A 54,851-nucleotide genomic window follows, 5' to 3' on the forward strand; every position below is an offset into this window, starting at 1 on the left:
GAGACACTTCAGCAGGACTGTACTCTTTTGCATGGATGTGCCTGCTGAGTTCCTCCAGCATTTTGCGTGTGTTTGTTGGATTTCCAGCATCTGCAGATTTTCCTTGTTTGTCAAAGGGGTTGATACTGTTTCTGTTTTCTCTGCTTTACTTAAGCTCAACAACATACAGAATATAGTGTCCCACTTAATAGAAACATCATCCACAACCATTCGATCTCTCAACCTCTGCACAGTAGGAGCAGTTTCAACTGTCTACAGGACACCACTACTACATCAACTCAGGCCCAGGGGGCCAGCATTGGGCATGATGACGGACTCTCCACTCCTCCCTCTCCCTCATCAGTGTGTTCAGTTCATTTACATTAGCCGCACCGCTATCTTCTAGGAGTGTGTTGACCATGGTCTTGGGAGGGCGCCCAGGGTGGCGTAAACAGTGCCCCACTAGTTGCAGTCTTCTCGCCTCGATTTTAGGAGTGAGCATCGTAGGTCGTCATAGAGCTCGGCGTTCGTCATGTGCTGTTGCCAACTCACGTCAAGAGCCATCCGGAGCATTCATGTACAGCAATCATCTAGTGACTTTCACATGGTCTTGGTAAGTGTCCACGTCTCGCATCCGTATGTGAGAATGGACCCTCTGACTGCTATGAAGATCCTCTGTTTGAGCTCTCTGGTCAGGTTCGACCTCCAGATTTCCTTCATGTCGTTCACAGCCCTCCACGCCAGCGGCTTCCGTATCTTTATGTTCTTCTCTGAACTCATCATTCTTGACCCAGGTACTTGAAGTCTAAGACTTTCTTAATGGTTTCTTTCTTTACGGTCTTGAGAGTACCTTTGTCGCAGTTGAACGCCATGTGCTCTGTCTTTTTAGCATTTAGGTGAAGTCCAACTTTAATGTACTCAAATTCCACTTTCGTCAGTAGCTGCTGTGCTTCCTCCATCTGGTCAGAGAGTAGGACTATGTCATCTGCAAAATTGAGATCAGTGAGCATATCTGGTCTGATCCTTTTGGTTCGTCCTGGTTTCATGGTAAAGCCAAGCTTGTCATGATCTTTGGTAGCTTGACGTAGAGCGTAATCAAGGACGATTATAATGATGTAGGGTGCCAGAGTATCTCCTTGCAGCACAACAGCTAGGAGCTCGAACACTGCTGTTACTCCGTCTGGTGATATAGCTTTCGCCATGGTCTCAGTATAGCTGGACTCTATTACTCTCAGTAGATGGTCTGGCACTCCGTAAGCTCTCAAAATCTTCAGCATTTTACCTTGGCAAATGGAGTCAAAAGCTTTGTGAAAATCGATGAAAGTAAGCACGGCTGGTAGGTTGTTCTTCTTGACTTCCTTGATGATTCTATGGAGAGCAAGAATTTGCATTACCGTTGTGCACTTCTGTTGAAAACTATTCTGACTGAATCTTAGCTTAGGGTCAAAGGCAGTGCGAATCCAGTTCAAGATCATCCGATTGTATGGCTTTGCTAAAATGCACGTCAAGCTGATACCGCGGTAGTTATCGTCTTCGTGAGGGATCCAGACTTGGGGACAGGGATAATGTTTGAGAGTGACCACTGTTCTGGTTTGTCACCTTTCATCAGTGCCGTATTACATATGTCCAGCAAGATGTCGACAAGGTCGCAGTTCTTCAATTATGTGCCAGTATTGAAGTGACAGCTTCGTGAAGTTTACCATAGAAGGTCTCCACCTCCTTCACCTCGCTGCAGTGGAGCGGGGAGTAACAGATGATGACCGAGGTCGCCGGGTTTCCGTCGAGTTCCGCAGTAAGTATTCTGTCACTGACTGAGAATATGCCCCTCAGTGCCTTCTTCACCTTGCGATTCAACATCAGCCCTACTCTGCCTTGTGCTGACATTGTCGGTGGCTCTCTCCATGCGGATGAGGTGATGAGGTGCATCCCCTCTACCTCTGTGAATCTTATCTTTTCGTCTGGGTGTACATGACGGTGTTCTTGGATCCCCAGGATGGAGATCTTGTATCTGCTTGCCCGTGATGCCAGCTCTGTGCATCAAAGCAAAAGGTGGATGGTTTTTGCGTTGAAGGTTGAGATGATCATTTTTACCTTTAAGCGGTGCACTTCGCTCAGCCCCCTTGTCGGACTGAACTCTCCCCGTGGGGTTTGAGGTTGCGTCTTCATACTGCCTGTCTAGGCCGGGGTCTGGGCGCTCCGCAGAGTTCCTGAGCACTCCCGGCTCTGGAAGTACAGGGTTTGCTGGGTTGTCTGTCATCATAATGCCTTACAAGGCGCGAAACTAAAGACTGTGAGGCACACCTCTCCTCATACTTGAGTAGGTGGCCGATGACTCACAAGGAGTTCATCTGTCCTTTGACAGGTTTTGTTTTTAGTCCTGCTGGGTGCCTACACACCCTCCTCCCTTGTTAACTGAAGTGCACAGGGGGGTGTGCTGGTTGAGTCGCCGACAACCCGACCTGAGACAGGTAGTGCTGGGCTACGTGGTACTACTAGGAAGGCAAGGCCTTGACCTAACAGTCTCGTAAGAACAAAATGGTGTAATTGTGTGATCAACACAGAAGCCTACAGAACCTTCAACTCGGTCAGTTCTAACCACAGAGTACTGTCAATGCAAGTGAGACTGAGCCTGCAGCAATCTAAAGCCACGGGTCCCAAGGAGAAGATAGACTGGAAGGCATTCTCCTCACAACCTATTTTTCAAGCCCTGTACACTGTGAAAGTGAGAAATCACTTCGGCCCACTGGAGAGGGAGGAGGAAGAGACTGCCACTGACTGCTATCAACGGGTCATAGATGCACACACAGATGCAACAAAGAGTCTGCCTACTGTGAAGCGAATCAAAAAGAGCCGGATCTCGAAACATCCTGATGTCGTTGCAGCAAGAAGTGTAGTCAATGTTTGTCATGCTGAGCTTAGAAGGAGCGAAACAGAAGAGCGAAGAGACAAACAACACACACAAAATGCTGGTGGAACACAGCAGGCCAGGCAGCATCTATAGGGAGAAGCACTGTCGACATTTCAGGCCAAGACCCTTCGTCAGGACTAACTGAAGAGACAGATACTAAGAGATTTGAAAGTAGTGGGGGGAGGGGGAATTGTGAAATGATAGGAGAAGACTGGAAGGGGTGGGATGAAGCTAAGAGCTGGAAAGGTGATTGGCGAAACTGATACAGAGCTCGAGAAGGGAAAGGATCATGGGACGGGAGGCCTCGGGAGAAAGAAAGGGGGAGGGGGGAGCACCAGAGGGAGGTGAAGAACAGGCAGGGTGATGGGCAGAGAGAGAAAAAAAAACAAACAACTAAGTATGTCAGAGATGGGGTAAGAAGGGGAGGAAGGGCATTAACGGAAGTTAGAGAAGTCAATGTTCATGCCATCAGGTTGGAGGCTACCCAGCCGGTATATAAGGTGTTGTTCCTCCAACCTGAGTGTGGATTCATCTTGACAGAAGAGGAGGCCATGGATAGACATATCAGAATGGGAATGGGACGTGGAATTAAAATGTGTGGCCACTGGGAGATCCTGCTTTCTCTGGCGGACCGAGCATAGGTGTTCAGCGAAAGGGTCTCCCAGTCTGCGTCGGGTCTCACCAATATATAAAAGGCCACACCAGGAGCACCGGACGCCGTATACCACACGAGTATATCGCCTCAGCTGGAAGGACTGTCTGGGGCCCTGAATTGTGGTGAGGGAGGAAGTATAAGGGCAGGTGTAGCACCACCTATTTTGCTTTCATTTTGCACTACCTACTTAATAATATATAGTATATTTCTTATTGCAATTTATAGTTTTTTCTGCTATTACATACTGCTGCTGCAAAACAACAAATTTCACAAAATATGCCAGGGATATTGAACCTGATTCTGATTCTGATTCAGAAATCTGTGTGGTGTGAAGTACTTAAATGCACATGGATAGAATATGATGAAATGTCCTTCTTTGCAACCAGAATACAAAATGGCTGCTGCTCAGTGGTTCAGGTGGTAGCTGCTACAAGAAAAGCAGGTTGATACCCGTTTCTTCCACTGTTCTCTCCCAGGAACCACCAAACCTGTTGAGTGAACATAGAAGAGTACAGCACAGGAACAGGCCCTTCGGCCTATGATGTTGTGCCAAACTAATTAAACTGGTAATTAAAAGCTTTTATCAGCTCTGTGAGAAATTTGCAATGGGAAAGTTCAGGTATGAACTGAATCGAGATGGCAGGTCCTAAGCCCAAGGAGTGACTCGAAGTGTCAAGGCCCGGGTCTGAAAGTGAGGACTATACACTGTTTGACTGATTTAAGAGCCAAGCCAGATGGAAAAGGTCCAGGCTGGTGTTTAGTTCACTGCTTGCCAAGGTTTATTCTCTCAGCACTGAACTGAGGCTATGGCCTGCAACTAACAGGCTCCTAGATTGCCTGAGACTTCGTGGCTATAGACTCAGTTTTGTGAACTTCAGTTCTGAAAGTCATTTGCTTATTTCTATTGTTTGCAGGATTTGTTTGTTTTCTGCACATTGGGTGTTTGACGGTCTTTTTTTAATGGGTTCCGTCGGGTTCCTTTGTCTTGTGGCTGCCTGTAAAGAGACGAATCTCAAGGTCGTATGAAGTATACATACTTTGATAATAAGTGTGCTTTGAACTTTATGTTGCTGCTCACTTGAATCAAATTTCCTGCAGGATTAGAGCTAATCTTCACAATGAGCAGAATTCTTCAATTTAGGGTGAATGTACTCTGGAACGCAGAACAGTACATCACATGAACAGACCCCTCAGTCCACAATGCTTTGCCAGAGTAATTAAACAGGCAATTATGGACCATGTGCAGGCAGAGGAATTATGTATCATTAGCTTAATTCATTTGGCACATCGTGGGACAAATTGCCTGTTCTTGTGCTGTTCTATATTCTTATAGTTTTATTATTATTATTAGTTTTTATTATATATTTTTGAGGGGTGTGGACTTCGCAGGGTGAACCAGCATTTAATTGCCATCCACTAATGGCCCTTGAGAAATTGGTAGCAAGCTGCCTTCTTGAATCACTTCAATCCTTGCATGGTGGGTAAACCCACGGTGCTGTTATGAAGGGAATTCCAGGATTTTACTCAATGACGTGTAGGAATGGTGATATGTTTTCAAGTTGGGGTAATGGCGAGTCTTATTTATTTATTGATACAGCACAGTAACGGGCTCTTCTGGCCAAACAAACTCGCACCATCCAATTACACTCATGTGACTGGTTAACCTGTCCATTAACCATAATGAAAGACTGCACCAACTTGGGCATTCTGCCACTGTGCAAAAGACAACAAACTGTGCAAATACAAAAAAATATGTTTTAGAATGTAGGAGGAAACTGGAGCACCTGGGAGGAGATCCACATGGTCAGGGAGAGAACGTACAAACTTCTTACAGACAACAGTGGGAATTGAAACTGGGTGGCTGGCACTGTAATAGCATTACATTAACCACAATGCTACCATGTTGCTGCAGTGCATCCTGTAAATCCCAACCGGTCCAGTGCTCCTGTCCTGTTTGAATGCATATTTGGCCTTCTTCAGTTCCTCAATGGTGAATGGGCCATCATCGATGTCGACTTGTGTTAGTATCATGGGTATGTCCTCTTCTTCCGTGATCGTTGGAGGGCTTCTCAGCAGGTTCTTGAAGTGGGTAAACCATGTCTGGACATGGTCCTCTGCTGTTTTACCACTTATTTGACTTGATGGGGACTTCTTTCATCTGTTGATCTCGTTGACTAGGTGCAATGCATCTCCATGCTGCTTGTCTTCATTAGCAGCCTCTACCCCTCGAATCCTCTCAGCTAGTTCCTCTTTCTTCAGTCGGTCGTAGGTGGTAAAGAGATCCTTCTTTGCTGTCTTGAACTTGTCTCTTCACTCAAACACAAGGAAATCTGCAGATGCTGGAAATTCAAACAACACACACAAAATGCTGGTGGAACGCAGCAGGCCAGGCAGCATCTATAAGGAGAAGCACTGTCGACATTTCAGGCCGAGACCCTTCGTCAGGACTAACTGAAAGGAAAGATAGTAAGAGATTTGAAAGTGGGGGGTAGGGGAAAATACAAAATGATAGGAGAAGACTGGAGGAGGTGGGGTGAAGCTGAGAGCCCGAAAGATAATTGGCAAAAGGGATACTGAGCTGGAGAAGGGAAAGGGTCATGGGACAGGAGGCCTAAAGAGAAAGGAAGGGAGAGGGGAGCACCAGAGGGAGATGGAGAACAGGCAGAGTGATAGGCAGAAAGAGAGAAAAAAAGGAGGGGGGAGAAAACTTAAGTACATCAGGGATGAGGTAAGAAGGGGAGGAGGGGCATTAACGGAAGTTAGAGAAGTCAATGTTCATGCCATCAGGTTGGAGACTACCCAGCCAGTATATAAGGTGTTGTTCCTCCAACCTGAGTGTGGATTCATCTTGACAGTAGAGGAGGCCATGGATAGATATATCAGAATGGGAATGGGACGTGGAATTAAAATGTGTGGCCACTGGAAGATCCTGCTTTCTCTGGCAGACAGAGCATAGGTGTTCAGCGAAAGGGTCTCCCAGTCTGTATTGGGTCTCACCAATATATAAAAGGCCACACCAGGAGCACCGTACGCAGTATACCACATGAGCTGACTCTCAGGTGAAGTGTCGCCTCAGCTGGAAGGACTGTCTGGGGCCCTGAATTGTGGTGAGGGAGGAAGTGTAAGGACAGGTGTAGCACTTGCTCTGCTTACAAGGATAAGTGCCAGGAAGGAGATCGGTGGAAGGGATGGGGGGGACAAATGGACAAGGGAGTTGCATAGGGAGCGATCCCTATGGAAAGCAGAACGGGGGAGGAGGGGAAGATGTGCTTGGTAGAGGGATCCCGTTGGAGGTGGCGGAAGTTACGGAGAATTATACGTTGGACCCAGAGGCTGGTGGGGTGGTAGGTGAGGACAAGGGGTACCCTATCCTGAGTGGGGTGGTGGGCGGATGGGGTGGGGGCAGATGTGCGGGAAATGGGAGAGATGCCTTTGAGAGTAGAGTTGATGGTGGAAGAAGGGAAACCCCTTTGTTTAAAAAAAGAAGACCTCTCCTTTGTCCTGGAATGAAAAGCCTCATCCTGACAGCAGATGTGGTGGAGATGGAGGAATTGCAAGAAGGGGATAGCATTTTTGCAAGAGACAGGGTAGGAAGAGCAAGAGGAATAGTCCAGGTAGCTGTGAGAGTCTGTAGGCTTATAGTAGCTATCAGTAGATAAGCCGTCTCCAGAGATGGAGACAGAAAGATCAAGAAAGGGGAGGGAGGGGTCAGAAATGGACCAGGTAAATCTGAGGGCAGGGTGAAAGTCGGAGGCAAAGTTAATGAAGTCAATGAGCTCAGCATGCGTACGGGAGGCAGCGCCAATTCAGTCATCAATGTAGTGAAGAAAAAGAGGGGGACAGATACCCGTATAGGCTTGGAACATGGACTGTTCCACAAAGCCAACAAAAAGACAGGCATGCGGGTGCCCATTGCTACATCTTTGGTTTGGAGGAAGTGGGAGGAGCCAAAGGAGAAATTATTGAAAGTAAGAATTAATTCCGCTGGATGGAGGAGAGTGGTGGAAGAGGGGAATTGCGTAGATAAATCTCCTGGACCAGTGGAATGCACCCTCATGTTCTGATTGAAGTAGCAGTGAAGATTGCGGAGGCATTAGCAATGATCTTTCAAAAGTCGATAGATTCTAGCATGGTTCTGGAGGACTGGAAGATTGCAAATGTCACTCCACTATTTAAAAAGGGGGCAAGGAAGCAAAAAGGAAATTATAGACCTGTGAGCTTGACATTGGTGGTTGGGAAGTTGTTGAGAGTCAATTGTCAAGGATGAGGTTACGGAGTACCTGGAGGCATATGACAAGATGGGCAGAACTCAGCATGGTTTCCTTAAAGGAAAATCCTGCTTGACAAATCTAGTGCAATTTTTTGAGGAAATTATAAGTAGGCTAGACAAGGGAGATGCAGTGGATGTTGTGTATTTGGATTTTCAGAAGGCCTTTGATAAAGTGCCGCACATGAGGCTGCTAACAAGATAAGAGCCCATGGAATTACGGGGAAGTTACATACATGGATAGAGCATTGGCTGATTGGCAGGAAATAAGAGATTGGGAATAAAGGGATCCCATTTTGGTTGGCTGCCAGTTAGCAGCGGTGTTCCACAGGGGTCTGTGTTAGGGCCGCTTCTGTTTACGTTGTATATCAATGATTTGGATTATGGAATAGATGGCTTTGCGGCTAAGCTTGCTGATGATACAAAGATAGTTGGAGGGGCCGGTAGTGCTGAGGAAAGAGAGTCTGCAGAGAGACTTGGATAGATTGGGGGAATGGGCAAAGAAGTGGCAAATGAATTACAATGTTGGAAAGTGTATGGTCACTTTGGTAGAAGAAATAAATGGGCAGACTTATTTAAATGGAGAGAGAATTCAAAGTTCTAAGATGCAACTAGACTTGGGCATCCCCGTGCAGGATACCCTTAAGGTTAACCTCGAGGTTGAGTTGGTAGTGAAGAAGGCGAATGCATTCATTTCTAGAGGAATAGAGTACAGGAGCAGGGATGTGATGTTGAGGCTCTATAAGGCACTGGTAAGACCTCACTTGGAGTACTGTATTCAGTTTCGGGCTCCTAATTTAAGAAAGGATGTGGCCAGAGAGACAGGAGTAGGCCGTTCGGCCCTTCGAGCTTGCACCACCATACAGTATGATCACAGCTGATCATCCAACTCAGAACCCTGAACCTGCCTTCTCTCCATACCCCCGATCCCTTTAGCCACAAGGGCCATATCTTACTCCCTCTTAAATATAGCCAATGAACTGGCCTCAACTGTTTCCTGTGGCAGAGAATTCCACAGATTCACCACTCTCTGTGTGAAGTTTTTCCTCATCTCAGTCCTAAAAGGCTTCCCCTTTATCCTTAAATTGTGACCCCTCGTTCTGGACTTCCCAATCATCGGGAACAATCTTCCTGCATCTAGCCTGTCCAATCCCTTTAGAACTTTATACGTTTCAATAAGATACCCCCTCAATCTTCTAAATTCTAGCGAGTATAAGCCTAGTCAATCCAGTCTTTCTTCATATGAAAGTCCTGCCATCCCAAGAATCAATCTGGTGAACCTTCTTTGTACTCTCTCTATGGCAAGAATGTCTTTCCTCAGATTAGGAGACCAAAACTGCACACAATACTCCAGGTGTGGTCTCACCAAGGCCTTGTACAACTGCAGTGGAACCTCCCTTCTCCTGTACTGGAATCCTCTTGCTATGAATGCCAACATACCATTCGCCTTTTTCACCACCTGCTGTACCTGCATGCCCACTTTCAATGACTGGTGTACAATGACACGCAGGCCTCATTGCACCTACTTTTTTCCTAAATGGCCACCATTCAGATAATAATCTGTTTTCCTGTTCTTGCCACCAAAATGGATAACCTCACATTTATCCACATTAAATTGCATCGGCCATGAATTTGCCCACTCACCTAACCTATCCAAGTCACCCTGCATCCTCTTCACAGCTAACACTGCCACCCAGCTTCGTGTCATCCACAAACTTGGAGCTGCTGCATTTAATTCCTTCATCTAAATCATTAATAAATATTGTAAACAACTGGGCTCCCAGCACTGAGCCTTGCAGTACCCTACTAGTCACTGCCTGCCATTCTGAAAAGGTCACATTTATTCCCACTCTTTGCTTCCTTTCTGGCAACCAATTCTCTATCCACATCAATACCATACCCCTAATACTGTGTGCTTTAAGTTTGCACACTAATCTCCTGTGTGGGACCTTGTCAAAAGCCTTTTGAAAATCCAAATATACCACATCCACTGGTTCTCCCCTATCCACTCTACTAGTTACATCCTCAAAAATTTCTATAAGATTCGTCAGACATGATTTTCCTTTCACAAATCCATGCTTCGTCTGATGATTTCACCGCTTTCCAAATGTGCTGTTATCACATCTTTGCTAACTGATTCTAGCATTTTCCCCAGGCTAACCAGTCTATAATTCCCCGGTTTCTCTCTCCCTCCTTTTTTTAAAAAGTGAGGTTATATTAGCCACCCTCCAATCCTCAGAAACGAATCCAGAATCTAAGGAGTTTTGAAAAATTATCACTAATGTATCCACTATTTCTTGGGCACTCTGGGATGCAGCACCCCATCTCCAGCACTTTTGTGTGGGTTGCTCTGGATTTCCAGCTTCTGCAGATTTTTAGCTGCAGAATCTCGTGTTTACATAACTATGTGGCATTTCTTCTCCATGTTCATCAACTTTAAACCAGATTGAGAGTCTGCACTGTTTCTGTGACATATTTTGAAATCTGCTTTTTAACAGAGTTTAACAAGATTGAATGACTGATATAGGGAATGGCAGATGCTGGAATCTGGACCAACATACAAATCCTGATGCAGGACTTCGACCCGAAACATTACCAATTTCTTTCTTCCCATATATGCGGCTTGACCCACTGAGTTCTCCCACAAGACTGAATGGCTGAACCTTTGGAAATTTAAGTTACCTTAGCTATTTTTCATTGCAATAAACTAGGAGATGCATCTGTAAAGACAACTAATCCTTCAAGTATGGATTCATGAGGAGATTAAATAAGATGAAAAAGTATCTGTGATGCAGGTCAAATTCAAGAAAAAATACTGATTTAATGTTTCAGATTGTAAACATTGTATCAGAAACAGAATCAGAATTAGGTTTATTATCACTAACATTTGTCATGAAATTTGTTGCTTTGCAGCAACAAGACATGAAAGTTACAATGAGTTACAAAATAAATAGTGCGAAAGACAAAGAGTGAGGTAGTGTTCATGAGTTCATAGATTGTTTAGATATCTGATGGTAGATGAGAAGGAGCTGCCCTTAAATCACCAATTGTGATTTGGGCACCTGCACCTCTTCCCCGATGGTAGTAAAGCAAAGAGGGTATGTCTCAGATGGTAAAGGTCCTTAATGAGGGATGCCACCTTCTTGAGGCACTGCCTGCTGAAGATGTCCTTGATGGTGGGGAGGACTGTGCCTGTGATGAAGGAGGCTAAGTTTATAATCCCCTGCAACCTCTTGCAATCATGTGCATTGTAGCTTCCAGGATGAGATGCTACTACCATATATCCATAGAATGCTCTCCACCCTACATCTGTATAAATTTGCAAGATATTTTTATGACATACCAAACCTCCTCAAATTTATAAGTAGAGCAGTTAGTGTGCCTTCTTTGTGATTGCATCAATGTTTTACGCCCAGGATAGATCCACTGAGATTCTGATGTCCTAGAACCTGAAATTGCTCACCCTCTCCATACCTAACCACTCAATGAGGACTGTGTGTGTGTTCTCTCGACTTCATCTTCCTGAAGTCCTCAATGAAATCCTTGGCTGGTTGTTGTTGTTACACTACTCAACCAGCCAATCTATCTCACTCCTTTGCAATACAACAGGGTTCTGAGCAAGTAGAGGCTTGAAAAATGGGAAAAATAGTATAAATCAAACTGGAAGATGTGTGATCAGACTGCTGGCAAAAGAGATAAATGACTAAAGGAATGATTGTACGAGGCTAAAGTGGTGGTGACAGGGTTCAGAACTGCAGGTAAATCTCAAGTAGATTTGAATGGAAGGTAGATTCATGTAATTGTTACCAGTCACCTGCTAATAAAATGGAACTGGCTGTTACAATCTGAATTTAATGAGCTCCATTTTCAGTCCAGATGATTGTGAAGTGGAGTATCACTGTTTCTCAGTCCTCTTTCATGCTTCATTGGAATGGTGTGGAGTGCCAAGGGAGAGGTCTGGAAAGGGCCTGGGAGGCAGTGGGGCAAAAGATTAAATGTTAAGCTACTGGAAGCCCAGGATCACGCTAATGCAGGGGTTCCCAACCTTTTTAATGCCATGGACAAATACCATTATGTGAAGGATCCATGGATCCCAGGTTGGGAATTCTTGCTCTAATGGATTAAGTGAAAGTGCGCAATGTGTGTTTATTTTTTTTTTCCCAATGTAAGCTTCTGTGAACAGTAAAGAATTTAGTACGAGTTCATATCACCGTGTTTTGAGTGGAGAGGTTAATAACTTTCTTAAGGACTCTTTTTATATTCTAATTGTAATATAGTTATAGGTAAATACAGTGTGGATACAGGTCCTTCAGCCCATTTCAACCATAAAGCATCATCAACATAGACAATCTAAGTAGCTCCAATTGTGTTCTTTCTTGTAAAATTGTCTATAATTTATATCTGTTTTTCTTGTGAATACTGCATTTATAATGCCACATACCTATAATGCTGCTGCAGATAGATTTTTCATTGCACCTGTATACACATGTGCTTGTGCATAAGATGATAAAGTGGACTCTGACAATGAGAAGAGTGCTTATGAATATGAAAGATCTTGGTAGTGTGATTTGACTGGAGAGGTGGTAACCTTAGGATGTGTTGGAGTTAATTGGCAAAATCTGGAGGGGGTAACTTTTTGTAAGCAGCGATGTTTTTGATCTGACGTGCACAGCCGGAAAGGACAGCAGAGGCAGATTGAAAGTGCCTTTCAAATGGATGATAATAAAGAAATGAAATTCTACAGGACTGTGAAGAAAGGGAAAAAGACTGGAGTTAACTGGGAAAGACTTTCTAAAGGGTTGGTACAGGCATTGTGAACTCAATATCTCTGATACCAGAGTAGTGTGATCAACTAAGTCAAGTATGATGTTCTCTGAAGGGGGTGACAATTGGTGGGTCCTCAGGTGGCTGTAGAGGCCCATTGGGTATCCACATATTATGGTGCAAAGTGGGCAGGCCTAAGTGGTGGCTGGAGTTAGGTCATTTGGTTGTTTAGTCTCTCCTTTTGCAGATGCCGCTTATTTTCTGTGGCACAGCAAAGGTTACTCTCGTGTAGCACAGAATTCTTCCAGATGTATTTATTGAGTGCAAAGTCTTCCCAGTTTTTAGATTATAAGTACCTGGGGAAATCATGGCGATACCCAGCCAACATCAAGACATTCATCCTTTTCTTCTATGTATTAAATACAGGTTGCTTATCAATATTGCAGTATATAAATAGTGGAAGATTTCACTGCTGGAAGGTGTAGTGCTGACGCCAAATCAAATAAGCTTTAATTGAAGTTAGATTTCACCATCATTGATATTTCTGTGAGCAGCATCACCACTCAAATATGACTCTTGAAGGCAGCAGTCACAATTCATTACAGCTGCTGTCTCTTTACTGTGTAACAGACAAAAGAGGGTACAAGCTGTTAAAGATATGGTCTCCAAGACAACCAGACATCAATTATACACATTGTGGGTGTCATGGAGAAGAGGCTGGAGGGGGCATTCAGAGAGGATCAAAAGGCTTCTGAGATGGAAACAGGCCCTTAGATCCAACTGGCCTATGCTGACCATCTAACCTATTCCTATTTGCCTGCATTTGGCCCACCTCTCTCTAAACCTTTTCTATCCATATACCTGTCCAAGTGCCTTTTAAATGTGGATAATGTACCTGCCTCAACAATGTTCTTCAGCAGCCCATTCCATGTACTGACCACTCTCTGGATGAAAACAAGTTGCCCCTGAGGTTCCTATTTAATCTCTTCCTTCTCACTCTAAGCCCATGTCCTCAAGCTCTTGATTCCCCAATCCTGGGAAACAGAGACCACTGAATGTTAGAGAATATATTAATGCTAAGAGGGAGAATCGATGTACTTTATAATGAATTCCAAAAAGAAGTGTCACCAGAGTTGTAAAAATGCTGGCTTGTTCATGCTGATCTGTTGACACATGCTTCACATAACACTTCCCACACAATGCCCACAAACGTAGGATATGGTTATTTGGTTCATGTTCTCCACTGAGGCAGGAATCACCAGGCATACAGGGAGACTGTACAAAGCTGCCAACCCCATTTGAATTTATTCCTTCAGTTTTTGCATCAAATCCAATATCTGACTGGGAAGGGCTTCTGAGCCACTTTGCAATATGAATAAAGTACTAGTTTTGTGCTGCAATTCCAATTTACAATTTCCAGGCTTTGCTGGTGGTGAAGGCTGATTTTCTTCTCCCCCAGTACTCATACAGCTTGGTCACCTGGACATTCCATTACAGTGTGCATCTTGCTCCTGCCACAAACCTTAGTCTAGATGGTGGACGTTACAAGTACCCACACAGAGAGTCGTAAAGCAATACAACACAAAAGCAGGTCCTTGAGCCCACCTAGTTCATGCCAAACTATTCCACCGAGTCCCATCAACCTACACCTAGACCGTTGCTCTCAATATCCCTCCCATCCATGCACTTATCCAAACTTCTCTTAACTTTTGAAATTGAGCCCGGATCCACTACTCTTGCTGGTAGTTCTTTCCACACTCTCACCATCCTCTGTGTGAAGAAGTTCTCCCTCATGTTTCCCTTTAAATATTTGCCCTTTTACCCTTAACTAATAACCTCTAATTTGTCTCATCCACCCTCAGTGGATAAAGTCTGCTTACATTTACCCTGTCTAAAACCCTCATGAAATCATACCACTGCAAACATACACAATGTAACTGAAATGGTTGACTCAAAGGGCAGCAGAGCAGCTTATCAGTTAGTGTAAGACTACTACAGCGCTAGTGATCTGGGTTCAGTTCCATCGCTGTTTGTATACTCGCCATAACTGTGTGGGTTTACTCCCATATTCCACAAACACACAGGTTGGTAGGTTAATTGGTCAAATAAGTATAACTAGGCAACATGGACTCATAGGGCCAGAAAAGGCTGTTACAGTACTGTATGTCTAAATAAATAAAGTAATTGATGAATGATTTTCCTTGGACCAGGCATTCGGGGTAGATTTTCCACTGGAAGCATTATTTTCTTTAAACCACTAACTCACAAGCAACACAAACTAGTCAAAAAAAAAGAAATCAATTAATAGGTGACAGAGTTGACATTGAAGCAGAATGAATGCAAGAATTCCTTCTGTAAGTGATGCGATGTGACTAGTTTGCCACATGATGTGCTGCGTGAGACTGTTCACTTGACTACCGACACTGAGAAGAAGCAGTCAGTGGAAGATCTCCCACAATGTCCTATGACAGCACACTTTGCAAAAAATGCCTGTGTTCTGGGAGACAACTGAACCCAAGGTGGAAGATCAATTCAGTAGACAAGTTACTTTTAGTACAATTGAAAAAAAGACAACAGGCTGTGTGATAGTTTAAGTATACTGATAACTAAAATAATTTATTATTTTTCTGTGTGTGTGATGTATATATTTTATTAAACAGAGAATGTTCCTGAGATACCAATCCACAACATGTCAACAGCAGTTCTAAACAAACTGTGGTAACATCAATCCACAGCATGTCATCAGCAATCCTAAAGAAACTATGGTAACATTGCAAAAGACTCAATTTAATTAGTTGGCAGTTTACAACAAAGAATCAGCACGGAAAACATGGTAAATTAAACTAAAAAGTACAGAAATTGAGGTGATAGCACAAAAATTATATGTTGAAGTAAACGATTAGAATGGCCAATGTGGACCAACTTACACGTGAAACCACAAGATCTCATAAAATATATTAACCCCTATCCTCTTGAAGACAGAAAGAGGGAATGTACTGAACATGCTCATAACTTACTAGTTGCATACTTTGCCAAGAGATATTTTTCCATACTTGCCATTGGATTATCAATGTCAAAATCAACCTTAAACAAGGGCTTTTGTCCTAAGGCTAAATAGCCCACGATAATACAGATCTGTGCAGTGAAGCCCCATATAGTGAATGACTTTTGCAGCTGCCGATCTTTAAACGTAAAGAAGTGCAGCAACATCCCTGAGTTGTATGGAGTGGAAGAGTGCTCCTCTGACTTTAAGAAGTGGTACAATGGAAGGATAAATACATCACTCACTTCATCAGCATTGGGCTGTGGCCTGAAGGTATCTGAGATAAATGCCACCACCGGTGTTACCAAAATATCATCCTGTGGTGGGTCAGAAAGATAAACATTATAATGATATATATATATATATTCTTTGACTCCCTGCCCATGATGATTATTTCCCCCCAAAAGCTGGCCAAACCTAATCACACACTATCGAAGTGACTTGCGAAATTCAGTTTCCATCTCCATCTCCCATTATCTCTACAGTCCCCTTCCTAACCAGCCTTTTGATATACAGAATATCAATCAACAGACATGAAGAGCAAATTACTCACAATTCAGCCCAATTTGTCTATGCTGATGAAGATCCCTATCTGAGCTGGTCCCATTTTCCTGTTTGGTTCCTTTCCCATCCATGTCCAAATGCCTTTTCAGCAGCTCTACCACTTCCTCTTGCAGCATGATCCACCTACCCACCACTCTGTGAGTGGAAAGGTTTCCCTCAAGTCGTTTCTTACCTTACAATAAATCTACGCCATTTAGTTTCCAGCTTTGGGGAAAAAGTCCATGACCATTCACCTTTTTATGTCCTTCGTGGTTTTATATACCTTAATAAGATCACCCCTCAGCCTCCTACACTTCAAGAAAGAAAGCTTCAGCCTATCCAATCTCTCCTTATAACTCAAGTCCCTCTGATCTGGCAACATTCTTGTTGACTCTGCTTTCTATAGCCCCTTAAGTGCCACCTAGACTTCCTCGCATTTATAACCCTTACTCTGGCATGTAGAGTTAGGAGTTACAGTGAGAGTAATTAGTTTGACCTGTGAGTTTATTTCTCCTCTCTACCAGTACTATAATTCACTAAGAACTAGCCATAGTCTAGCTCTGGTCCAGATGCCTGTAAAAGCCACTGTTACCTTGTTGATGATAGGGACCAATTTGCAGATAACCTCCACCTGATCTGGAGGAAGGCCGATTTCTTCTTGAGCTTCACGGAGAGCTGTATCTATGTCACTTCCGTCTTTCTTTTCCTGCTTCCCACCAGGAAAGCAAACCTCTCCTTGGCTGCTGTGCAACTTTAACACAAAAACACAGTTAGAGAGAAATATCTTTGGGAACTATTTTAGAAGTTTCCTCCACAGTATAATGATTATTATAATCTACACATCTGCACAATAATATTAAGCGTAACAGACTATAACTGTATTTTTCTCATACATTGCTAGTGATGTAAATATTTAGCTGTATCATTTACTTCTGTCACTCATTTCCTAAATTCATTTCGTCTTACAGGGAAATGTAATTGAAGAGCACACACAAAATGCTGGAAGAACTTAGCAGGTCAGGCAGCAGCTCTGTAAATGAATAAACAGTTGATGTTTCGGACTGAGCCCATTCAGCAAGACTGGAAAAGGAGAAGGAAGATGCTAGAATAAGGTGGGAGGAAGGAAAGGAGTACAAGCTAGAAGGTGATAGTTGGAAAAGATAAAGGTCTGGAGGAGAAGGAATCTGACAGGAGAGGAGAGTCGACCATGGGAGAAAGGGAAGGAGGAGGGATACCAAGGGAGGTGATAGGAATGTGAGGTGAAGAGGTAAAATGACCAGCATTTGGAGAAATTGATATTCAAGCCATCAGATTGGAGGGTACCTGGACAGAAAATAAGGTGTTGGTCCTCCACCCTGAGAATGCCTCATCATGGCAGAAAAGAAGGCAGAATGCAAATGAGGGTTCAGTCTGAACCAAACTAGTACAACAGGACCAAGACAAGATTACTCCTCTATAGTGTCTGTAGCTATAAAGTTGGCCAGCTTCTGGGTGTGGAAAAGGCAATTAATCTGAAGTTCCAAAGTTTGAAGTAAATTTATTATCAAGGTACATATATAGTACATTACATTACAGCAAACTAGTTATGTGCTTTACCTGTAATCTGGAGGGCATATTTAACAAGCCTGCACTGAGTTTAAATCTAGTCATGGCAAATTGGGGATTCAAATTCAGTTATTCTAGTAGTGGTGATAATGAAGCTGGTAGTTTGTAAAAAATATATCTATCAGGTATGTTGATATCAGGGATGGAAAACATGCCAACTTACCCAGTTTTCTCCAAATACTGCTTAAGACCACAGCAATGTAGGTGTTGTGTAACATAATTAATGAATCAAATTCATGGACAGTGCACACTGGTAGGAACAATCAAAAAAGTTTTCTTTCTAATATTCTATTACCAGTTCCATATTAACTAAAACTCTATTTTCTCATTCTTTTTCAGAATCTGTTGTTGCTGGAGCAACGTAACTAGCACAGAGTTTCGCTAGTTACAAGGGATTAGTGTTCGTTACTGAAAATGGCACAAAATCATCCTTATGGCTTGCCCAGCATTGTAGACTCAGACAGTTCTAACACAGGTACAACCCCCACCTCACCATCAAGGACATCTTCAAGAGATGATGTGTCAGGAAGGTGGCATCCATCTCTAAACTCTTTGTCATCCAGAATATATTCTCTTCTTATTACTACCATCAGGAAGGAGGTACAGGAACCTGAAGACAAACTCTTAATAATTCAGGAACAGCTTTGCCATCAGATTTCTGAATGATCCATGAACCCATAAACAATACTTCATTTTTCCTTAGCACATTTTTTTTGTAATTGATAGTAATTTTATGTCTTTGCACTGTACTGCTGTTGCAAAACAACAAATTTCATATCATAAGCAGCATGGTAACGTAACACTATTACAGTGCCAGCAACCTGGGTTCAATTCTACCACTGTTTGTAAGGAGTTTGTACATTTGCTCTGACAGTGTGGGTTTCCTCCCAAATTCCGTACATATGTTAGTTGGTCACATAGGTGTAATTTGCTAGTGTGGGCTCATTGGGCCAGAAGGACTTGTTATGGTGCTGTATCTCTAGATATGATTATCAGTCTGTAATAATAAAGTTGATTCTGAATCTGGATTCTGCACCACCACTGCCAACACTGCAATGGTGCAACCAACGAGTGCACTATTATGAAAATTGTCAGTCTGACACTGGCTGATGTTGCATCACAGATATTATACAGCAAAAATTAAATGCTCTCTTCACTTTTTAGCTGTTTGTTATCTTCAGATATGCAACTTGGACAAGTTTTTTCTGGAAACTTAAAATAGTGGTTGTTGGAAATTACAAACAAAACACTTTTCTATGGAAGGCAGCAATACCATATGACTGCAGGAAATAAATCAGGTGGCAATTTTACTGCAGGTTGTACTTAATCATGCAAGTTTTCTACTCTACCCTGAAAGCACCATCATCAGCAGAAAGTGATCCAAACTGCACATCTCCTGAATTCTTGATATAAAATACATGCTTCAAATGCTATCTGTAACTCTCAAGTGCTGTTGCCTATAAATGTCTCCAACCTGCGAGGCATGCAGTTTACATTAAGATGATGAGTAGTTAGGTTTACAGACTGAATGCAACAAAACTGTCATCATATGTAGTCAACACCCAGCCAAACTACAGCACTTTTTGGATTTCTGCTGGCACGGTTGCACACAAGATCCCATCATGGGCTATGTGTTTTGAGTGTGGATTTGGCAATGGAGATGAACAAGAGCACACCAACTTAGACTAAATGCTCATGGTCTAAACTTGCCAGGTATTTCTGCTCAAGGTCCACAAATATGCAAGGTGGACTCTTCTGTAATGGAAGTGGATGAATGTGAGAATCAGAACACTTTAAAAATATTTTTCTACAAAGTTTATTTCCATCTCTATAGCTTGTTAAGTTTAACAACTGCAAGGATCTGAGAAGATGGCAGCACAGGTAGTTTAGGTGGTGAAGAAAGCATATGGGATGCTTACTTTCAATACAAAAGGCACAGAATGTAACACCAGGGATTTCATGGTACAGCTTTGTAAAACATTGGCTAAACGACAAACTATGTGTAGTTTTGGCTGCTACATTTTAAGGAGTGATTGCACTGAAGAGGGTGCAACAGAGATTCATCAAGATGTGTGGAAATGAACAATTCAGTCACGAGCTGAGAATAGATATTTGGGGTTTGCTTTTCTTGAAGCTGAGTAGACTGAGTGGGCACTTGATGATGCTATATAAAATTGTGAGGGGTGCAGGTAAGGTAGACACTAGAAAACTACCACTTTAGCAGCGATTACTAAAACCAGAGGGCACAGGTATGAGGTAAGGGGTAGGAGGTATAGAAGGGATCTTGGGAAGATGACTGGATCTGGAATGAACTGTTTGATGTTGTGTTGCAGGCAGAGACTCTCACAACATTAAAGTGCCATGTCGATAAGCAATAAAATTGCTAAGGTATTGAAGATTATGGGCTAGGTGTTCCAGTACCCAGGGCATGCCCTTTTCTCATTGTTATCACCAGGAAAGAGGTACAGAAACCTGAAGGCACATACTCAGTGATTCAGGAACAGCATCTTCCCCTCTGCCATCCAATTCCTAAATGGACATTGAACCTTTGGACGCTACTTCACAGTTTTTAGAAAACAGTATTTCTGTTTTTTCATGTTTTTTAAAATCTATTTGATATATGTAATTGATTTACTTGTTAATTTATTATTTTTTTCTTCTCTGCTAGATTATGTATTGCATTGAACTGCTGCTACTAAGTTAACAAATTTCATGTCACATGCTGGTGATAATAAACTTGATTCTGATCTGATCTGATTCTGATCTAACATGGGATTAGCACTGGTAGGTATTTGATGACGATGCACTGAAGGGCCTGTTTCTGTGCTATTATGCGCATCTAATAGATCAACGTTTTAAAGTGCTTATAGATTTTTAAAAAGCATTTTAAAGTGTTAAAGTGGTTTAAGTTTTATAATTTTTTCACTAAATTTAAGACTGAATGTATCATTACTGAAAAGGCAGTTCTGACACTTTCATCAGACACCTGTCAAATTGTCCAAGACTGCAAGAAATCAGAGTTCTGAACACAGCCCCAGACCCTCAGGAAAATGGTACTCTCCTTCAGTGATTTGGTCTACACTTCCTGTTGCCTTGGAAAACCAGCCAAGGATCCTCCCACCATTCTCTCTTCTCTCCCCTCCCACTGGACAGCAGATACAAAAGTTTCTGAGAACACATAATACCAAGCTCAAGGACAGCTTCTAACCATTGTTGTAAAACTTTTGAACAGACCTCTCTTGCTATAAAACTCTTGATCACAATCCCAATCTAGATTATCATGATCTTTGGAGGTTATTTGCATTTCATCTCCTCTGTAACTATAACACAAGATTCTATATTCAGCTTTTTGTACTTTTTCAGTGTACTTATATATGGCACAATATCTAGAAGGCATGCAAAGGAGAGCTTTCCACTGTATGTGTGCAGCAGTAAACCAATTATCAATTCCAAATTTTCTCACTTTTTGACCAGCTTAGGGTTCGATCACCCCACACACCACTTTCTTATTCTGCACGGCCCATAGAATTTTCCAGCTGGAAAAAGCCAAGTATTTTTTTCTTATCAAAATCCTTTACAAACACAGATGATTCACCAATACTCATGTCTTTCCTACAGAGACTGGGAAATAATGTTTTTTTTAATATTAATTTTAATAATTGGGAAATCTGTGCACTTTATTAAACATCTTTACTCACGATTCAAACCATCCATTTTATATGAAGTCAAAAACTATAATCTACTGGAAAAAGATCACTCATACAAAACTCACCTTTTTGAAATGCATAATAAATACATCTAAATTATGGCACCAACTTTTCTAATTTAGTTTCTGAGTTAAGATCAAAAGCGCTGCAATCTAAATCCTCTTAATGGGATTACCTGTTGACTTATCAACCGAGTAGTTCTAGTAATTTTATGATTCACATCTGTAATATTATATTAACATTTTTCAACTGACTCATCTTGAAATTTATTCAAACAGTAATGTACCTGTGAAATTTTTAAACAATCCACACTATTCAAATGTTTAAAAATATAGACTGGATAAGGTGTTGGTCATCGTAAATTAGTACACATCTTGCACGCAAAGATCTTGTTTTAATTTTATGTTAATTGAACACCAGCTCAGCTTCCTTCTTTAGATCATTTACAAAACCTCTACAAATTAAGAGAAAACTCAGCTAGACCTTTAGTTAATAATCATTATAGCTCAAAGCAAAATCAATGTAACAGCAAATTTAGGAGGAGGTTATGACAATGTTGACAGGTGAATACTAAGCAGAGGAGGTAATGCCTTCAGTGCAGAAGGCTTCTGAAAAAGTATGGAACACATCGACCTTGTATGGTCAGAGGGGAACATAGATTATTTAAAATGCAAAAATTCAACATTTATCCAGTTGGGATATATATCAATCAGGCAGAATATGAGATGTTGTAGTTCAAATTTGCATGCAACGTCATGATGGTAGTTGAGAAGGCAGAAATGGACGGTCAATGTAGAGAAGGCTGAGGACAGTCAGGTCTGTGGAAATGCTGGACAGAATGGTCAATGTGGAGAATGTTGAGAATGGACTGGTCAATGTGGAGAAGGCTCAAGACAGACAGGTCAGCATGGTGAAGGTTGAGGATAGACAGGTCATTGTGGAGATGGAGTACAGATAGGTCAGTGTAGTGAAGGCTAAGGACAGCTCAGTGTGGAGAAGGCTGAGGACAGGTCAGTGTGGAGATGGCTGAGGACTGACAGGTCAGGGTGGAGAAGGCTGAGGACAGCTAAATCAGTGTGGAATAGGCTGAGGAAGGACAGGTCAGTGTGGAGGTGGTGGACAGACAAGTCAGGGTGGAGAACCTGAGGATAGACAAGTCAGTGTGGAGGTAGACGGCAGATGTCAGGGTGGAGAACCTGAGGATAGACAAGTCAGTGTGGAGGTAGACGGCAGATGTCAGGGTGGAGAACCTGAGGATAGACAAGTCAGTGTGGAGGTAGACGGCAGATGTCAGGGTGGAGAACCTGAGGATAGACAAGTCAGTGTGGAGGTGGAGGACAGAAAGGTCAGTGTGCAGATAGCTATGCAGTCATTCATTAGATTCACAGATGGTGCCTGATCCAATGAGTACTTCGAGCATTTCCTGTTTTTATTCCAGCTTTCCAGAAGCTGCAGTATTTTGATTTCACCTTAATAGTGGTCTATCCTGATGTATAATTATATATTTTAAAGTGATTTCTAAAAAAGAAATATATAATGACACATAAAACATATTTCTACAATTAAAGAGCCTGTCAGGGATTAGAAGGCTCACTGCCCATCCATTAAAAGTGTTGGAAATGCAGGCTACCACACCGGTGAATTAAATTGCTGATCTCTGTGGCTGAGTGGCCACAAATGCCCTGTCATATTAACTCAGACATTGCTTACACTTTCTATTCACTTGTACATTACCTTCATGGATCTGACTGTGAGCAGGACGTGGAGCTCCTCATTTTTTATCAATAGAGGCACAAGCACTGAAGCTCTGGGAAGAGTCAAGTCTGAGTATTTACTTCCTATATCGTACAACTTCAACGCATGCTTGGCCCTCTCTTTAATAGAGGTTCTAATGGAAAATAAAATAAAAATTGTCATGCTGAATCCTGAATTGAGTTTTAAGTATCTGACTAGAAGCTATGGATTAAGGCAATGATATTGTGAAGATGATCTTCTAAAGAGGACAAATAGAAAAGCTGTCTCCTTTCTGGTTCCAATGATAAATGCGGTTTGAGAATATAAATCAAAACTGTGGATATATCTGCTGTTGGAGGTGGGAATGAAAAGAAATGGGACTGCTGGGAATGTTTTGACAGCTGGCATGGATCCAATGGGCCAAATAGCTTCCTTCAATGTAAGAGAATGTGAGAAGCATGATTGCTGGCAAAATCCATTCAGAGTTTTACATATAGCATTCAGGCAGAAATCAGAGAGAGAACCCATACAGATGAATCTTAAGCATGTCAGATTAGTGCATTCAGTTTGTCAGAACACCATATAAAGGAAGCATTTTCATAGCTCTCATGTCATTGGGGAGCGGGGGTGTTCAGCTAATTGGTCCAGAATGCAAACATTTTGCTTTAAGCAGTAGTTATCAAATAAACTCATCAGTTAATGATATGGTAACAATTACCCTGCTGTTTTCTAGCATTTCAAATATACAATTAGAGACAGCACTCTGGAATTTTAGTATCCTCTGCAATCTTAATCTGCAAATTTCTCCATAAAAGTGTTAATTTTGTGTTTAAAGATTAAATCTGGTGAAATTAAATATTGGCTGTGCACTTCAGCGAGAGAATAGTCTGGTATCTGAATTAAGTAAAATTTCCCCATCCTCTTGGAGCACGGAGTCATTAATCTTTCTGACTGAATACCATTGTAACACCAGGGACGTGGTATAAAGAAGTACACAGCGGCTGTTATTCTCACCAAAACTGTATGTAGAGAAGCTGAAGTTAAACAAGGAATGGTTCTCAAACTTACAGTAGAAAGTAGAGGGCTACGTAGGAGAAGGATTAGATTGATCTTAGAGTCAGTTAAAAGATCAGCTCAACATCATGGGCTGAAGGGCCTGTACTATGCTGTAATGTTCTATGTTCAATGCTTATATCATTTTTCATTTGATAAATATAAATATAATGGTGGTGAAATCTTTGCCTCATTTGAAGAGCCATTTCCTTGCACCTCAGGGTATACCTTCTGATGGTCAAGATAAAGACCTCTGCCACTTACTGCCAGCAGCTGTTTTCCCCAAATGAAAGTAAGTTCCTTGCAGTTACCACACTTTGAAATTAGGAAAAGTCATTGATTACAGAGTTGGTAGGTCTCAGAATCAGAAAGATCTGGGTTTAAGTCCATTTCCAAACACTTTAATCTGATTCTACGATGTTGTAATGAAGAAGGACCATAATGTTGTGTTGGCTGTCTTGTACGAGACTCGAATTCAATTGTTTAGTGGCAAGCTCAATAGCAAATGTACAAATGCTCATAATGATGCGCTGATTTACAATTATCCCTCACCTAATATTATTTTAAAAATTAACTCTTTGAGATAATAACTGGATTATTTCTTGGTACCTGCTAAATCATTTTCTATAATATATTGCTGACCACTCTGTAACTGGTTGTAATTGGGTGACACTATAGTGTAGCAGTTAACATAATGCTATGCAGCACCAGTGATCTATGTTTAATTCCCACTGCTATCTATGAGTCCTGAAGAAGGGTTTCAGCCTGAAATGTCAATCGTTTACTCATTTGCATAGATGCTGCCTAACATGCTGAGATCCTCCAGCAATTTTGTGCATGTTGCTATCTATAAGGAGTTCCTATGTTCTCTTCGTGACCACATAGGTTTCCCCTGCTATTCCAAAGACATTCAGGCTAGGGTTGGCAAGTTCTGGGCATGCTACCTTGGCACTGGAAGCATAGTAACACTTCTGGCCTGCCTCCAGCACATCCTCAGACTGTGTTGATCGTGGATGCAAATGACACATTTCACTGTATGTTTTGATGTACATATGTCAAATAATGCTAATTCTTAAAAATCTTTAACATGCTTTGACGTGTTCTGGGGGTGTAAAGGCAAAGTGTATTTGCAAAACAAAATTGAATAGCAACATTTTGATTGTTGTAATGCATTTCCCACAAATTAACAATCCTTTGCCACTGAAAACGGGATGGATTCACTTCACAAGCCAGTTCAATATGAAGTAGTACTAGATAATGGTGATGATCTTAAACACTTCATCATTCCTCAAATTTTTATGACTACCAGAATTTCTAATCATTGTCATCCATGGTTATTCTCTAGTGTCCTCAATGTACTCAAGCTATGGAGAATGGTAAACATTGCAGCTCTAGCAGAGTCCGGTATGAAGAACAACAACCATGAAGATGAGGGTTTCAGTAGCAGGTGGGTTGAGGCAGGGGTAGAAGCAAACACAATCAGGAAGAAGATAAAGGAGCCTCAAAACCCACAACACCAGGTTCAGAAAGTTATTATGCTCAATCATCAGGCTTTCAAATCAGAGGGAATAACTTTACTTGCCCCATTGCTGTACTGTTCCTATAACCTATGGACTCACTTTCAAGGACTCAATTCATGTTTTTGATATTTACTGCTTATTTATTTATTATTAGTTTGTTTCTTTTGTACCTACACAATTTAGTGTCTTGCACATTGGTTGTTTGTCCGTCCTGTTGGGTGCAGTCTTCCATTGATTCTATTATGTTTCTTGGATTTACTGAGTATGCCCACGAGGAAATGAATCATTGTGTTGTATATGACAACGCGCAGTGCCTATAAAAAGTATTCCCTCCCCGAACTTGGAAGTTCTCATGTTTTATTGTTTTACAACATTGAATCACAATAGATTTAATTTGGCTTTTTTGACACTGACCAACAGAAAAAGACTATTTTGTGGTCAAAGTGATCTAAATTGATTACAAACATCAAACACAAAATAACTGATTGCATAAATATTCACCCCCTTCAAGTTAGTATTTAGTAGATGCACATTTGGCAGCAATTACAGCCTTGGGTCTATATGGATGGGTCTCTATCAGTTTCGCACATCTGGACACTGCAACTTTCCCCTATTCTTCTCTGCTCAAGCTCTGTCAGATTGCATGGAGATTGTGAGTGAACAGCCTTTTTCAAGTCCAGCCACAAATTTTCAATTGGATTGACGTTTGGATGCTGACTTGGCTACTCAAGGACATTAACTTTGTTGTTTTTAAGCCATTCCTGTGTAGCTTTGGCTTTATGCTTGGGGTGATTGTCTTGTTGGAAAACAAATCTCCCAATTCAGTTCTCCTGCAAACGGCCTCAGGTTTTCCTCCAGGATATCCCTGTATTTTGCTGCATTCATTTTACCCTCTACCTTCACAAGCCTTCCAGGGCCTGCTGCAGTGAAGCATCCTCACAGCATGACGCAGCCACCACCATACTTCATAGTAGGGATGGTGTGCCTTTGATAATGCGTGGTTACGCCAAATATAGCATTTAGTCCGATGGCCAAAAAACTCAATTTTGGTTTCATCAGACCATTGAATGTTCTTTCAGCTGACTTCAGAGACTCCCACATGCCTTCTGGCAAACTCTAGCTGAGATTTCATGTGGGCTTTTTTCAACTGTAGCTTTCCCTCTGCCACTCCCTCATAATGCTGCAACTGGTGAAGCACCTACGCAACAGTTGCTATATGGCAGTCTCTCCCATCTTAGCCACTGAAGCTTGTAACTCCTCCAGAGTTGTCATAGGGAGACCTTGTGGTCTCCCTCACTAGTACTCTTCTTGCATGGTCACTCAATGTTTAAGGACAGCCTGCTCTATGCAGATTTTCTGCTGTGCCATATTCTTTTAATTTCCTGATGATTGACTTAACTGTATTTATTGACTTGGAAATTTTCTTGCATCCATCTCCTGACTTTTTCGCAGAGTTGCTTGGGCTGTTCTTTTGTCTTCATGGTGTAGTTTTTGCCAGGATACTGGCTCACCAGCAGTTGGACCTTCCAGATACAGGTGTATTTTCACTACAATCAATTGAAACACCTTGACTGCATACAGGTCTCCAAAAACAGATCTCCATTTAACTAATTATGTGACTTCTAAAACCATCTAATTGCATCAGTGATTTAGTGTGTCATATTAAAGGGTGGGGGGGGGCGTGAATATTTTGCAATCAATTATTTTGTGTTTTATATTTGTAATTAATTTAGGTCACTTTGTCAAGATCTTTTTTTCACTTTGACATGAAAGAATCTTTTTTTGTTGATGATTGTAAAAAATAAAGCTATATTAAATCCACTGTGATTCAATGTTGTAAAACAATAAAACATGAAAAATTCCAAGGTGGGTGAATAGTTTTTATAGGCACTGTATACTTGCATGGATAATAAATTTACTTTGAACTTTGATGAAGAGGATATGGGAAGGAAAGATAGTTTCAGTGAAAAAGACTATACAGGGAACTTGCTAGTTTCTCTAAAATGGAAGGAATTAATGGGGTAGGGATAATCTACCAAACAAACACTTCAGAACTAAATTATGGTCAACGTAAAGATTAATTGCACAGATACTAAATAATAAAAGAAAATTCAGAATACAAAAAAGATGATAGAGAAATTCAAGGGCAAACACAAAATACTGCAGGTAGTTACATATTTCAGGGAGATTAATGTTCAAAGTTCAAAGCAAATTTATTACTGAAGTACGTGGTGGGCTAGGTAGTAAAAGAAATAATGATATTTAAGACAGAAAGCAAGGAGGCACATGTAAGTAAAAGGTAAACCTGTGATAAAGAAATATAGTAATAAGTTAATTTGAATTAAATGAAGTAGACTAAGAGGAATTCCACATCCACTAACGCTGGCATGGATGTCACACTTGTGCTGTATATGTACTAAAGAATCAAACTCAGCTAGGACTAAGCCTTCAAACCAGATACTACCCATAAAAAATAAAGCGATAGCAGATACAATCTCATTCACAAACAGATTACTGAGAATAAAGACAAATCATAGTCTGTGCTAACATAATTCCTCTATTCAAGAGACAGACTAAATCCTCAGAATTATAATTATCTGATCATCAATGGCAAAAATAATGAAAGAGACCAAACAATTTAAGATATAATACAAAAAATCTAGAAAATTAAGATATACAAGAGTAGCCAGTGTAGAATTTCTCAAAAATAATTATTTCTAGTAATAAATTAAAGAACAAACAGTAGAAAGGAAATGTAGTAGTTGTAAAATATGTTTTTTTCAGAATACCTTGATAACATACCACATGCATGATTATGGTAAAGTTGTGACAATAATGACTATTTTCCAGAGGAAAGATATGACCTTTCATCCAGAGGCAGCGGTTGAACTCTCACCACGACTGCTGGAGATAAACCTAAATTTCAGACTAGGAAAAGGTAATGAATGGTACATCCTGGTGATGGAATAACAGTCTTCAAGTTTTACATTCACAATTTGGCCTCAGGAATTTGAAGTACAACTTTAAAATTTGTAGATCAGTAGATTAACAACTTGTTAGATGGAGTATAGGAAAATATATTGTTAATATGAAGGAGGACTTTTTAAAATACTAGGTATTATTTTATATTTAAAGGAAAAAGTATTATTAGTTGTATTGAACCTTAGACCAGATTTAAGTGCATAGTTCCAATCTCCATTTATTGCAGAAGGTGCAAAAAGACAGCAAGGACTATCAAAACAATAAGATGTGAGTCTCAAGGAAAAATGAACAGATTCAAGCCACCATCTTTGATCTGATGGATGTCTTTATGATGATGAAGGAGATCTATACATCAGAGGGGACAGACATAGACTGTGAGGCTGGGCATCCAGTTGTCACTTTAATTCTCCATCTCACTTCCAAATGACCCACCTCCTATACTGCTCCAATGAACTCCAAAACCAACTTGAGGAAAAGAATCTTATTGTTCACCTAGGCATGCTACATATGCCAGGGCTCCACAATGAATTCACTACCTCAATGTGCCAGAACTGGCCAGTTTTGACACAAAATCAACAAACTCAACATTCCTCTTTCCACAGATGATCACTGACCAATTACTGATTTCCACTGTCCTGACATTGTTTTCTCTCCCTTTCATCTCCTGCTCTAAAAAGATCAGTTGCAATGAACCAGTCCTTACCAACTTCACAGAGCCCCAAACAACACCATGTGTGTCACTCAGTGTCTCTTAGTCTAGACACACTATTACAGACACTCCTTTTGCTCTATCTAATGGTCTCCTTTCTCTGCTGCTTAAACCTTGATTGCTTTCCAATTTTGTCTAGTTCTGATGAAAGGTCAACAACATGAAACTTTAATCTTTACCTAGAGTGTACTTACAGTATAGAACTCGCTATTAAAGGGAATGTTTTTAGTAAACAGCATGGACATATTTCAGCAGAAGGTAGAAACAAATATTTGTAAGCAGAATGAACAAGAAATGTCCTCAGGAAAAGGCTCGGCCCAAATATCGACTCTTTATTCCCCTCCATAATGCTACCTGACCTGAGTTCCTCCAGCATTTTGTGTGCATTGCTCAGGATTTTCAGCAACTGCAGAATCTCATGTTTGCGAACAAAAATGCTGACCAACGAAGGTGAAGGAAGTTCATGTGCAGCATGTATCCAATGAGCAATATCGTCTGATGTAAGCTATTCCCTCTTGCAGAGAATTAAAATTAGATCTAGGTCATTCAGAATCAAAATCAGGAAGCACATTTTTGTGGGCACGTGGGATTTTATCTTAAAAAGGTTAGAAACATAGAAAATAGGTGCAGGAGTAGGCCATTCAGCCCTTCGAGCCTGCACCACCATTCAGTATGATTATGGCTGATCATCCAACTCAGAACCCTGTACCTGCATTCTCTCCATACCCCCTGATCCCTTTAGCCACAAGGGCCATATCTTACTCCCTCTTAAATACAGCCAACGAACTGGCCTCAACTGATCCTGTGGCAGAGAATTCCACAGATTCACCACTCTCTGTGTGAAGAAGTTTCTCCTCATCTCGGTTCTAAAAGGCTTCCCCATTATCCTTAAACTGTGATCCCTCGTTCTGGACTTCCTCAACATCGGGAACAATCTTCCTGCATCTAGCTTGTCCAATCCCTTTAGAATTTTATACGTTTCAGTAAGATACCCCCTCAATCTTCTAAATTCCAGCGAGTATAAGCCAAGTCGATCCAGTCTTTCTTCATATGAAAGTCCTGCCATCCCAGGAATCAATCTGGTGGGTGGATGGGTAAAAGGAATCAATGGGATAACAGACAAAGGCAAGTAGAGTTGAAGTCAACTGAAAGAGTAAATGGCTTCCTCCTAATACTAGATTTTAAAAATACACGTTTCACCTTTACATTTCACCTCTACAACTCTTCTTTGCATTCCACATCCTCTTGACTTTTCAACCAACTTATACCTACCTCCTATACCAGCATGTATAAAGCATAAGTCTTGCTCTAAATTGCGATTAACCAAAATTGCCTTATTTTCAATTGCTTTCACTTGCATCATTGCCAAGGATTACAATCTCTTTTTTTTAATTTGCTCTTCCGTCAATTCCATACCCGACAAAGGCTTTTTATGAAGAACTGCAGTACTTGATCAGCAAATCATCCTAAACAAGCAAATGACAAAAAATATCACCATCAGCCTCTTTATACTGAATCACCCGACAGGAAAAGGTAATTTGGCCCATCATCCCTGCGTTGGCACCTTGAAAGAATTATTCCATTTTGCTCTTTCTATATAAACATCCCAATTTTTAAAAGTCTAGATAAACTGGGATGTGGAGAGGATGTTTTCAATAGTGGGAGAGTGTAGGACCATAGGGCTCAGCTTCAGAACAGAAGGAGATCACTTTAGAACAGAGATGAGAAGGAATTTCTTTAGCTAGAGGTTGGTGAATGTATGGAATTCATTTTTACTGGCAGCTATGGAGGCCAAGTCATTGGGTATTTTAAAGTGGCTGTTTATAGGTTTTTGATTAGTAAGTGTGTCAATGGATACAGAATGAAGGCAGGTGAATGGGGTTGAGAAGGAAAATAAATCAGTCATGATCAAGTGGTGAACACACTTAATGGGCTGAATGGCTTAATTCTGCTCCTATGTCTTACGGACTTTCTCTGTAACCTCAGAAATCTTTTTCAAACACATGCAAATCCATTTTGAGAGTTGTAATAAAATCTATCCTTTCAAACAGTTTAAAATATTTTACTTGTAAGAGCCTTTCCCTCCCTTTACTGTTTCTTGTTCATTTCTCCAGGCTATGACAACATATACTTCATCTAAAGCCAAAGAGCATGCAGCTTCATAACACATGTTGCATTATATTTATGTTATATTTCAGATATCCTTCCCTTTAAAATCAGTGTTACTACAATGGATTATGGATTTTTTGTTTTAAACACTATGTGTGTTGATATCTACTTTGCCAGGATTAATACTGATTCCACTTCCAAAAGCATCAATACTATTTGGAACTGCTCCTGAAATTCAAAATACAGTTGGTCCAAATGGAACAGTCATTACCCTCACACCAACTTCATTCTTGACAACGTCTGTTCATAAATTTCAACCCTAAGATTGCTCAATGAGTCAAAAATACAAGAGACAACAATAGAATAATAGAGCTCAATATTAATGCTCTCTCTGTTGCAATAAAGCTGAATTCGAGTACTATGCCAATTCTTTTCTTACTAATTTAGTTGGAGATTAACATGCATAATTCAGCATTAAACCAATTAAAAATGCGATGGTTTCTTTTTAAGAATGAAGCTTAAAAATGGCTTCATCTAAACATATTCCAAGACTAAAATCAAAAATTCATGCTGCCTGAATATTTAAGTAAAATATAACTGATGTTTTTTTGACTATAAAAATAGCTTTTTAAAATTATACATCATATTAGTAAACATATAAAATATCCAGACATTATTCTCACTCTATTTTTGGCATATTGTGTGTGTCATAAATGTGAAGAATTTGCTTAAAACGTTCTACTGGTTGTTGAAAAGAAGAACAATAAGAATGCTAGAGCTTTTCATTGACATGATCTCTTATTCTTTCTGTTTCATGTTTTGAATCTGTCCTATCATTCATCCCTTTATTGTTTCGACTATGATCTGTATTACAGCAACTCATCTCATTCAATCAATCAGCACTCATCCTTAATAATTATTTCACAAGCTATCAAACTGTACATTGAAATAACTACATGTAGATAGGGTTCTTTACCTGGGGTCCATGGATCATGGTCCATGGCATGGAAAAGGGTTGGGAACCTCTGATTTAGATGAATAGACACTGATGTTAAATTAGATATGCACTGCAAACTGAACATTGTACTTTTGTACTTGAACAAAATGTGTTTAATGTAGCAGAATATCCTGAGGCCTTTCAAAGGAATACTACCAAGTAGACACTACAGCACACCAAAAATAATAGAAAAAATGATGAAAATCTTGATCAGTTTTAAGGAACAAGGTGGTGAATTACTTGCCAAAATAAAAGTTGTTTCTGACCTTACAGATCTGCTACCAGGCTAGTCTAGTTCTGCTGAACCCAGAAATTTAACGGTGGAAGATCTATGAGTGTATAAGAATCTCATTATCTAGCTCTTGACTGTCATGAATATTAATTGTCATTTTATCAGTCCAAGCTTGGTTGAAATCTAAGCAAAATGCAAGCACAGGCTGCCTCATTTTCTGAAGATCTGTAAATAGAATAGGACAATCTACAATCCTCAGCTAATGTACCCACAATTGAATGTGTGATGTAGCAAGCTCATCAATGAGGTAACTTCAGATAATTACACATCTGTTCAATATACTGAGGAGGTTTTTCAGCTAATTCAGAATATACATCAGGATTAAAACTTTAGTTTATGAAGTCATAAGCAGAACAGAACTGATAAACATAATACAGTGGCTTCTGGTTAACTGGGTCTTCGGTTAATCGGGGCAGCTGCTTATTTCAGACAAAAAGAACAAAAACAAATCAAGAAAATAGTCAGCATTCCCTTTGTTTATTTGGAAAACTATTTCACTTAATTGGGGCAGGAGACTATTGCCAGTTTCTAACTACTATCAGTCACATGCACTTACCGGCCACGCTTTGAGCAAACAGTTTTTAAGTAACATCAACTTGCGTTGCATGTGTTTGTGTTCAAAAAGCAACAATTTTTGTCACTGATAGTTGGCAAGAAATAAGCAGTAAGACAACTCAAAACCATTTTGCTCACTGCAGTTTTAAGCATTCAAGCTTGGAGATGCCAGAAATGGTCAGGAGTGAAAATGAAATTATTCCACTAGGTCAACAAGTTTAAGAACTATGAAGAATTTAAAGGTACAGTACTGGCAATCATCTTCAATGTTACAATCAAAATGAAGATTCAGAGGAAGCAATCGTTGACAATTGAATGAAGGCAGTCCATTATCTACACTAGATGCCTGTGCTGGTTTTTTATTTACAGTCAAAAGAATATGATGTGGATGGATTCCTCCGTGGCTAAGTATTAGGGACTAATACAGTTTTACAGTACAGTAGTATTGATAGTGTTCTAATTTGTGCTGTACAAATTACAATTCAACAATTCTACAATTCAACCACCAGGGGCAAGACATGTTAAAGTGCCGGGGTTAGGACTGAGCTTAAGTTACTACTCAATGCACTTTAGTAAACTATTTAAGAACTTTTTAAAAGCTATTTATTAATGCTTTTTGGGAGGGTGATTTTAGATGCATATCATATTTATACTGAGTTAAATACTGTATGTAATTAGTTTTGCAACAATAAGTGTATGGGACACTGGAAAAATGTTGAATTTCCCCTTGGGGATGAATAAAGTATCTATCTATCTATTTCTTTAAATACATACATTGTTACTCAGTTTACCTTTTTTATACCTTTTTAACTACTTCCATGAAATTTCAGCTAATTGAGGCAGCTGTGTAATTGGGCCAAAATATACTGGTCCCAATGCGTCCCAATTAATCAGAATCCACTGTATATTCTTTTGGAAGGAATGTTTTCAGTGAATTGTGGGTTTTATGGGTATCAATAGTGATAAGCTTTATGTTCCAACTTTTACTGGAAACTAATCTTATTTTCCATGCTGAGATTTGATATCATGTTTTCCAGCCATCAGCTCAGGTCTCTGGAGTTTTAGCATCAGACCACTACTGCTAAGAAAACGTAGCTACAAGGAAAGAAGCAGAGACCTTGGAAGAGATTTCCAGGTCTTTCAGTTTTGGCAGATAAAGATGTGACAATCCATGATGTAATGATAGACTTGGCAATGATTTGGGCCAAAATCACAGAGCTTAGACATTTCACAGCCAAGTTAAAATGTATTACAATAGATGGATGAATTATTTATTTATTCAGATATCCAGCATCTTAAGTTTTGTTGTTTCATGTTCTAGTTCCGTGAAGGCTTGATAGACCAGCTGCTCATCACTTAATTTTAATGATTTTAGGTTCCTGAAGTTTAAATCGAGGAAGGGCAGTGTGACATGAGGGGGAAGGGTCAAGTCCACAAGTGACCAAAGCAGGAATGATAGTAACCACAGGTAGGCTAACGTGAAGGTGCAGAACAAAGGTGAAATGTGATTTCCTTTTTGCTAAAGCAGTTATGTTCCAAGGTTTTCCTCAGGTTCAAACCTAATACCATGTTTGCAAACAACCTGATTTAGTCTCAAGAAGAAACTGGCAAGAAAAATAGAGCCAGTAGCTCTGAACCGTATTTTGTGCAGGGGATAAAGAGCAGCTTTAGTATTCTTCAGGTGGATAAAATGTCTACAGGATCCTGAGTCTACAGGACAATGGAAATACCACTGGAACAAATGGAGAGGTAGAGAGAAAGAAAATATACGGAAACTGATGCTGAATTTCCAGATGATTTCAGCAGAGGCTTCCACTTGGTGATGTGAGTCAATTTACATGATACGACTGATATTGAAATGCATAAATTTAATTTAACCTCTAAGCACAAAATTCAAATATACTGAAATGAGCATCTACTGTTGAATCAATGTAAATTTACATTAAACAAGTAAAATATATTTACATAAATAATTAGTTGACCACAGGCATAGATTTAAAAAAAGGTCTTGGTGAAATTATAATGAGCCTGGTAAGGAGAAAACGTATCAATGCGTCTTGCCTTCCAGAAAAAAACATGCAGAAAAAAACACAGAAAATATTAAAAGCATTCAGATTAGCTCATATGTGCAAGAAGAGGTAATAGCTAAAGTTTCAGAATAAAGACCCTTCATCAGAACTGGGAAGAAACCAAAAGAAATCATGTAAAACCAGGAATGAAAGGGTTAACGTTTGAGTAGTACTTGATATCTCTGTACCTGACCTCTATGAATGTGGGGGCAGGAACATTGAAACATACTGGACACTTAAAGAGTAAATACTGATAGAATGAAATGAGGAGAGGATGTTTCCATTAGTGGGAGTCTCTGATCCAAGGGCACAGAGATAAAGGGATGTCCCATTAAGACAAGGATCAGGAGAAATGTCTTTAGCCAAAAAATGGTGAGTTTGGAATTCATTGCCTCAGAGGGCTGCAGAGGTCAATTCACTGGGTGTATGTAAGGTAGAAATCCATGGGTTCTTGATTGTAAGGGAGTTAAAGTTTTAAAGAGAAGGCAGAACAATGGTGTTGAAAGGCAAACACGAGGAAATCTGCAGATGCTGGAAATTCAAGCAACACACAAAAAATGCTGGTGGAACGCAGCAGACCAGGCAGCATCTATAGGGAGAAGCGCTTTCGAAGTTTCAGGCAGAACCCTTCGTCAAGACTGACAAAGGGTCTCGGCCTGAAACGTCGACAGTGCTTCTCCCTATAGATGCTGTCTGGCCTGCTGCATTCCACCAGCATTTTGTGAATGGTGTTGAAAATCAGCAGCCATGATTGAGTGGCAGAGCAGATTCAATGGGCTGAATGGCCTAATTCTGACCCTGTATCTTGAGAAAGAAAGTTGTTTCACTTCAGAAAAAAGTGGGTTATGCTTTTGATAGAACACAACCAGTATGACCATTGGAATAAACTATAAACAAGAGCAGTTTTATCGGATTTATTCCTGGGAAGTGGAGACTGCACTAAGCAATGGGCAATGATTAAGACTGGTCTTTACTGACTGGATTTATAAGTTCTTATTAGGACATTCAAAATTCTGAAAGATAATCAATCGGGAGACGTTACGAGGTTTTTCCTGTGATTGGAGTTTTGTACTGAAGGGCCGACCCAAACCCTGTATTTCCCTCTACGACCCCAGACTCCTCCCACTTCCTCACCCTCAAGTCCTTCCCTCCATCACTTCAAACCGGTCTCATGCCAAATCCCCTCTCTCCAAACTCACTGCCTCTTCACCCCCTGTCCCCCGTGATCTCGGTTACCGGGCCTGGTGACCAGCCCTCCCCTAGCGGCGCCCGGTTATCCGGCTCGGTCCTTCCCTCTTCTCTCGCCCGCGGCTTCATAAAGCAAGCCATATAGATAGAGATAGACAGAGGAGACCTTGCCGGCTGGTACTCGGCCATCCCTTCGCTAATCCTCTCTTCTCTTCCTCCACAGCGACTCCGAGAAGCAGACGGGGGCCAAAGGGACTACCGAGGGAGCGCCGACTCCAGCAGCAGCGCCCCTCCCGCCCCAGCAGAGCATCTCAACAGCCCTTGATTGCATAATGACCCTCTGTGACAACCCCGTGCCTCAAGGTTATCTCAATGATATTCCCAAAGTAATATACACCATGACACTGCTGCAGGATTCACCCGTTTGTCTCCAGATGCTAATACCTCAATGCCCACTTAAAGAGAGTCCTCCATTAAATCTCATGCTCAGATGATAGTACCTCCCTTACAACCCACACCTCTTGCAGCGGGTACTTCAACTTAGGTGTTGTTCTGATCTCCTATGTGCTCAAGTCTGAACTGCAATTTTAGAAGCAATCCAAGATTAACAATTAAATTACATAACCTGATAATTAGACATTTAAAAACCCAAATTCTCGCTTTACTAAATTGCTAATTGTTCAATTCAGATTATAGTGGAATCAGAACTCCCAGTAACTTGAGCTCTCTGAAGAATTTAGAAACTGAACAAGGCCATGCAAACTGAAGAAAGATAATGGTGGAGAATTAGTTGCTTTTTGTCATTGCATTGAGAAGGCAAGAACAGTGGTATGAGTTCCCTCTGCTGGGCACTAAATAAATAGAATCATTTGCTTCATCAATAGGTCATGGAAACAGAATCATTTCAAATTCAACTTTATTATCAATGTATGCAGTACACATCCCTGAGATTCCACCTCCCACAGATAGCCATGAAACAAAGAAAACCATGGAACTTGTTCAAAGAAAAACATCAAAACCCCATCATCCAAAAAAAGAACAAATCGTGCAAATGGTAAAAAAAAAGAGCAAAAAAAAAAACAAAATATAAAACATCAAACCATAAGTCCTTGAAACAGTCTAGGAATGCTCAGTTTATTTCAGTTCAGTTCAATTTAGCACTGTGTTGTTCATTGACTGCAGGCCGCAGACACTCTTCCCCGATCAGAATTGCAGTTCTAAGGAAATTTAATATTATAGTACGTATTTTTACCATATACTACCTTGAGATTGAGTTTCTTGCAGGCATTTACAGGAGAAAATATAAGAAATACAATAGAACTTATAAAAAACAATAAACAAAGACTGACAAACAATCATTGGGCAAAAAAAAAAACTGTAGAAACAAAAATACTGAGAACACGAGTTGCGAAGAGTCGTTGAAAGTGACTCTATTGGTCATAGAATCAGTTCAGAGTAGGGGTGATTGAAGTTATCCACACTGGTTCAGAAGTTTAATGGTTGTACAGTAATAATTGTTAATTAACTATGGCTTTGTACCTCCTGCCCAATCAGGTTTATTATTACTGTATAAGTTGTGAAATGTGTTGTTTTGTGGCAGCAGTACATTGCAAAACATTAAAATATCACAATATGTTACAACAATAAATAGCATAAAAGATGAATAATGGGATATTGTTCATGGACCATTCAGAAATCTGATGGCAAAGCTGTTCAGCTGTTCCTAAAACATTCTGGCCCCTGTACCTGCTCCCAGATGGCAGTAATGAGATTACACGTCCTAGGCGGTGAAGGTCCATAATGAAGAATGTTGCCTTCTCGCGGCACTACCTTTCAAAGATGTCCCCATTGGTTGGGAGGATTGTGCCCGTGATGGAGCTGGCTACACCTTTAATTCCCTGCAACTTCTTTTGACCCTGAACATCTTATTCCCTTGTCCACTTTTCCAGTTAACCTAGGTCCTGCTGTAACCTTAGACAACCTTCATTGTATACTATACTACCAATTCTGGTGTCATCTATAAAGTTACAGATCATGGCACCTACATTCCCACCTAAATCAGGAATACAGATTACAAGCATTCGTGGACCCATCACCAGTCCCTGTGCCACATCACTGGCCAAGGTATCCAATCTGAAAATCTACAACAGATCCAATTGTGTATACAATTGGCTAACTCACCACAGGTCCAACCTTTTGTTCTAGTCTACAGCACAAGGTCCTGTCAAAAGTCTTGCAAAAATCTACATATAAAGCCTCTCGTGGATCCTCGTGGTCACTTCTTCAAAACACTGTCATATTTGTGAGATATGGAAAGCCAATGCAACAGCTCTTCACACCTGACCTAGGCATGTGCAGGGACCATTGGCAAAAAGTTGGATCCAGAACTGTACATAGTAGAGTACCTAGTACAGCCCATAAAGTTGTGCCGAACCAATTAAACCAGTAACCAAATGGACAATTAAACAACCCTTTCTGTCTACACAATGTCCTTATATTTCCATTTCCCTCACATACAGGTGCCTATATAAACATCTCTTAAGTCCCTAATGCTTGTATTTCTACCATTACCAGAGGCAGCCCATTCCAGGCACCTTCCACTCACTGTGTAAAATACTTACCCCTCACATCTCCTTTGAAATTACCCACTCTCACCTTAAATGCATGCCCTCTGGTATTTCAACCCTGGGGGGAAAAAGACATTATTTGTCTACTCTATCTATGCCTCTCATAATCTTATAAACCTCTATCAGATCTCCCCTCAACTTTTGCCGCTCCAGAGAGAACAACCCAAGCTTGTCCAACTTCTCATTATAGCTCAAGCCCCTTAATCCAGGCAGCATCCTGGTAAATATCTTCTGCGTCCTCTCCAAAGCCTCGACATCCTTCCTATAATGGAGCTATCAGAACAGTATGCAATACTCCAAATATGGCGCAACAAGTGTTTTATAAAGCAGCAACATACTGTAACTTCCTGGCTTCTGAATTCAGTGTCTCAACTAAAAAAGACAAGCATACCATATGCCTTCATAACCAACCTGTATAGCCACTTTCAGGCAGCTATAAACTTGGTCCCCAAGATCCTCCTGTTCATCAACACAACATCACACATGATGTTCCCCAACATCATCAATCTTTGTATCATCTGCAAACTGACAAACCAACCTATCTACATCTTCATCTTGGTTATTTATATACATCACAAACAGATGTACTATACCCAACTGAAATGTACTGTGCTTTAGTTGTAGCCCAACTACTGATATTTACTGATTGATCTCATTCTGTAGCATCTTAAGCACTCTGCATATTCGTCCTGCTGCCTTTACGAATCCATACGTGCTCAAGATCTCACCCTTTTCACAATTCTCACTATTCTCTCACAAATTGTGCTTTTCCTTCTCTTAGATGTGTGACGTTAAAATGTTAGGCAAGATTGTCCATTTTCTGTCGCTCTCACTAGACTAAGGGTGGCACGATAGCATAGCAGTTAGCATGCATCTCTGAGGAGACAGTATGTCAAAGACTCACAAATTTCTACAGATGTGTGTGGAGAGCATTCTAAGTGGTCGCATCACTGTCTGGTATGGAGGAGCCGCTGCACAGGATCTGAAGAAGCCGCAGAGGGTTGTAAACACAGCCAGTTCCATCATGGGCAGAGGTAGCCTTCCCAGTATTGAGGACATCTTCAAAAAGTGATGCCTCAAAATGCTGGCATGTCATTGAGACCCCCCCCCCCCCCCCCCCACTCACTTAGGACGTGTCCTTGTCTAATTGTTACCATCAAGGAAACAATGAGATGGTACAGGGGCCTGAAGCCAGCCACTCACTTCTTCCCCACCACCGTTAGATTTCTAAACAGAAAATGAAAAGCTACCTCATTTCTTATTGTAATTCAGTATCTATTGCAATGTACTGTTAATGCAAAACAACACATTTTTTGAAATACACCAGTGTTATTCAACCTAATTCTGATCCTGAGTTTAATTCCCTCCACCATCTGTAAGGACTTTGCGGGTTTCCTCTGGGTGACCTGGTTTCCTCCCACATCCCAAAGATGTACAGACCAGGGTTAGGGTTAGTAAGTTGTGCTCATGCTATGAGGAGCCGGAAGCATGGTGACATTTGCAGGCTGCCCCAAGCGCGTTCCTCTGACTGTTTTGTTCGACACAAATGACGTGTTATACCTTACAAATCTTTAAACCTTTTGACTACTGATATCCTTTTGCTGTCCATTCAGTCATCCACTAATTTTGAATTCATTTAAATTATGAGAGTGTGAATGCTTTAATATTTTACCGCGTTTCCCTTAGCCATGTCACTATTGCCAAGCACTGGAATTCTGCTAGTCTACCATCTTCACTTGCTTTTGTGGTTGGTGAGGAAATTTGCTGGTTAAAATAATAATAATTCGTCAACTAAGTGTAGGATCATCAATTATAAGCAATAATCATTGCTTATAGGATGACACTGCAAATTGAGCCCATTTAGCCCACTGTAACTATGCTAACTTTTTTTTTGAAGAACTAACTCAATCACTCCTATAACTTTACCCTTGTCAACATCTCTGCATCTTTGCCCTCTTCAAGGACTCGACCAACTCCCTTTTCGAAGTTAAGGTTCTATCAGCTTCCACCACCTTTTTTTTAAGTTCATGGTAGACTATGCCAGCTCACTGCATGAAGTACCAGGCTGTCTTTTCTGAATGAGGCTCCACACCACTGCAATATCCAATCCAGTTTAAAACTGGAGAGAAGAAAAAAAAAATCCTTCAAGAAATCACAAAAATTATAGAGTGAATGCTTTAATATTTTATCATACTTCCCTTAGCCATAATTTTATTTATTCACTTAATGCATTGTCCTTCAGATGAGATAGAACCATAGTATACAATATACATTTCCTTGTCTCAATTGTTGCTACAGGGCAGAAATAAAGACCTAGCACTTCTAGTGTTTTCTTACTCCTCGTGTCTCCAAGTACCCTCAGGCAATAAACTTGATCATGAGGTTACTTTAGTTCTGAAAAGTCACTTTGCCCAGCAATACCTATGTGAGATGAATGACCAGTTAATATTACTATTGATAGTAGATGTGCAAGGGACACTGGAGATCTGCCATATGATTGGTCTGGTTTTATATTTGTCCATGTTAACCAGCTTAAAAATAAAACACTGGCGTTTCACAGTCAGATTTAGTATCACCGGCATATGTTGTGATATTTGTTACTTTCATGGCAGCAGTACAATGCAATACGTGATAAATATAGAAAAAACTGAATTACACTATGAATGTATATATTAGTGTAAAAGTGAAAGAAGAAATTTTTAAAAATAGCATGATAGTGTTCATGGGTTCAATGTCCATTCAGAAATCAGATGGCAGAGGGGAAGGCGCTGTTCCTGAATCACTGAGTGTGTGCCTTTAGGCTTCTGTACAACTTTCCCAATGGTAGCAATGAAAAGAGGAAATGTCCTGGGTGATGGGGGTTCTTAATGAAGGACACCACCTTTTTGGAGGCACTATAGAGGTACTGGATACTAAAGAGGCTAGTGCTCATGAGCAGCAGACCAATTTTACAACTCTCTGCAGCTTACTTCGATCCTGTGCTGTTGCTGCTCCACCCCATATCACAATGATGCAGCCAGTCAGAATGCTTTCCACAGTACATCTGTAGAAATTTGCAAGTGTTTTTGGTGACACATCAAAAATCTCTTCCAGCTCCTAATGAAATATAATCTCTGTCTTGCCTTCGTTATAGCTGCATCGATATGTTGGGCCCAGGTTAAAAGGACTAAATCCAGTCACAGTAACAATTTCCAGCCATAATGCATTTACAAAGACATAAGAGCAGCTATATTTCATTCAGGGTTTGAGGAAACTTGTTATGTCTCCAAAGACCCACAGATTTCGACAGGAAGGTACCATGTGGAACTTTCTAATTGGCTGCATCACTTCTGGTATTGAGGGAAAACTGCACAGGAATGGAAATAAGCTGCAGAAAGTTGTAAACTCAGCCAGTTCCATCATTGGGCACTAGCCTCCCCAGCATTGAGGATATCATCGAAAGGCGATCCCTCAAGGCAGCGGCATCCATTAAGGACCTCCATTACCCAGGACATGCCTCTACTCAATGCTACCATCAAGGAGGAGATAAAGGAACCTGAAGACATGCACTCAACTTTTCAGGAGCAGCTTCTTCAGCTCTGCTATCAGATTTCTGAATGGACATTGAACTTATGAACACTAGCTCATTGTTTTTTTGCTCTCTCTTTTCACTACTTAATTTAATTTTATATACTGTATATATTAGTGTAATTTATAGTTTCATTCTGCATTGTACTGAAGTGCTGTTACAAAGCAAATTTTACAACATGTGCCGCTGATATTAAACCTGATTCATCTGAGAAACTGAATCTAAACCGCTATCAATTTAAGGCACGAGGAAGATTTTTATTCGAATAACCAAGTGATGAGCATACAATCTCTGGGCGGCATGGTAACATAACGGTTCGCATGATGATTTACAGTGCCAGTGATCAGGTACAATTCTCGCCCTCAGCAAATTTTGGACTGCGTTGGTGCTTATGCAAACGACGCATTTCACTGTGTTTCAACATACGTGTGATAAAGCTAATCTTTCTCTCTTAAGTCTTTTCCTGCAGCCTGCAATTCCTTCATGTGCACATTTGCAATTACAGAAACGATGCTGTTGTTAGAAAGAATAAAAATAATTGGTTGTGAAACTGGACAACCCTTTGCTCTTCAACTGAGCCGTTATTTCCTAGCCAACTCCCACTGACACAAGTCAAACTTCCAGTTGGCTTCTTTGGCAACAGTGACCCCCCGAGGATGTATTCTGACATTGCATCCAAGTTCATTAAATAGCTACTTCAGCAGTAGAGTGGGAAACTGCTTTGAATATTTATCCATGTCTCTATTTCTATTTCTGTCAAACTAGAAGCCACATCCATCACTTCCAATGGCAGCTCATTCCACACCTGCACCACCCTCTGAATGAAAAAGTTTCCCCTCAGGTTCCCCTTAAACATTTCACCTTTCAACCTTAATCTATGACCTTTAGTTCTATCTCACCCAAACTCAGTGGAAAAATCCTGCCTGCATTTACCTTATCTATACTCCCATAATTTTGCATATTTTTTGATTTTATATTTTATTTTTACTTAGAGATACAGCTCAGAACAGGCCCTTCCAGTCTACTGAACCGTGCCACCCAGCAACCCATCTATTTTAACCCTAGCATAATCACAGGACAATTTATAATGATTGATTAACCTACTAACCAGTATGACTTCAGACTGTCGGAGGAAACCAGAGCAGAGCACCCACTTGCACATGGGAAGGAAAACACAAACTTGCTTAGAGGACACTGGAATTGAACTTTGAACTCCGACACCCCGAGCTGAAAACAGCATCGCACTGACCACAATGCTACCGCAGCACCAATCAAATCTCCTCTCATTTTCCTATGTTCCAGGAACTTGGCCCATCAAAGCAGAAAGTGAAGGACAAGGTACTCACAAACAGATTCTAGTTCCAACCAAGCTGTTGCACTGGGATCTGAGGTGGACACAGAGAAAAAGATGCTGCTTCAAGAACAGGAATGCGTTCTCAAAGGGAACCTACCGCACTGGTGGAATACAGATGTTAAACCTGTGATCCTTTCAATGAATATCAATGATCTCAGGACACAAGTCATAGTCCTCATTAATCCTCAATCTAGAAACAGCTTCACACTGTTAACCTTGCTACAATGAGAGGAATCAAAAATCAAAAGTAAATTTAGTAAAGTACATTATGCCACCACATACAACCCCAAGATTCATTCATTTGCAGACAATCACAGTATATACAAAGAAATAAAACATAATAAAAAATATCACAAACATGAGATGGAGAGTCCTTCAAAGGGCATCCTTAGGTTTTGGGGAGAGTTCAGCATTGGCTGAGAGAAGTTATCCCCTCTGGCCCATGAGCCTGATGGTTGAAGAGTAATAACTGTTCCTGAATCTGGACTGCTGCATTCAGAAAATGATCTCTAAATTTGCGCTATGATGGCTTTAGAATTAGGGTACACTTTTGCGGGGTGCCAAGGTAGTGTTGCGGTTAACACAAAACCACTACAGCTCAGGACGTCAGATTTGTGAGTTCATTTCCGGCTGTGTGTCCTCCCTGTGAGTGCGGGGGTTCCCTCCAGTTTCCTTCCACTGCCCAAAGATGTAGCAGTTAGTCGGTCAATTGGTCACTGTGATTAGGCTAGTGTTAAATAGGTGGGTTGCCGGGCAGTGCGGCTTGTTGGGTCATTAGGGCCTGTTCAGCGTTGTATCTCTAAATTAAAAAATAATTCTTGCTGATACTAAATCTAACATTAAACACAGGCACTGGCATTTAAAATGTTAAAGAATGTTGAATACTAAACAAAATACTGATGTAGTCATGTTTAGTATTGAATTCCTAAACAATTCTAGTATCAACACTTCATGTCTGTGTGATGCTGCATTCAGTGAGTTTCCCTCTTCAGTGATCCACACCCTCTGCTGCCAATAACAGATAATACATGACAAAAAATTTTCAACGAACACAAGATTGCGTGTTCATTCCTGTGTTTTAGTGATAAGTGTTTACTCCAGTGACTACAGAGTCTGACCCAGCGCTGCCTGTTCCTTAAGTGTCCCACATAGGTCACAGACCACTTTGGTTTCTGAATTTTAGTGTCAGACACACACAACATGTGCTTTGGGGGCTGGACATCTGCATTTCAGTTCTGAAGAAAACTGATAAAGATATTAACAGTATCTCTTCATAATGTGTTCACTGAATAGAGAAGCATTGTCTCAGGAAAGCAGCATCCAGGTCATGTTCTCTTCTGGCTGCTGACATCAGGAAGAAGGTACAAGAGCCTCAGGACTCACACTACCAGATTCAGGAACAGTTATTACCCCTCAACCATCAAGCTCTTGAACCAGAGGGAGAACTTCACTGGTCCCATCAATGAACTGTTCCCAGAAACTATGGATTCTCTTTCAAATACTCTTCATCTAATGTTCTTAATGTTTATTGCTTGCTTATTTATTTATTTATTTATTTATTGTTCCACTCTTTTTGTATCTGCACAATCTGGTGCCTTTAGCACACCGGTTGTCTGCCCTGCTGGTGCAATTTTTCAATGATTCTATTTTGGTTATTGGGTTTATTGAGTATGCCTGCAAGAAGATGAATCTCACGGTTAGACATGATGACATATATGTACTTCGATAATAAATTGATTTTGAAATTTGAAATTCTTACTTTCCCCCTAATTAAAGAAGATTATTTTGTGACCTGGCCTTTCACTTCATCAACAATTTCTTAGGGCAGCGCAGGGATTTTCCCAGTTCCATTTACAAGTCCCTTTTCCCCGCATGTTTATGTCAAGAATATTCCTGACTTTGAAACTACACCACAATTTAACACTGTTCCACATTCACCTCCACACTTGGATAAACAGCCAAAGACCCGTGAAGTAATTCTGGCGAGAGTGGTGGACACAGCTCAGCACATCACAAAAACCAGCCTCATCCCCAGTACTCTGGCTAGGGTTCTCACTACTTTAGAAAAGTTACCGATACAAAGACCCCACCTGACTCACTCTGGACAATCTCCCCTCTCTCTCCTCTCATTGGAGAGAAGATACAAAAGCCGGCAACACTGGGCTCGAGGAGTATACGGTGTATAATTTGATAATAAATTTACTGTCAAACTTTGAACAAGGATAGCTTCGACTGTCGTAAGACTATTGAATGAATGTCGTGCAATAGGATGTTGTGGTAGGTAGTGTAAAGAATGTGGCTTAAGGCCTTCTACACATAAAAATTACATTGTATTTATCAGCTTCTCTTTTTAAGTCTTTTCCTGGTGTTTATAGATCTAGAATTGTTCATGATCAAATTCTCAGGTGCTTGCAGACAATCAGTCAAATACAGAAGATGTATCTAGTGCTGGGACACACCTTCTTGGCTCACCACAGGACCTAATCCCTGTTCACATTCACACATTTTCCTAGAACGTGTACAATTCACGCTTTTGTTGCACATTTTGGTCTACTTTCCATTCCGTTCTGTCGATGTCCTTCCTCTCCGCCAAGATCCTTTGGCTACTTTGGAACAGCAGTAAATATCCTCAGTCCGTGCATGGATTGTATTTCGTTTTTTAATGCCTAGAAGAGAGAGAGAGAAACTCTGACAAACTTCCATAATTGAACAGTGGAGAGTATCCTAAATGGCTGCATCACAGCCTGGTGTGGAAACATCAGTGCCCATGAGCAACAAAGTGTACAGTAAGTGGTGGATACAGCCCAACCCATCACAGGCAAAGGCCTCCCATAACTCAACGAATCCCCTCACTTGCGATCTGACACCAAACTGATTTTCCAAATCCCCTTGCATATTCAAGTCCCCCATTACAATTGTTATTACACTTTTCACATGCCTTTTCCAGCTCCCGTTGCAATCCTAACCCCACATCCTGGCTATTATTTGGAGGTCTATATACGATTACCACAATTTTTTTTTACCCCTTCAATTACTTAACTCCACCCACAAAGATTCAACATTCTCTGACCCTATGTCACCTCTTTCTAAAGATGTAATTCTATCTCTTACCAACTGAGCCACACCACCACCCTGCCTGTCCTTTCAGTACAAAGTACATCCCCTTTGATATTAAGCTCCCAACTATGACCTTCTTTCAGCCACAATATAGTAGCGTGGCAGTTAGCACAATGCTTTACAGTACCTGTGACATGGGTCCAATTCCCACTGCCTGAAAGGAATTTGTACATTCTCCCCGTGACTGCGTGGGTTTCCCCTGAGTGATCCAGTTTCCTCCCACAGTCCAAAGACGTACAGGTCGGTAGGTTACTGGGTCATTGTAAAATGACCCGTGATTAGACTAGGGTTGCGGGGCGGTGTAGCTCGAAGGGCTAGAGGTGCAAATTCTGTGCTGTATCTCAATAAATACTCCTGAACCAGTGTGGATAACATCACTCACACAACTTTGAACTGATTTCAAAACCTAGAATCCCTTTCAAGGTCTCTACAACTCATGTTCTCAGTATGTATTTATTCTCGCACAATTTGTTTTCTCCTTGCAACACTACAACTCAGCCCCAAAAAGCTTCCTGCTACAATTGAGCTAATCTATAGAACAAACAGGAAACTCACAGCCAACTGTAGTCATTAAGCTGTAGTATGTAGATGCTGCTTGCATATTTACACATCTACAGGCTGATCTTCAAGTCAGCACCAGCACTTCTGCTAAACCTTTCAAGAGAATGGGCCTTAACATTGTTGGATTAGAGTCTAGACCTGTGGTTCCCAACCTTTTTTTTTAATGCCAAGGACCTCTAACATTAACTGAGGTGTCCTTGGAACCCAGGTTGGGAAACCCCAGATTATACTGTTTAATTGTCATTAACTTTGCAACTTAACATTATATACTTGCTAAAATCTTTTTCATAACTATTTATATACACATAACCGTATAGTATGTTTCCTAGTGGCCACAGTATGTATACACAGTTGTTTAGTGTGTTCTCTCATGGTTACAGTTGTTTGTAACATTCTGGAAAGCTCTGGAAGCTTCTCTGGTGCTTATTTGAATAGGGGTTATCTGATTGGTTGACTATTATCTGAATAGAATGTTCGTTATCTATAAAGATTAAAAGAGACGATAATGAGGCTCCACCATCTTTTTGCTTCTCTCTCCCTTCACTTACTAGACCCCTATCACTGCCTGTTTATTAATTTTCTTTATTCTATTAACTGTTAATGAAATGATCATGAAACATCAGGTTTTATGCCTTTTTCCTGACTTCAGAAAGATCTTGGACCAACTGCTTGCTGAATTCAGACACCTTTCACATTTTGTGCTCACTGTACAAAACCATTAGTTCTAACAATAATAACGATAGAAAGATAGAGACCATATCCCATATATCAGAAAGGTCCTTTAAATAAATGGAGACATCAGTGATAAAATTTGCCATTAAATGACTGCTCGAGCATTCACAATTTCACAGCGTGCAAGTCGTGAGATTTACTCTCCACAAAAAGATGATGCTGCTTTGAGTATTAATTTTAAGCTATTTCAGAAACCTTGCTCAAACCCATCCCTCAGCCCGCATCACATGGATATCAATGAGCCCAGGGCACCAAGTACCTGGTTGATCATCTGGTGCTGTTGCACAAGTCGCTTTCCTTTAAATTCAACTGATTCGATGTGGACTTCATACATGGCTCCACAACCTCCTATTGGGGGTGGGGGGGGGGGGGGGGTTGGGAAAGAGGAGAGTGAGAGACCATCAGTAATTGGCTCTAGCCGCAGTGCCACAGACACCAAAATCAAGAGAGACAATGTAAGTCAATGTAATGGTAACAGAGGTAGAAGAGATTCTGCAGATGATGGAAATCTTGAGCAATAGACACAAAATGTTGGAGGAACTCAGCAAGTCAGGCAGCATCTATGGAGGGAAATAGTTGATGTTTCAAGCTGAGACCCTCCATCACGACATATGATGAATCTAAACCTGAAGCATTAGTTGATAAATTAAATATCAGAAACATTCTCCATTCCAATATCCCTCACTAATTTCAATATTTAACCATACAATTTCAATAACACCTCGTATTTTATCTGTGTAGCCTCCAATCCTTGGGACATGACAACATCGATTTCCCAAACTTGCGGAAACTTGTTCCCCATTCCTTCTTTTTTTCCATTCCTTGTTCCAGTTCCCCTCTCACCCTTCCTTTCTTCTCACTTCCCTCTGGTGCCTCTCCTCTTTCCCTTTCTCCCATGGTCCACTATCCCTCCCTATCAGATTCCTTCTTCTTCATCCCTTTACCTAACAACAAATTTCACGACATAGGCCACTGATAATTCATCTGATTCTGAGGCTCAGGTTGAATTGCTTCGGGTCTGGAGGCACACATAAGTTGCTCTGAGGGAGACAGTGAACCATGAGACTTTAATAAATCAACTGTTTCCAAGTTACTTATTAGCACTAACCTTTCACTGAAGATTAACCAGGTTTAAATTCCCCAGCTCCTAATCCTTCCCTATGGTTCACCAGCCCAGTAACTCAACAGCTTCTGCTCTGCACACTAGTCAAAATGTGAGAAAGTCCTCCACAGTATTTCCTCTCTTTCTAAAGGCTGCTGAAAATATAAGCCAACCAGTTTCAGTACTTGCCTGATATATCCACAACCTTGATCGACGAAGCCTGTGGAAATCTCTCTTTTAATACGTTTCTGATATGGACCTCACCACTGGTTTGTGCCGAGAAGCTTCTTCGTATCGTACTAGTGAGTATAAGGGACTGCAAGTGGAAAAGCAGTCAATTAATCGTCAGCTCAGTTCCAAGCTTCTGTGCAGAACAGAATACAATGATACTCTGGTGACCTCAGCCTAAGGGAAACTCAACTCAGTTTCCCGAGCCAATTCTGTACCTCAGCTCTATCTTCTTGACTTAACACATTGCCCACAACTAAAATATTGAATGTACCAGCTTACAGAAAGATGCAGTAGCAGGAGACAGACACAGAAAATAATAGTATGGGTACTGCCAGTGTCAGGAACATTAAATTATGAAGTAAGTGAGGGTGGGAATGCTTAGGAAAGGGGAGCCAGGAGCCCTCACTGCATCGTAAAAGACTTATGCTAACCCACAAAGCCACAGACAAGGCTGGAAAGGGAAATCAAAAGGATAACTATTTTAAACAAGAGAAAATCTGCAGATGTGGGAAATCTGAGCAATGCACACAAAATGCTGGAGAAACTCAGCAAGCCAGGAGCTTCTATGGAAAAAAACAGTCGGCAGTTCAGGCTAAGACACTTCGGCAGGACTGGAGAAAAAAAATCAGATGATTAGATTTAAAAAGTGGGGGTGGTGGCAGGAGCTGACGTGGCGATTTTTATTTTTATTGAGATACAGTGCAGAATAAGCTCTCCTACTTTCCAAGCCATGCCACTCAGCAATCCCCCGATTTAATCTTAGCCTAATCACGGGACAATTAACCTAACAATCAGTACGTCTTTGGATTGTGGGAGGAAATCGGAGCACCCGCAGGAAACCCACAGTGACGGGGAGAATGGACAAACTCCTTACACGCAGCTGAGGGAACCAAACCTGGGTCGCCTGTACTGTAAAGCATTGTGCCAACCACTATAATACCGTGCCGTCTAAATGATGATTTAATTGACCACTTCCCGAACCACGGAAGCTTAGTGGCTGGTGCGACACTGTTACAGCATCAAGAGTTCGTTTCCGGTGTCCTCTGTATGCCAGCTTGTATGCTCCTTCTCGCATGTGCGTCCGTTTCCTCTGTGTGTTCAAATTTCCTCCAACAGTCCAAAAATGTGGAGGTCAGTAGGTGAATTGGTTACTGTAAATTGCCCCCTGATTAAGTGGTGGGTTGCTGGGCAACGCAGTTTGAAGAGGCTGTTCTACAATGTATCTCTCATCACCATGATTGCTCTTGGCAAATCTTTCTACAGAAGTGGTTTGCCATTGCCTTCTGCTGGACAGTGTCTTTACAAGACAGGTGACCCCAGCCGTTATCAATACTCTTCAGAGATCGTCATCCTGGTGTCAGTGGTTGCATATCCAGGGCTTGTGATATGCACCAGCTGCTCATACAACCATCCACTACCTGCTCCCATGGCTTCACATGACCCTGATCAGGGGCAAAGCAGGGACCACACCTTGATCTAGGGTGACCCACAGGTTAGTGAAGGGAAGGAGCACCTTACACCTCCTTTGGTAGAGATGTATCTCCACCCCACCGCCCACTGCATCTCAAAATAAAATAAAATTCTTTGACAAGCTTACTAACAAAATGGTATTGAATTACATTGCGAGATTTTGAACTTACTTATCCCAGTCTTTTGTTAGCAGGGAGACTTGGATAAAAGTGACACGGTAAATGCAAAGAAACAATCGAATCAATGAAAACTGCACATAAACAAAGACGGGTAAACAACCAATGTGCAAAAGACAGATTAGTCCCTCCATTGATCATAGTTGGCCCTCCTAACTGCTGACAAAAGCCAGGGCAGTACAATATGAAGAGCAAGCTGTTGTCAGGCAGCATGCCTCCCCCCTCCCCCACAAGCAGCTGATGAATCCAAAGGAACGGCAGAGACCGGTACATATTGGCACCAGTGATGTCGCAAAAATTGACAGCCAGCACTGAACTCAATGTAGCTTAGGACAGTCCCTAAGGCAAAAGACAACCAATTTTGGATAAATAAGAAAGTGAAGGGAAGGAAGAAGAAAAATAGAAAGATATTGAGAACAGTAAGATAGTTTTTAAAAAAGCAACACATCCATACTTCTCCACAGGAATATTATTAGGAAACACCCGAGTCAACAATAGAGATATTAAAACAGGCATTCAAAAGCTTTGTCAAAAAGGCTGTCTTCTGGACTGGAATTCCAGAATTTAAGGCATAGGAAACTGAAAACACAACCACTAAGGAAAGGTTCAAATAACTGTAGGATTAATACATCTAATCCGGAGATCAAGTTACAAGTAAACTGGAATTGAAACACCAATGACTTACAATGGAAAATCCTGCAAAAGATAGAGGATTTGGCCCGGTACATCATGGCTAAAGCCCTCCTAACCATTGAGCAAAGCTACATGAAACACTGTCTAGAAAAGCAGCATCCATTATCAGAGATCCTCACCACCCAGGCCATGCTCTTTTCTCGCTGCTGCCATCAGGTAGGTAGAAGCTACAATATCAGGTTCAACAAGTCCCTCAACCATAAGGCTCTTGAACAAAAAGGTATATTTTACTCAATTTTACCTGCCCCATCACTGAAATGTTTGCACAACAAATGATCTCATTTTCAAGGACTCGTTACCTCATGCTCTCATTATTTATTGTACTTATCTATATTTGCAAGTGCAGTTTGTTGTCTTCTGCACTCTGGTTGATGTTTTCATGATCCTGTTATAGCTACAATTTGATAGCGTTGGAGAATGCCCACAAGAAAATTAATCTGAGGGTTGTATATGGTGATATTATATATATATATATACACACACATATACATACATACATACATATATATATATAAACACACACATATATATATTTGCATAATAAAATTTACTTTAAATAAATTATATCCTAGTTTCTCAATCAGTATGCATGGGGTTATACACAAGACATGCGACACAGTCCGTCTACTCCAGGCATGGGCAAACTACGGCCATATGCGGCCCGTTAAGCTTTTTAATCCGGCCCGCAGAACTTGATGAAATTATATTAATAAACCTTGTTAACGTTTTTTCCCCGCAATTCTGGCGTTTTCCCAAAAGATGACACATTCTATATACACTTGTGGCGACCCATTTCCTGGCACATCCGAACCGGCTCACAATTAGCCAGCGTTCCGGCTAAGGGAGATAGCCTGCGGGGATTTGCGAGCACAGAGCTTTGGAGCCTCTGCGCCACGGGGGGGGGGGGGGGGCAGGAGGTTGAGGGATGCTTAAAAGTGAGGCTGGGGATTTCGAATAATTTTTTTTCTTCGACTGCAGTTACCGACTCCGTGTCGTAATTTTAGCGCTGCATGTAGCACACCGCTACACATTGACCTTTGTTGAGGTGCAGCGTATTACTCCACATTTGCGCTTTACTCTTTGTTCGGCTTGACCTATTTGTGTGAATAGGCGTTCAGCGTCATGAACATCAACAAAGCCAGCCACAGATCCAAGTTAACTGACCAACACCTCAGATCCATCCTGAGAATCGCCACAACAAAACTAAATCCAGACTTTGATGCGCTGGCTAAAAAGGGAGACCAACAACACTGTTCCCACTGAAATTAAAAATAAGTTTCTTCGTTGTGTTATGTAAAAAATGTATTTGAAATTTTTTTTTCAATAAGCCTTACATGTTACATGTCATTTCTGTTAAGTGATGGACATGAGTAGTGTGCAGGTGCACGTACGTTCTCAAAATAAAAAAATGCGCTCCAGATCAAATAACGCGCTCCGCATACTGGCGCGCTGCACTGTTCTGTCTTTGTGCTGGTCGTTGTTGAGTTTTGGCACAGGGGACAATTGAATAAGAAGGAGCAGGACAAGTAGACCTGCATCTCCTACCGTTTTTGAAATAAAGACAGTCAGGAGGAGAGTGATGATGATAATATCTTGAAGGATAACAGAATTTTCAGTGTTTTAAAAGTCATTTCAATAAATAGCTAAATACCATGGGACTTCAAAGACAGATATTTTGTTGTAATGCATTTGTTCATTTTCAATTGAAATTAAAGCACATGTTTTCTACATATCCCATGATATTTTATTTTCTCTTATGAGGTGTATTACCAAAACACTCCGTCCATCTGCTCCTGGTCCGGCCCCCCCTGTCAAATTTTAGAACCCTTTGTGGCCCACAAGTCAAAAAGTTTGCCCACCCCTGGTCTAGTCCATACCAAAGCAGAAACTCTTCTCACTTCTCCCAACTTTCCTCATTGAAATCTTAAAGCAACCAACTAAACCCTTTTCCCTTGCATGCTTGTCCAATTAATTCTATACTAACAACGAAGGTCACATCAAGTACGTCTAACAGGACGTTTGCACGATTGAGATATTTCCGTGCCCCTACATACTCCAAAACAATAAGTAATGACAACCACTTGTCAAAACACAAATTGCACACTGGCGTTTCTGATACCATTCCTGCAGAACTTCTCTGCACCGGCTCCAGTGCGATGATATCCTCATACTCTCCCCCCATTCCCTGCCCCTCAGCCGCCCTCGCGCAGTACCCCTCACCCACTCCCCGCGATGCTTCCCGTCTCCTCCCTCCAAACACCTCACCACACTCCGCCCCAGCACGCCAAGCCGGCCCGCCGGCTCCATGCCGCTCATCCGTGTCGAGCCGCCGCGGCGCGGAGTGAACGCGTCACCGCGTGCCGGCACGGGCTACTGACGTCATGGGGCGCCGTGAGCGCCACCAGGCGGCGGAGTGGGGCGATGTCAGGGAGGGGGAGAGGGAAGGATCCGTGGTGACCAAAGAGAGAGACGGCAGAGGTAGCGAGCAAAGTGACAGAAAGGAGACAGACAGATAGGAGATGCAGAGGGAACGGGAAGACA

At 41.1% G+C, this 54,851-nt stretch overlaps 2 protein-coding genes across 4 annotated transcripts; both read right to left on the reverse strand.

Annotated features, from left to right (window-relative positions):
* Positions 1-15,165: 15,165 nt before the first annotated feature.
* Positions 15,166-36,966, reverse strand: nudt7 (nudix (nucleoside diphosphate linked moiety X)-type motif 7). 2 transcript variants are annotated; one of them, XM_059993271.1, is made up of 4 exons: positions 36,846-36,966; positions 23,206-23,359; positions 16,752-16,910; positions 15,166-15,933 (listed from the first exon to the last, which is right to left on the reverse strand). In XM_059993271.1, the coding sequence occupies exons 1-4, from the start codon at positions 36,866-36,868 to the stop codon at positions 15,580-15,582; spliced, it is 690 nt and encodes a 229-aa protein (XP_059849254.1). In that variant the 5' UTR covers positions 36,869-36,966; the 3' UTR covers positions 15,166-15,579. The 2 variants fall into 2 exon arrangements, with proteins under 2 accessions (XP_059849254.1, XP_059849253.1); XM_059993270.1 differs by lacking the exon at positions 36,846-36,966 and adding an exon at positions 30,742-30,879.
* Positions 36,967-37,578: 612 nt separating this feature from the next.
* Positions 37,579-54,643, reverse strand: bola3 (bolA family member 3). 2 transcript variants are annotated; one of them, XM_059993272.1, is made up of 4 exons: positions 54,576-54,643; positions 49,930-50,056; positions 48,898-48,986; positions 37,579-46,894 (listed from the first exon to the last, which is right to left on the reverse strand). In XM_059993272.1, the coding sequence occupies exons 1-4, from the start codon at positions 54,624-54,626 to the stop codon at positions 46,832-46,834; spliced, it is 330 nt and encodes a 109-aa protein (XP_059849255.1). In that variant the 5' UTR covers positions 54,627-54,643; the 3' UTR covers positions 37,579-46,831. The 2 variants fall into 2 exon arrangements, with proteins under 2 accessions (XP_059849255.1, XP_059849256.1); XM_059993273.1 differs by lacking the exon at positions 54,576-54,643 and adding an exon at positions 54,444-54,519.
* Between the last annotated feature and the right edge of the window lie 208 nt (positions 54,644-54,851).

Source organism: Hypanus sabinus, chromosome 17, assembly GCF_030144855.1.
Source record: "Hypanus sabinus isolate sHypSab1 chromosome 17, sHypSab1.hap1, whole genome shotgun sequence".
NCBI lineage: Eukaryota > Metazoa > Chordata > Chondrichthyes > Myliobatiformes > Dasyatidae > Hypanus > Hypanus sabinus.

Excerpts from the sequence above, each read along its gene's own strand:
- bola3 (XM_059993272.1), bottom strand. The coding sequence starts at position 54,626 with ATGAGCGGCATGGAGCCGGCGGGCCGGCTTGGCGTGCTGGGGCGGAGT. Across the intron at positions 50,057-54,575 it reads GCGTGCTGGGGCGGAGTGTG|TCCCTTATACTCACTAGTAC; the intron begins GTGAGGTGTTTG and ends TTCCACTTGCAG. Across the intron at positions 46,895-48,897 it reads AGCACCAGATGATCAACCAG|GCATTAAAAAACGAAATACA; the intron begins GTACTTGGTGCC and ends TCTCTCTTCTAG.
- nudt7 (XM_059993270.1), bottom strand. The coding sequence starts at position 30,767 with ATGCTTTATACATGCTGGTATAGGAG. Across the intron at positions 16,911-23,205 it reads TCACAGTCAGATCCATGAAG|TTGCACAGCAGCCAAGGAGA; the intron begins GTAATGTACAAG and ends TTTGTGTTAAAG. Across the intron at positions 15,934-16,751 it reads TGGTCCCTATCATCAACAAG|GATGATATTTTGGTAACACC; the intron begins GTAACAGTGGCT and ends GACCCACCACAG.